This window comes from Trichosurus vulpecula, chromosome 7 (genome assembly GCF_011100635.1).
Source record: "Trichosurus vulpecula isolate mTriVul1 chromosome 7, mTriVul1.pri, whole genome shotgun sequence".
NCBI lineage: Eukaryota > Metazoa > Chordata > Mammalia > Diprotodontia > Phalangeridae > Trichosurus > Trichosurus vulpecula.
The window spans coordinates 266,230,312-266,299,060 of record NC_050579.1 but is presented as its reverse complement, the minus strand read 5'-3'; the positions used below and the strand labels follow the sequence as shown (position 1 = coordinate 266,299,060).

General features: G+C 44.4%; 5 protein-coding genes across 13 annotated transcripts in view; 1 reads left to right on the top strand and 4 right to left on the bottom strand.

Annotated features, from left to right (window-relative positions):
* ABCF1 (ATP binding cassette subfamily F member 1) overlaps positions 1-5,512 on the bottom strand; it is a 13,626-nt gene extending 8,114 nt beyond the window's left edge. The window contains exons 1-12 of one of the 2 annotated variants that reach the window (XM_036767803.1): positions 5,381-5,512; positions 4,324-4,370; positions 4,059-4,145; positions 3,788-3,926; positions 3,644-3,681; positions 3,451-3,555; positions 2,464-2,538; positions 2,280-2,381; positions 1,114-1,218; positions 739-861; positions 378-478; positions 219-304 (exon numbers count right to left, since the gene is read on the bottom strand). In XM_036767803.1, coding sequence (XP_036623698.1) covers positions 219-304; positions 378-478; positions 739-861; positions 1,114-1,218; positions 2,280-2,381; positions 2,464-2,538; positions 3,451-3,555; positions 3,644-3,681; positions 3,788-3,926; positions 4,059-4,145; positions 4,324-4,370; positions 5,381-5,453 — 1,081 coding nt within the window. In that variant the 5' untranslated portion in view covers positions 5,454-5,512. The remainder of the gene's footprint in view (positions 1-218; positions 305-377; positions 479-738; positions 862-1,113; positions 1,219-2,279; positions 2,382-2,463; positions 2,539-3,450; positions 3,556-3,643; positions 3,682-3,787; positions 3,927-4,058; positions 4,146-4,323; positions 4,371-5,380) is intronic. The other variant, XM_036767804.1, reaches the window with a different exon arrangement.
* Positions 5,513-6,314: 802 nt separating this feature from the next.
* On the bottom strand, positions 6,315-10,718 carry PRR3 (proline rich 3). Its single transcript, XM_036769273.1, has 4 exons — positions 10,541-10,718; positions 8,762-8,824; positions 8,247-8,561; positions 6,315-8,017 (listed from the first exon to the last, which is right to left on the bottom strand). Exons 1-4 carry the CDS (start codon positions 10,611-10,613, stop codon positions 7,914-7,916), a joined length of 555 nt encoding a protein of 184 aa, XP_036625168.1. The 5' UTR covers positions 10,614-10,718; the 3' UTR covers positions 6,315-7,913.
* A 721-nt stretch (positions 10,719-11,439) lies between these two features.
* On the top strand, positions 11,440-18,620 carry GNL1 (G protein nucleolar 1 (putative)). Its single transcript, XM_036767499.1, has 12 exons — positions 11,440-11,940; positions 12,416-12,578; positions 12,922-13,058; positions 13,191-13,342; positions 13,522-13,593; positions 14,197-14,404; positions 14,577-14,672; positions 15,183-15,377; positions 16,240-16,418; positions 16,616-16,778; positions 17,782-17,922; positions 18,272-18,620. Exons 1-12 carry the CDS (start codon positions 11,868-11,870, stop codon positions 18,508-18,510), a joined length of 1,818 nt encoding a protein of 605 aa, XP_036623394.1. The 5' UTR covers positions 11,440-11,867; the 3' UTR covers positions 18,511-18,620.
* Positions 18,621-46,445: 27,825 nt separating this feature from the next.
* RPP21 (ribonuclease P/MRP subunit p21) lies at positions 46,446-47,658 on the bottom strand. 2 transcript variants are annotated; one of them, XM_036767190.1, is made up of 5 exons: positions 47,560-47,658; positions 47,370-47,470; positions 47,191-47,273; positions 46,805-46,930; positions 46,446-46,646 (listed from the first exon to the last, which is right to left on the bottom strand). In XM_036767190.1, exons 1-5 carry the CDS (start codon positions 47,614-47,616, stop codon positions 46,549-46,551), a joined length of 465 nt encoding a protein of 154 aa, XP_036623085.1. In that variant the 5' UTR covers positions 47,617-47,658; the 3' UTR covers positions 46,446-46,548. The 2 variants fall into 2 exon arrangements, with proteins under 2 accessions (XP_036623085.1, XP_036623086.1); XM_036767191.1 differs by having other exon boundaries at positions 46,541-46,646; positions 46,809-46,930.
* A 1,679-nt stretch (positions 47,659-49,337) lies between these two features.
* On the bottom strand, positions 49,338-65,110 carry LOC118856732 (E3 ubiquitin-protein ligase TRIM39). Of its 7 annotated transcripts, XM_036767186.1 has the most exons (10): positions 64,704-65,010; positions 63,915-63,998; positions 62,104-62,300; positions 57,909-59,959; positions 57,197-57,656; positions 55,860-55,955; positions 54,501-54,731; positions 52,026-52,048; positions 51,401-51,516; positions 49,338-50,895 (listed from the first exon to the last, which is right to left on the bottom strand). In XM_036767186.1, the coding sequence occupies exons 5-10, from the start codon at positions 57,647-57,649 to the stop codon at positions 50,348-50,350; spliced, it is 1,467 nt and encodes a 488-aa protein (XP_036623081.1). In that variant the 5' UTR covers positions 57,650-57,656; positions 57,909-59,959; positions 62,104-62,300; positions 63,915-63,998; positions 64,704-65,010; the 3' UTR covers positions 49,338-50,347. The 7 variants fall into 7 exon arrangements, with proteins under 7 accessions (XP_036623081.1, XP_036623078.1, XP_036623077.1 ...); XM_036767183.1 differs by lacking the exon at positions 57,909-59,959 and having other exon boundaries at positions 64,704-65,110; XM_036767182.1 differs by having other exon boundaries at positions 57,197-59,959.
* Positions 65,111-68,749: the final 3,639 nt, after the last annotated feature.

The window sequence follows — 68,749 nt, the reverse complement described above, 5'->3', positions numbered from 1 at the left end:
TCCCACATGCTTCTCTTTCCTTAGCATAATACATCTAGATTTCTCTTCCTCCAAATTCTCATCAATTCTTCCTCCTCTTCCTCTCCCCCTTATATCAGGCCAACATCCCCTCATTACCCATACAGCCACCTCCTTATCTACTCCACCATATAGTCCACCTTCCTCACTTCCAAATTCTTTTATCCTCCCTGCCCTCCCCAATGCCACTTTCTCCTTACCTTGCTCACAAAGCAACACATCTATATTGGGAGGGATGCTGAGAGCTCGATTGGCAATGTGTTTGAGCAGCGTAGTCTTGCCCTTACTGGAGGAAAAGAGCAGTCAGAACAAAACTTATGACCCAAACCCTTCTACCTATGACCCTTCCCTCTCCTCACCCATTGGGCCCCACTAGCCCATAGCGGCGGCCAGCCACAATGTACAGATCTGCATTGACGAAGAGCTCCTTGCCATGGGCTGAGATGCTAAACTTCTCCAGCTGGGAACAGGGGAGGAGGGTAGAAGAGAGAAAATACTGTCACTACCTTGCCTTGCTGGGATAACTGTACCACACCTCCCATCACAAATAGAGAGTAATAAACTTTTTCCTGATCTCAGTGCCCCATTGTTTTCAATGGCAGTCAACCTGTATGTTCCACACTTCCAGGAATAACCTCATCTAAAACATAAATGCTCTCTCCTCCATTATACAGTCTATTCTATAAGTCTTTTCCCACCCCTCTCTGCTTCAGGTCCCACCTTGATGTCAGAGGCGTTCTCCAGCATGGCCTGGCGGGAAGACACTTCAGCCTGGGACACTGAGAAATCATTTTCAGCAGCATTTGCTGCTTTCAGTGTGGCTACTTGTCTTTCATATTCCATCTACAGAGGAAAAAAAATGGATTTAGACACAATCCAATCCCGCCCCACTCCCAACCACAGGCATCTAACCCTGGTGATGTGTCCCAATTAATTTCTTCCTTCATCTAGATCCTATTTAGTCCCCAAAAGCTTTAGGTTTCTTTTCTTCCTAACTTCCATTTGCTCTAGAAATCCAAGGATATGGCTCCTCATCTCAACTTCTTTCAGGGATCCAGGTGTTAATGTCCCATTTCCCGTGCCCCACCCCCCAACCTGTTTCTTCAGCTTCTTTTTCTCCTTCTTGCTGAGGTGAGCATAGGGATCATCTGCTCTAGTTTCACCCTCTTCTTCTTCATCCCCTTCTTCCTCCTCGGAGCCCTGTGGGAATGGATGAAAAATAAGAAACCAAAGTTTTCCTTCCAGGACTCAGCTTTCATGGTCTCCTTCCCAACCATGATCCTACTTCCCTCAGGAATACCTAGGAATCTGGTATTCAGCTCTCTCCCTGGCACTATTTCACAATTAGTGTGTATTGGAATTCCATTCAACAATTATCATGTGCACAGGCAAGACACTGAGTTTGGTGCAGGGAATGCAAAGACAAAAACAACAGTCAAAAAGCTTACATTTTGCTGAGTAATAAAACAAACACAGAAGGAAGTAAATAAAAGTTAATTTGGAGGGGGAGCTAGGTGGCGCAGTGAGTAGAGCACCGGCCCGGGAGTCAGGAGGATCTGAGTTCAAATGCAGCCTCAGACACTTGACACACTTACTAGCTGTGTGACCCTGGGCAAGTCACTTAACCCCAATTGCCCTGCCTTTCCCCCTCCAAAAAAAAAAAGTTAATTTGGAGAGGGAGAAGATACTTGACACTGAAAGTATCAGAAAAGACTTTAAAGAAATGTGCTGTCTGGTGTCACCTGGAATAGAACCTCAAAGGTGTCTTTGGTTTCCTCACATATCTTTATCAACTTCTGACCAAAGGTAGGAAAAGATGAAATTGGTACCACATTACTATAACATAACATCTGGTTTCTAACATGTGCACATACAGTAAATTAGAGAGAAAGTGAGGATGAACAAATGAATAGGCTAAGGGGCTTCATCACCCCATACATCATCAGACCACATTCTTTGAGCTGGAAGGGATGTTACAGGTCAGGTCAAACCCTCTTATTTTACAGATGAGGTAACAGGCCCAGAAAGGTAAAGTGATCGTTCAGGTCAACATAGGTGGTAAGTAAAAGAGACGAGATTTTGAACTCAGGCGCTCTGATTTTAAAGTTTGGGTCTTTACTCTGTGCCACGCTGCATCTCTTATGATGATAATCTGTGTCACCCCAGGGATCCAGTCCCCTTGTTCTCTTTCACCAAGTCCCATCAGCAATGCCCTCCTTCCTTCCTAAAGCACCCAGGTACCTAGCCTTTCAACCCCATACCTGTTCCACTTTGAGTTTATCCTTCCCCCGTCTGGAAAGCTCATTCTCTTTGGACATTTCTTCTTTCTCTTCATCGTCCAAAGCAACAAATTTATTCTGGGGCTGATAAGCAAAGTACAGTCGTTTCAGCAGGTGAAATTCTTATTACTGTTCTTACCAACATTTCCAAAGGATTTTTCCTTACCTTCACTTTTCCTTTTGACTTCTCTTCCTTCCCCTTTCTGACCTTCTGCTCAGGCTGCTGCTCCTGGGAAACAGCCTGAGGGGAATGGCAAAGATTCAGTTACGGACTGCCTGCTACTGTGCGGCAGCTACAGTAATATTTAACAGAAGTGGTAGCAACTACTGATATTTCCATAGTCTCTGTGAGGTAGAGATGAAAGAACTAGGAGAGAAGTCAATGACCCAGAAGTTTCAAAACGAGCTAGACTAGCAGAAACTTAGGCCATGAGGAAAGATACAAACATGCTGGAACACAAATATAAACTCTTTATGAACACAGAGAGATCTGACATAATAAGGGCAAGTTCTTTGGGAAAATATGTCCTAAAAGGTGGCGAATATGGATTTCAAATTTCCTAAGATCACAGATTTAAAGCTGGAAGTTACTTCAGAAGCAACCTAGTTCCTCATTTTACAGAGAAAGAAACAGGCCCAAAGAGATGAAGTGATTTGCTCAAAGCCAACCACACTGTAAATGACAGGGACTGGATTTGAATTTAGGTCCTCTGACTCTAAATCTAGTCATCTTTCCATTGTACCAAGATGCTTCTCTCTCTATTGAGGAAGAACTCCAGTCATGGGGAAAAGGGACATGAAAGGTAGATGCTAAGAGATGCTGACTGGAATGGATGTGCTGTGCTTAGGGAGTAGTGAAAAAATGAAGTACAAAAAACAGATGCCTAGTAAATAGAGGGCTTTGCTGACTATTGTGAATTTAGATTTTACCGAACAAAAGGAGCTTCTGACCCAAAAAGCGACATGATTAAAAATGGCATTTGGGAAAGATCGTTCTGGCTACGTATACAAAACAAGTTCAGACAAACACAAATTCACAGCAGTGCAGGTAGAAGGGGCTAGAATGTTACACCTAAGAAAAGTAGAAAAACATTAATGACTTTATAAACATAAACAATTCAAAACTGTACAGAGGAGAGCTATTTCTACCCACCCTATTGATTCGATTTTTCTCTGGTTTGGCAGGTTTTGATGGCTGTTCTTCCTCCTCTTCTTCCTCACTCTGGTCCTGTATCAGGGCAGCGAACACATTACCACCCTAGGGAAGGGAAGAGTACAAGTGAGAAAACGAAACCCGTACCTTGTCTCTTGTCTGAGAATTCCGTCTAGCACATACGGCGGCTTACCTTGGCTTTCTTCCCACCTCGGGGTACAGGGACAGACACTGAAATGACAGAAGGAAAGATAAGTGGGAAAGAGAAATAGGGTACCTGACCTTGCAATTTCCTACTCTTTCTGGGGATCTCTGTATAGGACTCCCACTTTCTCACCTTCATCCTCCTCGTCACTGGCTGGCACAGAGAGCTTCTTAAGCCTTTCCATAAGTTCCTTCTCTTCCCCATCATCATCAATATCCTTCTTTCGTCGCCCTTTCCGGGTGTCTCGCTTTTTCTTCTGCTGTTGTTGCTGCTAAGGGCATAGGGAACTAGTCAGATAAAACCTGGGCCCTTCACCCACCCTTCCTTCATATATCCGAACACCTGTCAATGCGGCAACGGACCCTCTGATACCCTTGGTTCTACAGATATCATCATAACGTACCTGCTGCTGTTCTTTTTCTTTGGCTATCTTTGCTTCCTCTTCTTCCTCTCCTGCATGCTTTTCCTCTACGGCCAATTCCTCAAAGAACTAAGAAATAAGAGGAGATGAGCGATGCTTCAATCAGATCTTCCACATCCCTTTCCCCTTCCCGTCTTTCCTTCTTGGGTTGTCCCCTGCCCCTCCACATTTGGTTATTTACCTCGTAAGGCTCTCAACAATGCCATTTACCATCTCTAATTTTCCTCCTAGTCCCCACTTTTCTCACCGTCTTTTTGGTCTTCTTGTCCTTCCTTCCTTTCTTGACAACCTTATCTGGAGGAAAAAGTAAGCAATACCTTTACCTGTCCATCTTTAAACCTTGGAGATGCCCAAATTTGCCCTGTTAAAAGCTCCCTGAGCTCAGCAAACATCTGTTTCCCTCTTAGAATTGGGCCTTGGAGAAGCCAGCCCAGGCAGATGAGGCCATTTCACCTCCCCATCAAGAGACTCTGGAGAGAGCAACTATTTCAACTTGGCCTAATCTCAGGGTTACGGCTAGAGCTTCTCCGCCCCCTCCCCCCACGCACACCTTTTTCTATGAGCAACGTGATATAGGACCATAGGTTTGCAACTGAAACAGACTTAAGAAGCCATCCGGGCCATTAACCCTCCACTTCAGGCCTTCCATTACAGATCCTGGGCCTCAGAAAGGTTAGGCGATCGTCCCGTGGTCATGCAACTGTAGTCACTGCCTTCTGGACACAGTCACGTGCTACCGGCAGGAATAAAATAGACGGTAAATGTTCCGGGCGCCGCCCTAGGGTTTGGGGATACAAACGCAGGTGTCTTTTGTCTACAAGACCTAGGCGTCACGCAGGGCCCAGGGAGAGAAGGGGAGGTCCCGCCTTCCTAGGCGTTCTGATAACTGACCAGAGATGTAAGAGAACGGCGTCTGCGGTAAGGCGCATAAAGGCAAGGCCAGGGAGAGGAGAAAGCCAAGGGGATGGCCACTCTTCCACCCATGCCTTTCTATTCACACACACTCTCTCTGCCTTTTTAAGTATACTCCTTCCTCTCCCATCCTGCTCTAGCCACTACCCGCCTCCGTGCTACTTGTGCTCACGCCGCCCTAAACTTTCGGGGTCCTCGGACCCTCTTGCCAAGCTCCAGCAGGCCGGCTTCCGAGCCCGCGCACGCGCAATGCCGCCCCCGGGCGCACGTTCCCCGACAGATGTCAGGCTAGGGCTCTCCCTCGCGCCTGCTTCCCCCCTCTCTCCTTCGGACGCGTGCGACCCCTGGCTCCCCCCGGCCTCGCCCTCTACTACGCCGCCTTGCTTTCTCACCGGCGGGGCTCGCTTTCTCTCGGTCCCCAACCCACTCCGGTTCAAGCGGCTGCTGCTTGCCCGCCTTCGGCATCTCGGCGACAGTTAAGGCTATTCCGGCTGCTGCTCACTCTACTTCCGCTTCCGGCGGCTGGGGGAGGGTTAAACAAGCCCCGGGATTCTATTGGGTAACAGCGAGGCGACCCGGACGTGGTGCCCTCTGGGAAGTACGCGCCGGCCGGCCAGGCTGGTACTGGGCAGCGTGAGTAATGCCTGGGGAGGGGAGGTGGACGCTGCGAAGCGTCCTCTCGGCTTTTACGAGGCTCAGTCTGGGCCGGGGTCATCGAACGTGACTCATGGGAGCTAGGGCTAGGCGAAAGGACCAATGCGGATGAATTAGAATGCCGCAGCCCTTCTGGGGGAGGCCAAATGCAATTTCGGGAGCTGGTTTCTGGCACCCCCTCGTGCCGACCTAGAACTGGAAAAGCACCTAGTGCGAGCGGGGGTGATACATCGTGGTGCGCCGTCCTGGGTCAGGGGAGAGGTCTTTCTGCCCACGTGATCACGCTGGCACAGCGGGCAGATGGCTTGGCGCAGTGGCAAGAGCCCTCCCTCCATCTTGTCCCAGAGGTCGCTGAATCAGGTTTTGATTACTGGCTCTGCCATCTATGTGTTTTTCAGGAAGTCACTTAGCCACCCCGGGCCTCAGTTTCCTCTCCTGTAAAAAGGCAGGTGGTAACCTCCCAATTAACTTTCCAACTCTGCCTGTGAAATTATTCCCTAAATTTTAAGGACGCAGCAGTTCAGTGAGACCCACGAGTTATGTAAAAGCTTTGGCTTTATCCCAGCGGGGTCCACTGCTCCTCTCTGAACATAGCCTGGTCAGGACAACACATAACCCTACACGGGACAAACACCACCAGCAAAGTGATGGAACCAGACTTGCCTTCGACAGTTCAATATAATTCAAATCAAGAATTTATTAAGTGCCTCCTACGTGCAAGGCAACGTACTCAGCAACAGGGACACACTGGGACAAAAACAAGTCTCTGCCCTTGAGCTTACATTCTACTACAGGGGAAAAGGAAAGATACAACATGAATATAGGTAAGTATATACAAAGGAATCAGGATGGAGTCCAACGACTGGGGAGATCAGGAAAAGACTCGTGTAGGTGTTTCATGGGAGCTGAGCCTTTAAGAGTTAGGGATTCCAGGAAGTAAAGGTGAGGAGGATGAGCGTTCCAGGCATGGGGATAAGGTACAGAAGCAGGAAATGTAATGTAATGTCCAGCAAATAGGCCAGTTGGGGATGAAACCTAAGAGTGCATAAAAAGTAATGGGAAATATGCCTGAAAAAAATAGGCTGGAGCCAGAGTACAGACATTTAAGTGCCGGACAGAGAAGTTTGTATTTTAGCCTATTCTAGAATACACTATGATCCTCATACACAAAAACTACAGGAATACCAGGATTAAATAAAATGTTTCCTCTGAGTTTATTACTTAAAAAAAAAAAAGCTAAAACAAAGACTCTTCAACCAGTCATGGCTCCAGTCCCTCCCTTTCCCCACATTCCCTAATCTTTCTCCAGGCCCTACTCACAAAACTTAATCTGTTTTCACAGAAAACCTACACTGGGGTAAAGGTAAGGAAAAGGGTAGAAGGCAGTAGTATCATCTAAGCTCCACCCAGTGAGAAAGGGGAATTTCATTGCCCAGAGATCTATACTGGGTGGAGATTCACAGAATCCAACCTACAGGAGGTAGAGAAAGGGGAGGGAGAGAAGCAAAGTTGGGAGTCAGCTAAGGGACCACTCACTATTTCACACTCAGAATGACTTGGGGAGAGGGGGAAATCAGGTGAACCACAGGGTATCTTGCTAAAGGGCATTTCTCAGCTCTCCTATTGCTGAAGGTGAGGGAGGGGTTGGAGGGCACCATTAACAGACAAAAATGGAATCAAGATGGTGTCCTTTTTCAAAACTATCCAAGGCTCACAAGAACCACAGGTCTCACAAGAACCACAAGTAATACTTGAAGGGGGCAAATTGTGGGTGAACAGCACCAATTAGGTTTCCATTACAACTTATCGGGGAAAGTCACTTATTGGGAAAGAAATTACAACACCCCCCCACCCCCCATCTCTAACAGAGAAAAAGGCAGATGATGCATATCAATGACTGAAAAACCTATCAGACCACTACTCATGTGGAATGCTGCATATGCTGTGGGATGTGGTCCATTTGATAGTTTGTGTGAGTGATTTTCTTTGTTACAAGACAGGGTTGGGGGAGGGTGTTACTGGAGAGTGATGGTGGCGTAAAAACCAAAAGTATCAATAAAACATTTTTTAAAAAACCTCCTCTGACACTCCTCCTCCCCACCCATCCTCCCAGAGCCCCAGGTAGGGGAGGGAGAGGATCAGGCCCAGCTTCCTTCCTTGGCCAGAGGTGTTGGGCAGAAACCCCTCAGAGAAGCCAACAAAGAACAACAGGGCAATGGGCTTCCAGGATAGAAAAGGTCCACTGGAGCCTGACTGGTGGAAGGCACAGTTTTACAACGGAGGTCCATTCACCCCTGGGTGGTAAAAGGCACAAAGATCCTCATAGCGACAGTGGCCCTTTGAGAAGTGTCTGCAGACAGGGCGGTTGGACTTATCTGTGGAAGTAATCGGGAGAGAGGCAGCGTAAGACTTTGGGAAGACAAAAACCAGAGAGACCCCTCTGGGACCCCGAAGTGAAACACTTCAAGAATTGCTATAGTCTTCAACCTCCTGGCATAATGTTTGGAGAGGTACCTTCACAGGGAAGGCGGAAGGGCTTCTGTCTTCTGGACATAGTCATGTGCTACTAGCAGGAATAAAATAAGACAGGGTGATGGTACTGACCTGTTCTATCACCTTCCTGGACTCCATCCTTGAACTGAGGGGCATTCTTAGGCCATGGGATGTTCTTAGATGGATGGTGACTACTGCCCCCTCCCAGGTTTCTCCATCCATTGGGAGGACCATTCCTGGCATGGTCCCCATAGCCTGCTCCCCACCTAGGCTCTGGATCCTCATAGGCCCAACGGCCATGTAGGTATGGTCGAGGCCTGGGTCCTGGGCCCCCCCTCATTGGGCATCCTCCCCAGAAAGGAAGTGGGAGGCTCAGGAGTGGTGGAATCACTGGTCCCCTTAAGCCCTGAGGGCCTCTGTGGAAGCCTAAAAAGCAACAGACAAAGATAGCCCCTGGTCAACTAAATCCAAGAAAACCCAGAAATCATTTTTCTTCTTGAATCTCATTCCCCACTTCTCCCCATCCCCTACAGGAAATTCCAGAGTGCCTTGCATGTAATATGCACTTAATATGTGTTAATCTGAATCAATCTAGACACCTGTCCTTTCAGACTCTCTCCACTCACCTGGATCAGGGCCACCAAACTTCCCATTGGCTATGGGGGGAGGGCCCAGGAGGCTGGGTGGACCTAAGAGAGCAGGAAGAAATAACATAAGCAAAAATGTAGCATGTTCCAACTTAGTAAAATTCAGTTTACACAACAACTCAGTACTATTTCTATTGAGTTCTCCTTTCTTTTTTGCTATTAGACCTAAGACTCAATAGCACATGGTTATACAAACAGTGGTGATTCAAACCTTGGGGAGTATCAAACTTGACTCTTATTTTCCCTTCACGACTAGCATGCACTGGCCTACTACTATCTATGTGCAAGTAATTGTCTAAAGATCAAAGACTAAATGAAATAAGTCTCTGCCCTTCAGATGTTTACTTTCTGTGGATACATACAGAATCAAATCAGTGGGCTGAAGCAAAATGTATCATGCTTCAGTGGAATCCAAAAAAGCAGAAATCTGTTATCAAGATGTCAGAAAAGAAACAAAAAAAACAAACCAAAGGTACCAAATGGCACAGCCTTCAATCAAAGGGAAAGCTAACTCAACTGTAAGACTGACAATAAAGCAAAAGGAGACTTCAATGTGTTTTCCTTAATTTGAGTCTCCTTTTGCTGTCAACCAACCAAAATTTATGAGATGCTTTTCATGTGACAGGCCCCAAGGAGACAAAACACATGGGGAGTAGGAGCGAGGGAAGGAAGTTTTTTGGTCTAGGCAGTCACTAAGATGGTCAAGCCCTTTTCAGTAGCCATGGTAACGTTGGTTGAGTTATTGGACAAGTACCCCAAACAACATGACAGGTGGCAAACCTATGACAAAATCCTCCTCCCGGGCCCTCGAGGATGGATTAACGGGGCCTGAGCTAGCAGAGCTGAGGACCTGACTCACCCTTCAGACTACCCAGATGTACCCAAGACCCCAAATTAATGAACTACCCTCACCTTCCCGAGAATTCCTAGCCATCTTCTCCTAATGCCCATCTAATTTGATGGACTTCCCTCTTCACCCTCCCTCACTTCACTAGTGAGAGATCTAGAAGCATTTGCATTGATGTGAAAAGCGGGAGATCATCTAGCCCACTCCCCACGCAGCACACTACAGATGAGGCAAATGAGACTTTTTCTGCCCAAGTTTGTAGGCAGAGTCAACAGCACGGATTAGAACCCGATTCCATTACTTACTGTTCTCATTTCCATCACCTTGAACTATCAGACTTGGTTTTATCGTGGATCTGTCTCGGTCTGGGGGCTGACAACGAAGACCACAACAGACAATGGGGGAAGGGTGGGAAAACCGGCCCTTACAAATCCTCCCATTCCAGGGAGGGAGTGGGGGGGGAGGGGCGGGGGAAGAGAGAGGATGCAGCTGCCCCGGCAAATTGCCTTAATTTGTCTACGTCAAAAGCTCTCCGCAGCAGCTTTAGGCCTGCACTCCCATTCACTCTTTTCCGGGCCTGATACTACCGGCGCACCACTCCCCTATTCCCCCAAGGCACGTGCATCGACCTCCCCCGCCCTTCCTCCCGTTCGCGGGCGCGCCTCAGTAGCCGGGGTCGGCGCATGTGCGCTCTTATGCTGCTAGCTGGCCCTAGGCTGCAGTCCTTAAAAAGGGAAGGAGAATTTTTCCCTCGCCAAGCCTCGCCTGGCACTATTCTGCGTGAAGACGCAACGGGCTCCTTCCCTTTCAGGCCGCACGGATCTCGCCTTCTCCCTCCACGCCCGGGCGAGCTTTATTTGTCTCATGCCCCTGTTCCAGGCCTGCCTCAGGCGCATGCACCTCTCCCTTACCAGCGGGGCTCCCACTCTCCTCATCCCCACTCTCCTCGGGGTCCGGTGGCCGCTGCTTTCCCCTCTTGGGCATCACAGCAAGCGTAACAGCAGCGATCAGAGTCGGGGCCGGTGGGAACAGGGGGCGGTATATGGAGGGAGAGAGGATCCGGTTATTTCCGCTTCCGGCAGACCCAGCAGAAGTGGCGAGTGCGCATGCGCGTGCCTTTCCCTCCATGTAGCGTTACAATATAAGAGCGCACACACGCACCCACACACACCCACCCACCCCACCCCCCTTCCCTCTCCCCACACCTCCCACCTGAAAGGGAAAAAAAAACAAAACCAGGAGGCTTATCTTCGCGTCGAGAGGACCACGGCCCAGAGCATTGGGAGAGGGGGGAGAAAGGAAGAGGAGGAGGAGCAGTGAGGCTGCGTGGTAACCTTGGTAACCGCTGATGGCCCACGCCACCTCTTTCAACTTCATGACCTCTGACCTCCCCCAAAGGATGCTTAGACCATCTAAGCCTCAGTGCCTTTAATTACGACCTTTTAAACCGCACGATAAACCCAATCCCACCCATGTTTTGTTTTTTTTTTAACTTCCACTAGGTGCAGTGTCTCGTGGCTGCTCTGAACATGACCCCTGACCTTCTCTGAAGGGATCTCCAGGGCAACCTAGTACTTCATCATCTTTTCCTCCCTCCCCTCCCTCCCCCTTTCCTTTCAGGAATGATCAACCTCCTTCTTCGGCTAGGTCTTTTTGGTTTAGCCTTATGTTTAACCTTATGCCCTTCCCCACCTCGCAAGTGGTAGAGTCCATTCACCCCACCAGGTGAGTGCGTAGATTCTCTCCAGGAACGAAGGGTAAGGATGGGTACCTCTCCCCCCTTCTTCGAATGGGAATTGGTATCGCCCGTGACGAAGTCAGTGCGGTCGGTCGGCGCCCCGGCGCGGCTCCCTCCTCCACACCCCCAAGAACCGCCCCCGTCCCTCCCCAGGACTCCTGAGGGACTGGCGTGTGGCCGGCGCGTCGCGCGTCTCTCCGCCCTTGCACTTCCCTTCGCCTCACACACACTCTTGTACTTTACTCGGAGGGAAGCGACTGAACCCCGCCACCCAAAGGACACCGGTGGCCCGTCCTGTGCCCTCCTACCCACAACGCACTCCCCCTTCCCCGAGGAGGCGAGACTTGGTCTGACCCTCCGCGTGACGTCACCGCGGAGCCCCGCCCCCAAGGGTCCCGGGCCCAGCGCTGCTGGGGCAGTCCGGGGGGTGTCGGTAGAAGCGAAGCGGCCGCGGCTGGAGCCCGGACAGGGCTGGAGACCAACGGGAGCCAGACCGGGCCATGCCGAGGAAGAAGCCTTTCAGCGTGAAGCAGAAGAAGAAACAGCTGCAGGACAAGCGCGAGAGGAAACGAGGCAAGGGAGGGAGGGAGGCAGAGGAGGGGGGCGGGGCCTGACTCCTGTCCATCTGGACGCAGGGATGAACTCTACATCTGGGGGGGGGGGGGGCGCAGAGCCAGCCGTTTCCCGGCCAAAGGAGAAAGGAGAAAAAAGCCTCCGACCTCCCCCGCATCTGGAAGAGGAGGGGATGGACGGAGAGCTCTCCACATCTGGAGAAGAGAGGGGTCCCTTTAGTTGGAAGAAGAGGGGCCCCCACATCGGGCGAAAGGGATGCTGGAGATGGGAAAGAATTGCATTCTACCTCCTGGTCCTGGGAGGCTTCCGTTGTGGGGTGTGGAGGAGAAGGAAAGAGAAACTGGGTCGAGAGGCAGAATACTCGGGTCGATATGGGGGGCAGAAGTTGGGCCGTAAGGGGAGAGCTGGACGAATCAGATGCCTGTGCCCATGTCTGAGAGCTGGGCGTCAGGTGATACCCTGTGCCTGCCTGTAGGGCTGCAGGATGGGTTACGCTCCAGCTCCAACAGCCGCAGCGGGAGCCGGGAGCGGAGGGAGGACCAGACTGACACCTCTGATGGAGAATCTGTGACCCAGCAGATCCGTCGCCTCAACCAGCAGCCGACCCACGGCCCTGGCCTTCGCTTTGACCCCAATAGGTAAGGATGGGGAACTCGGCACTTGGGATTTCCCCTCATTGCCCTGAAAGTAAGTGAGAGTAGTGTGTTCGTGGAGGGAGGTGAAGTAGAAGGGTGAAGATAGGCTGAGATAAAAACGCTGAAGGAAGGACTTTAGATTCCTTAGTTATCTTGAGGGCATTTGATTCTTTTGAGAGAGGGTGGAGAAAGTTTTTATCTGTAGAAAAGTGGACTTTGGAGGTAAGCAGAAAATTAAGATACCTGGATCCTTACAGAGAAAATACCCTTACAATTTTGAAGGGGAATCTGGAAAATTATGACTTGTGGACACTATATACTAAGTTGAATACTTGGGTCTCCCCAGATACCGACTACACTTTGAAAGAGAAAGCCGGGAAGAGGTGGAGCGGAGAAAGAGGGCTGCCCGAGAACAAGTGCTGAAACCTGTCAGTGAGAAATCTCTGGAGCTTGACATCGGCGACATCTACCATCCAGGCTCCAGTAAGGATTGAGATGTGGGAAAGTTGATTCTCAGGGGAGTAGAAGATAGAAGGGACAGAGCTGGCAAAAAAATAGTGCCAGATATGTGGGTCCTGAAAGCACCCACACTTCCCTTCTTCTCTGCTTTCGCAGACCTAGACTTTCCCCGGCGACCCCCTTGGAACTATGAGATGTCCAGGGAGCAATTGATGAGCCAGGAAGAACGGAGTTTCCAAGAGTATCTGGGAAAGATCCATGGGGCCTATTCCTCTGAGCAGCTCAGCTACTTTGAGCACAACCTGGAGGTAAGATAAGAGCAGAGTATTACATGATCCACCTGGAGAGTTGAACTGTCCCTGAAGAAGGGAGAGTGGGGTAGGTGACACATGCACCTTTGTGAAGTTGCGGGTACATGGTTACAAGTTGTCACTGATCTGTAACTAGCAGCACAAGGTTGAGATTTTCCTGACCTATTTTCTTTCAGACTTGGCGACAGTTATGGCGGGTGCTAGAGATGTCTGATATTGTCCTTCTCATCACAGACATACGTCATCCAGTAAGTGAAAGATTTTTCCTCTCTTTCTCAACCTGAATTCCATAAGACAGGACTCTAGTCTTTTTCTGCCGAACAGCCACTTTCTTAGCCAGTCCAAACTACTTTTTGTAGCTTTGGAGGGTGGAACAAATTCAAGTCCTTCTCTAGGAACTAGCTAAGTAACTCTTTTTCACATCCCTTCCTTCCTTCCCAATACTCTCTCCCTTACTTTGACTTTTCAAAGTGCTGTGAATTAAATAACAGCACTTCTCCAGTTGTAACTTCTTTCTAGTTTAAGAGTAAGAAATAAAAACTGTTCTACCCTCCGTCCTGCCTCTGCTGTTTATCCAGTTTATCTGGTCTTCCTGTTTCACTTTTCCTGTTCTCAAATGTCTCTCTCTTATTCCCTGATGCCGACAAACTAGCTTTACCTCCCCCAGAATGCCTTTCTCTTGAGCGTTCTTTTGCCTTGAGTTCATTGGATTTCTTTTACTCATTTGGCTCTCTACTGTCCTACAGCCACACAAGTTGATGCCTATAAAATCATTCCTAGTAGATCAGAGAGGGAGGAATTAAAGGTTCATTCCTACTTCTTCATACCTTCTCCCTCCCCCTCCCCCGCAGGTCATCAACTTTCCCCCAGCCTTTTATGAGTATGTGACAGGGGAACTAGGGCTGTCACTGATACTGGTGCTGAACAAAGTAGACCTGGCTCCCCCAGCTCTCGTTATAGCCTGGAAGTATCACTTTCGCCTGCACTACCCCCGGCTCCACCTTGTTCTCTTCACATCTTTCCCTCGGGATCCCCAAACCCCACAGGACCCAAAGACTGGTGAGTGGAATTTGGATAACATAGGGATGTGTGGGAGAACATATGGAGCCCTCTGGGGGGGCTTTATGGAATGGAGGTAACAAACAGAGATCAAGGATGACAGGAGTGGAGCAGGAGAAAGGGACAGGATCTGGCCTTCATTGTCCCTTCACCTCTCCCCTTCTGTCTTCAGTCTTGAAGAAGCGCCGGAAGCAAGGAAGGGGCTGGACTCGTGCCCTGGGACCAGAACAGTTGCTAAGGGCTTGTGAGACCATTACTGCGGGAAAAGGTCTGAGTATATATTTGAGGGAAGGTCTGAAGAGGGTTGGGGAGGGTCTGAAGTCAGCCTGTTAGTTACGATAATTTTAGGAGAATCAAGGGAACTAGCAAAACTGGCCGAATATCTTCCACTGTCCACGGTATGTGTGGACAGGTGGGGCCCTTGGTTGTTTTTCCTCCAGCAGAATCTTCTTGGTTACTTTTTCGTTTTTTGCAGGGGGGTGGCCTGAATCTGTGATTTCATTACCATAGGAAACTCCCTGTGAAGGGCCTCTCTCTAACAATGCAGATCTGCAACTGCTTTATAAGTTATTTGGTCTTAGAGAATTGCCTGGGGTAATATGAGGTTCAGTGATTTGCTCTGAAGGATTTGAACCTAGGGCTTTCTAGCTCTGAGTTTACCTCTTTGTCCACCATGCCATGCTGTTTTTCTTGTTATACTCTCCGGAAACTTAAGCAAGGAAACAGGTTTTTTTCCCTAGAAATCTGAAAACTCCCAATCTGTCTCTCCCTGTGGCAGTGGATTTAAGCAGCTGGAAAGAAAAGATGGACCGGGATGCAGCTGGAGCAAGCCGGGAGACTTGCTCAGGGGAGGAAGAGGAAGATGAAGAAGGACCAGCAGTGTTGGTGGAGCAGCAAACAGATGTAGCTCTGGAGCCAACTGGCCCAACCCGAGAACGATATAAGGATGGAGTTGTGACTATTGGCTGTGTGGGTGAGGAAGCAGGAACGGTGTTTCTCATTAGCGTCAGGAGGTGCAATTCTGAGTATTTGGGGACTGTGTAACTGAGTATGAAGGCTTGGTAGTCTCTAAGAATCTCCTCTCCTCAGTTTCAGTTTGCTGGGCCAGGGTGGGGTGTGACCCAGACTATTAGTAGAATCTGTTACCTAATAGAAACTGTTCTTCTCAACCAAGGGGCTCCTTTGAGAAAAGAGGCTTAAAGCTTAGGAGGGTGGATAGAATAGATATTGCAGTGGTGACCAGATGATGAAAGCTTATCTACCTAAAAAAAAAAGGCTGTTTATAGGTTGTCTGTTTTATTGAAATAATGTTTGAATATGGGAAGAAGTGGTGGAATAATGGAAAGGCCACTGGACTAATAACATTTTTTCTTCCTAGCTCTGCCTTTGATTAGTTGTGGGACCGTAGGCAAGTCACTTCCCCTGTTTCCTCATTTGTAAAATGAATAGCGTTAGACTAGATGAACTACCTCTAAGGTACTGTCTAGGATTTTCTGAAATCATCAAAAGGCAAGTTTCTGTGATTGGTGGTATTAAGGAGACCAAGGGATTTTTCAGATTAAAAAGGGCAAAGGGTACACCATAATTACTTGGAGAAAGAGGAGCAGACAATTGTATCTCTCTGAATATTTTAGTGGGTGGGGTTGGAGCTGGTAGGGATGAAGTGTCTCCTGGTTTGCCTGTCCTTGGCACAATTTTTTCCTGACCTCTGTTTCCCTTTGAGCTGTGATTTGATCATTCCCTCTCTCTGACTAAACTTGTAACTGCCACAGGTGATCTCTCACCTTTCTCCTCCTTCCTCGTTGCTCCCCTCACTGCTCTTACTCTTCCCACAGGTTTTCCTAATGTGGGAAAGTCGTCCCTGATCAATGGGCTGGTTGGGCGGAAGGTGGTGAGCGTTTCCAGAACCCCTGGCCACACCCGTTACTTTCAGACATATTTCCTCACACCCACTGTTCGACTTTGTGACTGCCCTGGCCTTATCTTTCCTTCCCTGCTGCCCCGACAACTACAGGTGTGGGGACTGGAAGGTAGGGGTGGAGGGAGGCAGATATGCTAGGCTTCTGGGCACTGAGGAGGTTAAGGGCTAAAGGAGAAAGGGTATGAACTGTGAACTAAAGCCTGGGTTTCTAGTTCCCTGAAAAGAGTGAGAGATGGGGCTTGGGGTCAATAAGATGTTGGGTCTCACTAATCCTCTGGATCTTGTCCTAGGTCTTGGCTGGGATCTACCCCATTGCCCAGATCCAAGAGCCCTACACTTCTGTGGGGTACCTGGCTTCCCGAATACCTGTCCAGGCGCTTCTTCGGCTGAGACACCCTGAAGCTGAAGAGTCAGGGCATGAACCCCCTTGGTGTGCCTGGGATATCTGCGAAGGTGGGTTCTACAGGCTGCCTACCCTTGTAACACCATCCCTGTCCCCCTGCATTGTTTTCCCCATTCTGTCAGTCACTGTTTCCTCCTTTTTCCTCTCTTAGAGGTAACATGGTGAAATAGAGCATTGCAGTTGGAGTTAGGAAAACCTGGGTTCACATCCCCCCTCACTCAGTGGCCGTATGCCCCTAGGCAAATCATTTAACCTACCCAGACTCAGCTTCCTCATCTAAAATGAAAGGATCAGGCTTGACCCGTAAGCTCCCTTCCCGCTGTAAATCCATCATCCTGTGCTCTTCCTGCCTTTTCATTACTACTGGTCTCATTCCTTGTCTCCTCTTTCCTGTCCTCCCCTATCCTGTCTCTTGTCCTTTCTCCAAGATTCCTTTTTGTCTCCTTTAGCTAACTACCTCTTTGGCTTTAAATATCTTAGAGAAAATTTAAATAAATGAATCCTAGGAATTAGGGTTTTCAGAGGTCATCTTGTTCAGCCTTTATCTGGAGCATGAATTTGTCTCTACAGAAGCATAGTTTCCCAGCATCTGCTTGAATACTTCCAGTGACAAATCAGGGCCTCACAAGCCAGTCGGTTCCGTCAGTAAATAGTTCTAATCGTTAGAATATTCTTATATTGAACAAAAGTATTTTCCCCCTCCCTCCCCTCCCCACACCCCCCAACACACCCCTGGTAGTTCCTACCTTTTGGTTCAAGTGTTCTGCCTTCTGGAACTATATAGATATACCTAATTTCATCTTCCGAAAGATATATCTCTCAGGACTCTCTTCAGTCATTCCTTATTCAGGTTATGCTTTCCAACTCCTTCCGCTGTTCCTTATATGGCATGGTTTTGAGTACCCCTCATCATTCTAGCCCCCTTCTTCTGGATGTGCTCCCACTTTTGTCTCTTTTGTTCTGGGCTTATCCTTTTGGGAAGGCCTGTGAGGCTGCAGGGTAACTAACTGATTCATGCCCTCTTATCTCTCCATCCCTCTGCCTTTCCTGTAGCCTGGGCTGAGAAGCGTGGTTACAAGACAGCCAAAGCAGCTAGGAACGATGTGTACCGAGCAGCCAACAGCCTCCTTCGGCTGGCTGCTGACGGACGGCTCAGCCTTTGTCTTCGTCCACCTGGCTACAGTGACCAGCGAGGTAAAAGGAGCAGGCTTGCAGTTCCTAGGGTCTGGCCTTCCCCATTTGCCTCCCACCCAAATCCCAGCCTTCCTTCACCAATGGCATCTAACCTGATAGTCCTTGTGTCTTTCCTATATTGCACCTTGGCATCTGGCTTTCTGTGGCTTCCTTCCCTTAGGGGCTCAAGTCTCCTGTATTTCTCGCAGCTCATTCTCTTACCCCTCTTTCACCTTCTTCCTGCCCATTGCCCCCTTTCTTTCAGGCATATTTCTATTCATAGGCTTTCTTCTTTTAAAGGATCCAGACATCCTTCCCTCATTTCTAACTCCTCATCATCCTCTTTTTGTCTCCTCCCCACTCCCTCTAGCCTCCTGGGAGTCCCATCCAGAAACCTTGGAGCTGGTGATGATGCAGGGGAGGGTGGGACTGTCGGGTGAGGATGAGGATGAGGAAGAAGAGCTGAGCAGTTCTGGGGAAGAGGAGGGAGAGGAGGATCGAGATGCCGATGAGGAGGGTGAGGGAGATGAAGACACCCCCACCCCTGCCCGGCCTTCACACCTGGCAGGCCCAAACCCCTATGCTCTGCTGGGTGAGGATGAATGCTGAATCTCCATCCTTTATTCCTCCCTCCCATTCAACATCCATGCTCTTGGACTGATCAGGGGATACCCCTTTTCCACCTCCCCAACTGTGAATAAAGATAACCTGGTTCGTTAGCCCCCTTGCCATCTGGACTAAAGCCAAGGTTGAATTGTTATCCTAGCAGTTGGAGGTCTCATCCTAACCTTCACTCAAAGACCCCTTCCTTCAGGGGCCCTGGTTAATAATAGTCCTTTGGAAATAGGGTCTAATACACTGAGTCCCTATTCCCATCTTTATTTTTCCTAATCTCTTGTTTCTAAAGAGCAGATGGGGGACAGTTCCTGCCAGTGGGATCTGGTCTAATCCCAAGCTCCTCAGTGTAGTACACAGAAACCCTTCTCTTATTATTCTGGAGTTGGCACCAGACCCAGATCTCTCCTACTAGGAGAAGGAACATCATATTCAGGGAAAGCCTTAATAGACCTAGGATGTATCCTAGGGAAGCCATTCCCTAGTCCCTGTGTGGAGGTCAGAGATAGAGCACTATGTTATCTAGATGGTAGACTCAAGTACGTTAGCTTTCTTCTGAGGGACCCATTTGGGCAGATGCTAACAAGGAAAGCTCACCCTCAGGCACCCACATTTTAATATTGAAAAAGTTTGGCCTCCCACAGTTCTTGACTGCACCTTTCTTAGGACTTTCTCTGAGTGCAGAAATAAAATAGTTTCAGACATTAAAATGTACCAGGTGATTAGGAACTGGTATGCGAGGGTGAATGGACATGGTCCCCTACATGAGGTCATACATTTTAAATGCTTTAAGTTGACAAAAAGTAGGAAATCATTTTGTTGCTAAAATGTTTCTGAAAGCCCTTATCTTTGATGGATATCTGACATACAGAGGCCAGAAAGGGAAAGACAGCCATCCTTCGGCAGTGAGCTCCTGCTCATGTACCTGTCTGTGTCTGCTTTAGTTTTGACTTCAGGCTGAGTAATAGAGCCTGACTTGGGTCCAATGGTGGGAGTTGGGAGGGATCCAGTGCTGGACCTTAGGCCTGACTGGCCATAGTCAGCTTCCCAGGATACCAGCTCTTTTCTAGAGAACTTTGACATTAAGCCACCAGAGTTTTTGGCTTCCACTGTTTTTAATCTCTATGAACACTGAATCTGAACTTGAAGTACCAAACTCTTTAAATTTCCTGGATAAAGAGATGACTTGACTCTGTGTTCGAAAATTAACCCAGACCCAAATTTCCTATCATCCTTCCCCTGCTGCTACTAATACCAAGTAAACGCCCAGTTCTGGCAGCAGCATCCCACTTGTCCTCCATTTCTACATAGTACAAACCTCAAGAATGTATTTTCTAAGGTCTACTTATTAGGGAAAAGAATACACAATTTGAAATAATACAACAGGATATATTTGAAAATATTTAAAAACACTTTACCGACTCCCAGACTAAAGGACACAATCTTGTCTAACCTAATTTTTAACAAAAATTTATCAGACCGTGGACACTGGCCCATATTTCTCTCCAAGCCAGAAGCCCCAGTCTGTGGTATCTCATTCACTTAGTGACCCTAGACAAGAACGTTAGCTTCAATCCTAGTCCAACTTAGGGATTCATTTGCCAGGGCTCCCTATACGTATTCCTTGTCCGTTTGCAGCCCTAAATTCAATTATAGTCAATCAGGAAACCCTTGGAATGGCGTGTTGAGTTTGTGGCATGCCCATCCATAGTACTCTATAACCACATAGAGTGAGGGATTGAGTAAAAAGAATTATCATTTATTTCCTGCCATCTCAGGATTTTATCATAATGATTGGACCCAAAATACAAGTCACCTCCAATGTTAACAAAAGATAATCCCTGTTTATTTGAGCTTTTCAGTGTCGAATGTCCAGACAATTATTTCCTCTTACATCCCTGAAAACAGTTAATGCTTTAGTGTGGTATCACTACAGGGCATTAAGAAGTTTTATTAATGCATTTTTAAAAAACTAACATTACTGTCACGTTCCAACCACCACCCCCCACTCCAGATCACTCCCTCATAACAAAATACAATTAAGCAAAAAAAAAAAATCATAAAAGACAAAAATCAGCACATAGGCCATATCTGCAAACCTCCGTCTTGCCCCATGGCCACAGCTCACTAGCTCAGTCTTCCCTGGTAGGTGACTTGCTTCACCATCAAAGGGCATTTTCCCATGAGCTGCATAGGCCTCTAAAGCTGAGGAAGAAAGGGAAGCAACAGGAAAAATGAAATAAATGACCAATCATAGAAAAGCAGTAAAAGAAACTTGTAAGGTGAGGAGAACCCAGGTGAGTTTTTTGTTGTAATTTTTTTTAATTTCAACAAATATTAAGTGCCTCTTACTTACAGAGTATTGTGCCAAGTACTAGGAGAGATGTAGCTGAATCAGAGATGGCTTCTGCTGTATTGGAGCTCCTGGTCTCAGACAGGAATAAGGTAGCCACACCTGACAGTTAACTTGTCCCCTTCCTCTTCCTTATCTGGAAATGCCCCGTTTTCCACTTCTGTAGACAGATAATAGGCTGCTGGAAGTCTTTGGTCATGTCAGGTCAAATAACAGGATGCTTTCTGGAGAAAGTGACTTCAAAATTTGGCTTTAAGGGATAAATTGAAATTCTGCTAGGAAAAAGGAAGAGAAGACACTTTGAGGAATAGAAAACCCTTAATAAGAAGAGCAAAGGGTGGGCTGGACAAAGAAAGCAGAGACCCTGGAGTATTAGACACGGCTTCAAAGGCAGGGTGGCACCAGACTGTGGCGGGCCTGGAAAGCTAGGTGACACTCTTGAAGTTTGCCAGGAATTAAGAGTGGACGTCATTTAGGTCTTGGCAGAACCTTCTGCCGAATCCATCACGGCCCTGACAGTTAGTCTTCTCTAGGCAATAAATCATTGTGAGGAAGCAGAAGGGACCTCAGTTGAGGGCCCATAAGGAAAGAATAGTCCCTCCCCCTTCCTTCTCTGAGACACCATTCATCTCCCATCCTCACTAGTTGAACCTAAGGCCGAAGAATGAACACCAGGAATCTAGTGTCATCGTTCTTTGCTTCCCTCATTCCCAACCCTTCAGAGGCCTTCTGAAATGCATCCTCTTGACCCTGCTTCAGTCAGCTAAGCCTTCTGCCAGGTACCTGCCTAGCCCATCACTTTATGCCTGCTCCCTACTCAGACACTCAGGTGCCTAGGTCTCACCATTCACAACCGAGGTCCCCTAAGAAGCTAAACTTGTAAGTGACGTAAAATAAAGAAGGGGGTAGAAAAGAACAATATACTCAGTGGTTACTAGAATGTAAGTAAAGATAACACTAAAAGGCAACAAAACTCAGGTTGAATACAATGGACAAAGTTGGTATCAAGCTATTAAAGCACACTTCCTTTCTGTGAATAATGGATAAACTGAAAAAAGCATGTACTATCAGTCATCACTATAAAGTGGTATTGTGCAATCAGTGTTGGGGGCGGTGTTCTTCAGCTGTTTGGAGGCAAGTATTTGTGGTGTCAAAAACTATCAATACTAATAAAGAATAAATAAGCAGATTGCTCTAAAAGAAAAAAAAATACCAGCCATGGGGCTGATTCTGTACTGTTCCCTAATTTTAGTGTATGCCAGATTTCTGCCCTTCCAGCATCTTGCTCTCGGAATTAGTGAGGGATAACCAATCTATATATGCACTGTTGACTACAGTAGTTGGCTTTGCGATACAGGTACAGCCCATAGGATAGGGAGCCCAATGAACACATCCAAAGAATGTGGTAGGATATTCTATTCCTGGGCTTGAAATGTATAGTGCCTCGCCCATAATAGACACTTAGTAAATACTCTATTGAGATGTTACACTTTTAATGCCAACCAACAGCCCTAGCTGAACTCTAACCTACAGCTAGATGGGAGCGTCTGGACAATTCTGCCTCTTGCTCCCTGCCCGTACATTGTGGGAATTCCAGGGTATAGAGAGGCAACAGAAGTCAGACTACTTAGCAATTAAAGCAGCTTTTATCAAACCGCCACAGGATGCGTAGCAAATATAGGACAATTCTAGACTAGGGATACCTATCACGTCATGATGGGGTCACGAGTGGCACCGACTGCTCGGTTGCACAGCACCTACGTAGAAGGTGCTCATAACGTTCTTCCTATTATCGAGCACATCCCTGGTCAGCTCCAGCACTTTCAGGGGGCTCTGCAGAGGCAAGCAGTGGGAGAAATGAGAGAGGGGTCACAGCCTCACCTTCCATTGTTTTCAGATGAGTGTGGGGCTGACTCAAATTCAATACAACCTCTACAGGGCTAGGGTTGCTTCATTTGTTTTACTAGAGGCATCTAGGTGGCACGGTGGTTAGAGCCTGGGCCTGCAGTCAGGAGGACCTGAGTTCAAATCCAGCCTCAGACACTTGACACACTAGCTGTGTGACCTTGGACAAGTCACTTAACCCCAATTGCCCTGCCTTCTCCCCTCCAAAAAAAATAGGATAATAGCACCCACCCACTTCTCAGGGGCTTTATGAGGATCCAATGAAACAATAATTATAAAGTGCTCCGCACAATACCTGGCACATAATGCTTTATAAATGTTAACTGCCTTTATTATTATTATTAAAAAGCTACATACATACAAGTTATTATTTTGATTTGCATTTCAGTTATTAGTAATTTGGAAAAAATGTGGTCGTTAGTAGTTTGCAATTCTTTTGTAAACTGTTTGTTCATATCCTTTTGATCACCTATCAATTCACAGATGGCTGGTTTTATAGTGTTAATTTCCTACATATTTTGTTTATCACACCCTTGTCAGAAATATTTTATGCAAAGATTTTTTTCCCAGTCAACAATTTCCCTTTTTATCCTTGCTGCATTTATTTGCTTTATGCAAAATTTCTTATGGGATAGTAGCATTACATTCATATGCCACAATTTGTTCAGCCATTCCCTAGGGGATAGGCAACCACTTTATTTCCAGTGTTCTGCTACCACAACAAGTACTGGTATAAGTATTTTGGTATATATGGGGCCTTTCTTTTTCCTCTTTGGGGAATATGTTCAACAGCAAGATTGCTAGGGCAAGGATCATGAAGTTACCGAATTTTCTCATAACATCAAATTGTTTTCTATGACGGCTAGGCCAATTTATAGCTTCAGTCACAGTGAACGAGTGCTCTTCTCTCCCCCACAGCTCTTTGAACATAATTTCCTTCTTTTTTCAAGTTTACCTATTGAATCCCTTTTTTCCAAATGACTTCCTTTCAGATATCTGCAGACAACCATCATGTCTCTCCCCAAGCTAAACAACCTGATTTCTGTCACTGATCTCAAACATAACTTCAATAACATTCTGGTTACCGTTCAGCTCACAAATGTCCTTCTTAATATGAGGGTGTGTCCCTTTCAGATTTTGAGTTGCAAAGTTTGAAGATGCAGGATGAGAAGCTTCTTCAGGTTCCTGTTTGCGCAGACAGCTCATTACTTGTTGCTGCTTCCCCTCAAATCTCTGAAATGCCAGGAAGACCTCTCCTTGCTTCCAAAATTACAGTGATGTTCATCTCGAACCAGCACCTTCGTCCCTGTAGATAACAGATTTCTGTATTCTGAAAAGAGATAAATAATAAGAGCTGACGTTTCTAGAGCCCTAAGTGCCTAGCACTGTGCCAAATCCTCTATGGATATTTTATTTGATCCTCGTTAACAACCCTGGGAGATAAAAAGTACCATTATCATCCCCACTTTACAGATGAGGAAATTGAGACAAATAGGTTGTGACTTGCCCAAGTGACTCCAGGCCCAGCACTCTATCCCCTGGGCCACCTGTGATCGCTCCAATCCATTTTAGATCCACCACTTTTCCCAGGTCTATGATCTTCAGAATTTGTAGGCTAGCCCTCATAATCTATAAGTATCAAATGATTAGTTGGGCCGTTGAATCTCCATTGTTTATTCATCAGTATCCCTCGGTGTTAGTGGTCTCCCACTGGAGAATTATAATTTTCTGTCTGCTACAGTTCCTAGAGTAGGCAAGTCTTAGAGGACTTTGTACAGATATTGATTCTCATTTTGGTTTGAAGAGGTGAGCAAGAATCCTCTCCCATTCCCTTTATCTCGAGGCACTGTGCTGAGTGTTGAGCGTATAGAGAGGCAAAAGACAGTCCCTTCCTTCAAGGAGCTCATGACCTAATGGAGAAGACAACGTGGAAACAAATATATTCAAAGCCAGCTATATAGAGGATGAATAGGAAATAATTAGCCGAGAGAAGACACTAGAATTGAGGATTGGGAAAGGCTTCCTCTAGAAGGTGATTTTAGTTGGGACTTACAGGAAACCACCAGGTGATGAGGAGGGAGAACAGTCCAGGCATGAGAGATGGTGAAACAGCCAGGAAGCCAGTGTCACTAAATCAGAGCACGTGGAAGTGAGTGAAGTGTGAGAAGGCTGGAGGGTAGGAGCTTTGTGGGACAAACAGAGGATTTTGTATTTGATCCCTGAGTCAATAAGGAGCCACCTGAGTTTATTGAGTAAGGGGATGACATGGTCAGACCTGTGCTTTAGGAAAATCACTTCAGTGACTGAATGAAGAATGTACTGAAGTGGGGAGAGACTTGAGGCAGGCAGACCCACTAGCAGGCTATTTCAATAATCCAAATGCAAGATGATAAGAGTGGTGGCAGTGTCAGGAGAGAGGGGGCATATTCAAGAGATGTTCAAGAAGAGGAGGGCCCAGGACGGAACCCTAAGGGACGCCTATGGCTACAGGGTGTGATCTGGATTCAGCGAAGGAGACTGAGGAGAGCTCAGATTGGTAGGAGGAGAACCAAAAGAGAGTGGTACCCCAAAAACCTAGAGAGGAGAGAATACTAAGGAGAAGAGGGTGATCGAGTGCCAAAAGCTGCAGAGAGATTGAAGAAAATGAAGACTGAAAAAAGGCCATTGGATTGGTGGCTAAGAGATTGTTGGTAACTTTGGAGAGAGCAATTTCAGCGGAATAAGGTCAGAAGCCAGATTGTAAAGGGCAAGAAGAGTGCGAGAGGAGAGAAAGTAGGGGCATCTTTTGTAGATAGCCTTTTCAGGGAGTTTAGCCACAAAGGACTGATAGGACCATACTTAGTAGGGATGGAAGGATCGAGTGAAGGTTTTTTCAGGATGGGGGAAACTCGGGCATGTTTGAAGGCAGTAGGGAATGAATCAATAGAGAATGAAAATAAGTGATAGAGTCGGGATGGCAGAGAGAGGTAATCTGTTGGAGGAGAAGGAATAGAATAGGATCATATGAGCAGGCAGAGGGATTAGCCTTGGTGAGGAATAAGGCCGGTTCATCTTGTGAAACAGGAGTAAAGGAAGTGATAGTGGTAGAAGGGATGTGAGTGATGGGAGATGAGAGAGAGGAGAGAAGAGGGTGTTTCTGGCAAATGGCCTAAATTTTTTTCTATAAAATATGAAGCAAAGTTCTCAACTCAGAGGGCAGGGAAGAGGGGGAATCATGGGAGGTTAGAAAAGAGATGATAAAGGTATATGGCTCCTTGGAATCTGTGGCCTCGAGGCCACATGTGGCCCTCTAGGTCCTCAAGTGCAACCCTTTGACTGAATCCAAATTTCACAGAACAAATCCCCTTAATAAAAGGATTTGTTCTGTAAAACTTGGACTTGGTCAAAATGGACCAAGGACATGGGAGGCCACATGTGGCTTCAAGGCTGCAGGTTCCCCACCCCTGGATATGTTCACCTGATCATCTGAAGTCAGGAGAAATCTAGTGTTCAGGTGAGAGACTGCTTTAGTAGGGCAAAAGCCTTATCCTTTCAGAGAGGTAGAGGCCATAGGCAGTTAAATTCTGTTTGAACAGCCCATTATATCCTTCAATGAAATTTGATAGTGAAGTAATCCTCAGGCTGTTGTCTCAATTTTACAGTGGCTGACCAGGGGAGGGGATAAGTTGAGCAGAAGCAATCTTCTTTGTTGCCTCACAGGAAAAAATAAATTTCTGTCTAAAGCCCTCAGTGGTGGAAGCTAAACAAGGCAATACCACAACTAGAATTAATATTAATTATGTAAAGACGTTTCCAGCATTAAAAGGCCAGTAAGTGGCCACTGAAGTCAGTCTGCCATGAAGTGGCAGGAATGGCCCTTATGAGAAGAACTCTCTACTGAAGTGTGAATGGGAGCTGCCATACCTGGCATCCTGGAATCTTGTCCTTGGTGGAGTGGCGTCCCGTCCTATTGGACCCCTCAGGACTCCTTAAATCAAATAACCAGAAGTTTTCCTAACTCTGGCTTTTAAGCCAATAACAATTACAGATTTTATTCTTCCAGGAGGAAGGAGAGAAAAGGAACAACAAAACAAAACATAAAAGTCACAACGAGTGACATTGAAATAGCACTGCAAACTGTACAAAAGGCTCAACAGACATCACTCTAACCTCACAACCTTTAACTCTGGCTAATAACCTTTAACATTACTCTAATCTCACAACAACCCCTCTAGGAAAGCACTAGAGGCAGTGTGTCTTAGTTTCACCAATAAGAAAACTGAGACTTAGAAAGGAAAAATTGTCTTGCCCACAGTCATACATTTATTGTGAATTGTTGTGAGAATCAGATGAGATATTTATAAAGCACTCAGCGTAGCCTGGCACATGGTAGGCACTTAATAAATTTTTATTCCCTTCCCTTCTTCCCTTTCTTCTTAGCAAGCAGCGGTGGAGTAAGGGAATCAAGCTAAGGTGCTCTCTCTCTCTCTCTCTCTCTCTGTCTCTCTTTCTCTCTCTCTCTTCTCCTCTCCCTCCTCCCCCCAGGACCTGACAAATTACATCGCACACATTAGGCACCAAACAAATCTTTGTTAAATTGAATGGCAAGTGTTATTTCCTATTATTTATGTTTAATTGGTCCCTCATACTGCATAGTACTCCCTTAATTCATTCCTGATGAATTCCATATTTTACTCTGCTCTCTGTCCCTCCTCATTCTTTTTCATGTTGCCTGTCCATTATCATTACCTGAAGATTATGTCTCTGGATTTCTCTCTCTGTGGCATTCTCTGACAGAGTCTACCAAGCTGGAGGGGCTTTGTGTACACTTATTAATAAACTGTATTCTTACTGATCTTGTGGTCCTCTGTAGTACCCAAATCTTCTTCACAGTAACTGTTTTCTAGCCATGCTTCTTCATCTTTTATTTGTGAGTTTGATTTTGTAGATTATTATCTGTCATTTTGATGAGGGCACAGTCTCTGGGAACCCCCTTGAATCTGGAATACAGTCTCTGGGAGCCCCCTTGAACTGTCTTTGAATCTTCCAACTGGATCTGGCCTTCCCCTAGGGCCACAAGCCTCACATTATCATTAGGCCCAAATCTCTACCTAGCCTTGCCCTTTGTTGTTCAGCTACTTCCCACCCTTAAGGACGAGGTCAGACTCCAGGGTGGGGGAAATAGCTGAAGGCTATATGGAAATGACAGACCATGAAGGGCTAGGGTAACAGAGCTAGGGTATAGATATTTTGATCAGGATTAAGGATGGGAAACAGGATTAAGGGTGGGAAACAGCTGGACAATAGAGGACTGGGCAAGGTAGGCATTTGGGCTTAATGGTTATAGCCTCAGGCCAAGGCCAGGTCGAGTGGCAAGATTCAAGGAGAGTTCAAGGGTTCAAGGGGTTCCCAGAGACTGTGCCCTCATCACCATTACCTCACCTTGCCCTCCTTGGACTTCCCCTCAAGACCCTCCCTAAACCCCTCCTCTAGTCACCCCAGACCACCCCTCAATCCCTCCTACAATCTTTGTGTATATAATCTCCATCTTGCCTCCATGAAGGTGCTCAGATTCAATCTAATTCAGTAGGTTGAATCTGGCCCGCTTGTGGAAACAGGCGTCACAAGGGGGGGAGCATTTCTTAAGACAGCCCATTATGGTGAATCCCTAATAAACTTTCTCTTTTCCCTTGGCTGAGAAGGCTTGAGTCGAATTCTTTCAGCAGAACCCCGTGCGTCAATATTTTGGGGTGCCCAGCACCCCTCAACCTTTTACCTCTTCAATTTATTAATATTGTTCGAGCCTAGCTTTATATGGCTAGAAAATTGTCTCACTTGAAAAACTTATTGTAGAGGTCAGGATGACCTCAGAAATGCTGTAGGGAAAAGCCAAATGGACGTAAGGAATGCTTAGATCCTACCCAGTGTTCGTTTTGTGTTCCCTTAAGTCTTGTTTTGGGTCCCTCAAGATATACATCTCAAGCTACCCTTTTCTTGGGGACTGTCTCATGCCTATGTGAGGCTAATCAGGCGAATGTCCCATTGCCTTTGACTGAACTCTATATAATGTAACCTTACGAATACATGAGAGACCCACCCCTTCCCGGATCTCTCTCTTTACCAAATGACCTAATAAATTTTCATTCTATTTCAGATTTTGGGGTTTGTTCTCTAGGACAATTTTAAAACCCAACTAGAACTTTATGTTGATCTCTACATGATTTCCTCTTATTATGTTTAGCACATAATTCAACCTGTTGACATCTTTTTGGGTCCTATCTCTGTCATTCAGCATATTATATGCCTCCTAGATTCATAGTAATGGAAAATTTGACAAGCATGCTTTCTATGCGTCAAAGAAGAATATTCATATTGTTCTATGTTGGTGGGCACAGCCTACCAAAATGGATTTTCATTATTGTTCTGCTTGAGGGAGGACCGTCCGTCCAAGCTGTCAGTCTCTTCATACCCTTAGACTTCTCTCCAATGCAAGGTATTTTTGAAGTAGCATTTATGGAAAACTGGAACAAGTAAAATTTCCCATACAACTCCGGGTAAGATCAAAATTGACATTTTGCCTCGTCAGTCCCAAAGGCAGCTTAATCTGGAGAATCCCTTTTCGAAACGACTCCATCTAGCCTTAAGGGTTCTCTCTCCTGCCTAGTCACAAAGGACCTGAAGTAACCAAAGAGACTTCTTTCTCTTAGGTGAATCATTATTAAAATCCCTTCTGGGTACTACTTATTTAAGGGAAGAGTTTTTCTTGGGCTTATCTAGAGAAAAGGAAGCAGGACATTGTTTTGAAATCTATAATTAAGTTAGAGAAAAATTGGTAAGGATTTCTCTTTTGAATTATTTCAAGAGCTTCAGACTAGGTCACTTTTAATATGCTTTCTTAAAATTTCTCAGAGAGGGGTGGGGCCTTTGTCTGCTTTCACATATGCCTTTGTCACTCATTAATAACTAGATTTCACAGCACTTAGCCAAGGCTATGAGGCACTTCATAAAAGAACTCCCTTCCAAGTTGACATACTTACTACTTTTTGGATTAGGTCATTCAAAGAGCTGGTCTGTCTAACCATACTGTAACCTGTACCCACTACCCACTTTATCTTTCTGAATCACTGTGATTTTCCCTGGGGCCCCAGAGAGGGGTGTGATGATGTTTTAGAGCTAGAAGAGCTAGAAGCACATTTCTGATAGCTACACACCTTTCCGCTGACCAGGACTCTTGGAGAGCCTGTGCTCACCAAATGCCAGAAGCCACATAAGAAGACAGGGAAGTGATAAGACCTATGCGTGGGCCTACAAGTCTTGAGTTCTCTTTTTCCTTTTCTGGTCCTCGAAGCAGCAAATTCATGGTTGTCGTGCTGGGAATGGGAAGCAGAAAGCCTTTGCCATCAGGCTAAGACTTTTCCACTCACCTTATGAGTGAGCAGGAACTGACTTTGGGACTGGGGATTGCTGAGTGGTGATGACGGCACAGGAGGAGGAAGAGCCAGAACTCCAGCACTGTGGAGGTAAAGTATACTCTGGAGCAGGGTCCGGGACTAGAATGTGAGGAAGAGAGGTCTCCAGTGTCTAAGAGGATCGACTGCCACAAATCCTGGGGGAGTCCATTCTCCCTTCCAGAATTTTTCCTGTTTTCCTTTGTTAATGCTCCCTGACTTGTGGTACTAGATATACACCTCAGGTGCTAGGTATATACCCTTAGGTGCTAGAGCCACAGATATCACAGATATTATTTTGATGTATTATCCCCTAGTGAAATCTGAATCCATCCAGCAAGGATTTTTGTTCTGTTTTTAATTAATTTTTAACATTCTTTTTTTTTGAATTCCAAATTCTCTCTCTTCCTCCAGCCCTTCCCCCACCCGGTGAGAAGGCAAATAGTATGATACCCATTATACGTGTGAAGTCATGCAAAATATCTTTGTATATTAGGCATATTGACGGAAAAAAATAAGAAAAATAAGGTGAAAAACAAAATGCTTCAATCTGTAATCAAGAGTTCGTTTCTCTCTCTTAAGGTGCATAACGTTTTTCATCACAGTGTGGGTTTTGAACTAATGAATTCCACCGCGAGAAACCTAGTAACGTGACAGTAAGGGAGCATATTTTATAGGTTCAATATCCTCTGGTTATTGGTTCAGTGTCCTAAAGTATCCTCAAGGGGATACTGTGTAGCACTTTAGAGAGCCTGCTGTGAGCTCCAGGAAACCGAAGGGTCCTGGTTCAAGGAGAGTGCCACCTGGTGGACAACTCAGATCTTGCACCCCCTTGCCAGATGATCGGTTTCACCCTACCTTTCAGTAAGTTTAAGAAAACAAAGCACCCCAGTCAGTTTGGACCTTGCCACAACTGCAGAGGTCCAATTGTCACATAGTATACACACAAAACAGGACATTGGTCCACAGGGCTCACAGTATTATCAACTAGACTGAGATGCTGACAATACTTTTTTTTTTATAAGTCCCCAATAATTACGATCCTTTATTATAATATTTTTAGTTTTTAGCATGAAAGCAATGTTGGTGGTGAGTCATATGCACATTAGCTCTCAGACTGCTGCTAGCTGATTTATTTTAGGAAACAGGTTTTTAAACTCCTGGGTGCCTTCTAGTGTGTTAAGCTAATAGGTAATCTTAAACAGTTTGATGTAGATTATTTTTCACACAACCTTGATCTTCAAAAGTTCAGGGTATCAGGGAGAGGAAAGAAGTGAAGAAAAATCTATTTGCTTCCCCCAACTTTTAGGCAAAGGACTTAAAGCTTGCTAATTCCATATACTGTTTTATTCAAGTCTTGTCCTTTGGACCAGCTCTCTCCTGGAAAAGGAGCTGATATCTAATAAGAGCTACAGTAAAGATATCTTGTTTTATCTTACTTAATTTAAAAAATTAATTTATTTTCAGTTTTCAACATTCACTTTTATAAGATTTTGAGTTCTAAATTTTTCCCCATCCCTGTTCCTCTCCCAAGATGGCATGCAATCTGATATAAGCTATACATGTATGATCATATTTAAAATATTTCCACATTAGTTATGTTGTGAAAGAAGAGTCAGAACAAAAGGGAAAAACCATGAGAAAGAAAAAAACAAAAAACAACAAAAGAAAGAAAACAGCATGCTTTGATGATGCTGACAATGACAGCTCTCACAGACACCCTACTCTTGGCCCATATTCAAGCAATTTAAAAAATCTGTGTATACTGTACCGTATACAACATTTTCTTTCTTTGACCAGCTTCAAATTATTTGACTTGTTCCCTGTACTAACTGAGGTCTGAGATGTTACTATTCCTAAAAACCCCTGTGTCATGAGGTTCTCTCCTAGAACTAAAACTTGCACAAATTTTATTCTAACAATTTATATAAGCCCTTGTCTTTGCCCACTCTCTGGATTCCCAAACCCTTTAATCCCAATAATTAACTATGATTCTTTTTTGCTATCATTTTCCCTTCTTTATTTCTCCCTTCTCCAGTTCTTCTCTCCTCTCCCTACCCTGTCCCTTAAATATAGTAATGAGCCCTTAAAATTCTGCCCTATCTACTCCTAAGTGTCATAAGTAAAATTCAAGAAAGGTAAATTGAGGCACTTTTTCTCCAAGCAAGATAACAGTTTTGTTTTTTGTTTTTTTTTAGCAGGGCTTGAACCTGTTAATAAAGTGGGCCAAAAGACTGCCTCAATTAGGCCAGAAGATCATAAAGAGGAAACACAGTTCCTATTCAGAAGCATAGAACAAAGAACAGAACAAAGTAGGTGAGGAAATAATACAATTGGTTATAGGATTGGCAGCATCATGGGAGTGAGAACAACATGATTGGTTACCTTAAGGAAAGGGGGCTAACTCATGTGAGGCCAATGACCACCCCTCTCTGTCTTAGAGAAATACTTCACTGATTTATGGAACCCATCCATATCCTGAGGTCATTCATAGTAAATCAGAAATAGCAGACTGTCTGGCTCCTAAAAGGATATAAGAGTATTTTTAATTGGGCAAGGATGGGCAGTATATTTTGAGAAAATGTACCGGGACTCATATATACAAAAATATTTATAGTGGCTCTTTTTGTGATAGCTAAGAATTGGAAATCAAAAGAATGCCCATCAATTGGGGAATGGCTGAACAAGCTGTGGTATATGAAGGTAATGGAATACTATTGTGCTATAAGAAATGGGGATGATACGGACTTCATAACAACCTGGAAAAACCTACACGACATAATGCTGAGTAAGCAGAGCAGAGCCAGGAGAACATTATACACAACCACAGATATATGGATTCTGTGATGACTAACCCTGACAGACTTCACTCTTCTCAGCAACACAAGGTGCAAGGACAACTCCAAAGGACTCATGATGGAGAATGCTATCAACATCCAGAGAAAGAACTATGAAGTACGAATGCAGATTGAGGCACACTTCATGCTAGCCTTCCCTCCCCCCCCTTTTTTTTTCTTTTTCTCTCTTTTGTTTTTGTTTTTGGGTTGGGTTTTTTTTTTTCGGTCCTGTTTCTTCTTTTGCATGATTCATTTCATTGATCATGGTTCTTCTCCATAACTTGACTAGTGTGTAAATTAATTCAATGCGAAGTTATACGTGGAAGCTATATGGGATTCCATGCCGTCTTGGGGAGGGAAGGGGGGAGGGAGAGAAGAAAACCTGGAACTCAAAATTATGTAGAACCGAATGTTGTAAACTAAAAATAAAAAAAATTTAAAAAAAAAGAAAATGTAGCAGGGTCAGTCTGTAGGCTTTCGAAAATAACACAGAAGTGTCAAAGAGTTTTTCAGGGGCTGAAGTTATGAGGGACAAGTTTCTTTGCATAAAGTGATTTGCAGGTGGTGCTGAGATAACAATTCCCTTTGAATTCTAGTGTTTTATGAGAACATTGAACTTTTTTAAACTTAGAGTTTTCTGCAGCTAAAACCGATGGATAGAAAAACTAAACTTTCGCAGCAAACTTGAGAGAGGAAGACAATTTTTTAACTCTTGTGCGTCTTCATTCATAGACAAAGGGCTTAGGTTGTTCTATGAAACAGTGTAAAGTTACAGAATAGAATCAATTACAGAGTGAAGTAAAATATAAACTACACAATCAATATTTGTTGGGGTTTTTTCATAAAGAAGACTAGTGAAAAGTATTAGTACTGACTTTATACTGTTATGCTGTTTTTACGTCCTTCAAAATCTACTGGTTACTGACCATCTCTCTAGCTAGTTTAATATCTTGGTCAATGTAACACTCCCATATTTTATATCTAATATTAGGATGAATCCATTGGGATAAAGAGAACCTACAGGCAGAGCCTGCCCCACAGGAACCTGTGATGGGAGTCCCTTTCATGCTCCAGAAACCAGAACTTGAATGGTCCCTCCTCCCATTTACACAAAACTTATCAATTCAAATTGCTCTCACTGCCATGTACACCAAACACAGAAGAGGAAGCAGGGATATGAGTACTGCAAGTTCTCAACCCAAGTTCAAATATAAAAAGTTAAATAACCTAGGATCCATCTTTCTCACAGTTGCTCAGCCCATTCTTCACTCATGGTCTCCACTTCTAAGTTCTTATGCCTAAGGGATAGTACTTGCATTAGAAAAAAAGAATTTAATCCCTACCCTCTGCTCCTTAGATTGGAAGGTGAAGCCAAGAATTCCAAAACCTTCATTCAAAGAGGAAGCTCAGTGAAAACATCCTCATTTCCAACTTGGAGGCCCTGCTTTGGGACTTCTGCCCTCAGTCTTTAGTTCGTTTCTTTTATGTATCGTCTTCTTACATTACATTGTAAACTTCCTGAAGTCAGGAGCTGTCTCTTTTTCCATTTGTATAACCCCATTGCTTATTCCTGGCACATAATGGGTGTTTAATAAATGTCTACTGACTATTGACTGAATAACACAATACTCAATACCCACAAAAAGTAGCAACAGGACCAGCCCAGACCTTCACCACAGAAGTGCCATAGAGCCTAGCTCTGACATCAGAACCGAAGTCAGGAAGTTGGAAGAATAAGTAAACCAAAAAAGAAGAAGAAGAAGAAGAAGAAGAAGAAGATGAAGAAGAAGAAGAAGAAGAAGAAGAAGAAGAAGAAGAAGAAGAAGAAGAAGAAGAATCTCACCATAAAACCCTATTATGACATCTGCCAAGTCATTCATCCATACTAAATAAAACAGGAGTTCAGCTATCCCTTAGTCTCTTACAGAAAGAGAAAATATTATATCAATTTGCCAAATGTATGTAGGTCTGTCATTTCATTTTGATTCGTGGCTGAGACTTATCATCCTATACTGGCCAAGAGTAAAAAGGTAAGTCAGTTAAAACCTTTTAATTTAAAAAAAATCCCTTAATCATCAAATTCAGAAGAAGGAACAAATTTCCAATTCAAATTCTCATGCACATTTTCCCCACCTTTATCAATCCAGCCATTAAAACATAATACTTTCCCCAAATTAAATAAACCCAGATACTTGTAGTACATTCATATTTAACAGTAGACATACATACTTAATGTTGAACTATAAAGCCAGAGGGTTTTTAAAATTCTTTATCTGTGTTAATCTTACATGACTTGTAAAATGAATCTACATACTATTAAAAAGACTCCCTCTCATCTTTAGGTTCTTTATGGTGATATCTTTTATCTTACATGAAATATCAGAAGTCAATAGTGGGTACCAAACTTAGAAAGTCTTGAAAAGATCTCCATCATGTCTCAGATACATATCTCCGAAGGAAAGCTGACCACTTTACTTTTTGGTCTTATTAACATCTGCACATCTCAGCAAAGAGTCACAGTCACCAATATTTATCCCTTCTTTGTCTAACCAGATGAATTCTCATCTGATGAGATCTGGGGATCCACACTATTCTTTCTTGAAGCACCGGAAGGTGCTTCCTTCAGAGGATCCAGCTTGCCGATCTACAGGTAATCAGTCTTCTCTTCCTCCTCCCAGGAATCTGCTGGAGGTTGGAGTTTCCCTATGCCTTTTTCTTATTTGTTTCCTTGTTTGTTCCACACATCTTTCAGTCTTTTAAGAAATACTTCATTGCCCTTGATAACCTGAGGAATATGTTACTTTATCCCTTTCGCTTCTTCAAGCAGAGAGACCAATCTGCATAGTTGGTGAGAGCAGGAGAGAAAAAAGATCTGGGTTCTTCTGACTTTCAGTTTTGAGAGAAAAGATATACAATCTTAACCTCTCTTCTGTTGACTGAAGGGAGAGAAAGACTTTGGGAAGAAACCAATATGTAGAACTTCAATTATATTCCCATTTCCAGCTTAAAACTACACCAGGGACTGGAAACTTTGGAGAATTTCCCCTCGGATGATATCTGGGACTCTCTCTCTCTTGGTTGAGCTGTGTTACCTCACTCCCAAAGGGCAAGCTCCTTCATTCTGTATTTACTGTCATGTATACTTTCTCTGACTTTTGTTATACTATCAACTTGGATAAATGGGTTTATTTGTTATTTGCTGCTATGTGTGTTTATTGTAGAACTGGCATGTGGTGGGAAAGGAGATCAAGCCTCGGATACTGGGCTCAGGGCACTCCTTCCCCCTTAAAAACCAGCTTTCAAGCTGCAGCCTGAATCTAAAAATTACATCCCCTATAGTAATAATATTTAAGGGAGCAGAGGGATATAATTCTAGCTCAGTACCCCTCTCTTTGAAGAGAAGAGTTGTCTATCCTCCTGCTTCCCCTCCTGGCAAGAGTTAAAGTCCCCCTTGGAGAAGAGTTGGAGAAGGAGATGCTAGGGATGTATGTTCTTGCCTCCCAGTGAATTATGCCCAGACATACATACTCTACATGAGCAAAATACTCACATGGCCCCTATATGTCGTACTACCTTTGTAGTTATTTTACCTCCCTCTGCCTCAGTGTCCTCCTCTGTATGCAGAACTGGAGGTATCACCTCTTACATGTGGGCCCTCAGGAAAAAAAAAAAACTAAGCCAGTTTTGAGGCATTCTATGAGTCAACATTCACTCAAAATTATTGCTTATAAGCTCCTGCTGATGTGGTTGTTACCAGTCAGGCAGAAGATATATTTGCTCAAATCAAAATACAATTACTCAGACATCATAGTTACACAAGGAAAGATTCCTCCCATGAGTGTACAGGGTAATTTTCCCCACAGGTTATCATCCAGTCATTTAAGCAATTTGTATTTATTAGGATCTACTATGTGCCAAGAATTGTGCTAAGTGCTGGGAATATAGAGACAAAAACCATTACTGGCTCTCAAGGAGCTTATGATCTAATGAGTGAGAAAACATGCAAACATCTTTGTACAGACAAGATATATACAGTATTGTGGAAAATATTATACTATTTTATATCATTTTTGTAATTTCAATAAGACTCAGGGCCTGAACTACTTAACCAGAAGAAAAGCCTGATCCTAACAGTCTCTTTGTTCTCTGAGTAAGCTCAGAGATATCTCTACCTTATGTCAACAAATCCAGATGGAGCATTCCTTGCTCTGTCCATGGCCATTAAGAGTGAAAACCTTTGTTATACCAGAAGCGAGTGAGACATGCCACAGAGTATAAGTTTTGAATGGAGAAGTTTATTAGCCAGCGGTCATTCGGGGAAAATTCCCAAAGCAAATGACCACGTTTAAAGGGAGAGGGTAGTTTATATAGACAACACAGCATTCAGTGCTTAATTATCTCTTGAAGTTTACATATGTTACTTTGCAGACTCAACAAGCCTGTGTTATTTCACTTTTTATGACCATGATACGTTAGAGGAACCTCCTGAATAGATTGTAAATACAACATATCAGATAGCTGACAAAGTGTCAATTGGAATTACAACCCAGGATCCCTGTGTCCAGTTTGCCATACATCCCACAACATGACTCATGAGATAAGAGCTAGGAACAGTCACATAATTCAAAAGAATATCTGGGGCTGAGGCTTTCATCCTTCAAGGCCATAGGCAGACTGAGGGATGCTCCAGCTGGCTTTGTTGAGACGAGAGATAGAGTTGTCTCTCAGCCCACTCAGTTAGACGAAGGAAGATCATTAGGCTTTCCTGGTAATTAGCTTACATTCCTTGGAAATGTCTTAGGGGCCCAGGACACTCGCCAAACGGCAGGACCTCAGTCTGTTTTTGTCTTATGCAGACTGGGATTTGCAGTTAGGGGCTGGGGGCAGGGTTTTTCTAGCAATAGCTGGCTACTCAGGTATCACACCTTGACCCCAGACACTATCTTGAATTATGTGACTTTTCCTTATCTTAATATTTTATGGGCATATACTATGTTGTGGAATGTTAATGGCAAATTAAACACAGAGATCCTGGGGTTGTAATTCCAATTGACACTCTGTCAACTATCTAATTTGTTGTATTTACAATCTATTTCATTAAGGAAAATCCTCTTCTTGTATAATTAAACACAGAGATCCTGGGGTTGTAATTCCAATTGACACTCTGTCAACTATCTAATTTGTTGTATTTACAATCTATTTCATTAAGGAAAATCCTCTTCTTGTATCATGGTTAAACATACATGGGGGTCATAAAAATGAGGTCATACAGGCTTGCTAGCTCTGCTAAAATAACGTATATAAGTTTTCTCATTCCTTTGTTCAGGCAGCCAGAGTTTATACTCTGACTCCTTGTACGTACAAGTAAGCTAGCTCCGCTATGCTTTAAGGGAAAATAATAAACAACATGGATTTTTCTATCACCTAGCTCTGTTGTTTCCTTCAACCAAATTTTCAGGTTTAACAGTATAAATAGGGGGCAGAAGCAGAGGAAGGATACTAAAGTTAAGGGGCTGAGGATGACTTGTTGCAAAAGGAGAGACTTTAGCTGAGACTTGAATGAATTGGTGGAAAAAGAGATAAGGAAGGAGATCATTCAGGGGACGAGGGACAAGCAATGCTGGAAAGGTAGGAAGGGGCCAGATATGTTCAATGCTTCTGTTGATGTCTTTGAGAAAGGACGGTGAAGGGATGCTGGACTCCTTCCCAGGTAAAAATTCACTGTTTCTGACAAGTCTCTGCCAGGGGAATAAGGGAAAAGTCATTGGCAAAAGCAATAACCTCATACCACTCATATGGGGCAAGGGCTTGCCTGCAAGGTGTAAGAAGGCTGGAAATGTAGGGAGGGGCCACCTTATGGAAGATTTCAAAAGTCAGATAATTTTGTATTTGGTGTTGAAAAGAATAGGGAGCAACTGGAGTTTCTAAAATAAGGGGGGAGGATATGTCACAAGTACATTTTCAGAAAATCAGTAAGACTGCTGAGTGGAAAGTGGATTGGAATCAGGAGAGACTGGAAGCAAGGAGACTTAACTAGTAGACTATTGGAAAAGTGTCCAATATTCTTATTATTGTAGAGATTCTTCTGTCAACAAACCCTAAGGCTCCCGGACTCCAGACTCTAACCCTAACCCTAACCCTAAACCCTAAATGCTTCCCACCTCCTGCCTCTAACCCTAACCCTAACCCTAAGGCTTCCGTCTCCCACCTCTAATCCTAACCCTAACCCTAACCCTAAATATGCACCTCTCAACTCTAACCCTAGCCCTGAACACTAAATGCCTCCCACCTCCCGACTCCCGACTCTAACCCTAACCCTAACCATCATCTTCTAGGCTTCAGATCAAGGCCTTTTGTTAGGGTGTTGGTTCCCATATGCTGAAGTACAAAGGCCAGGAAAACCTCTCTCTGATGAGCGAGCATTGTCTAATAGTTCTTTGGCTTTGCATTACCATTCCTAGCTAAAGGCAGACATCGCAAAGCCAGAAAGAATGCCAGGGCTAACCTAAGAGGATAACTATCAATTGGGGAATGACATCAATTGATGAATATAATAGAGTACTAATTGGCTGTAAGAAATGAAGAAAAGGTATGGATTCAGAGAAACTTGGTAGGACTCGTAGGATCTGTTGCAAAGTGAAGTAAGTTGAGCTAGTAGAACAATTTATATGATGACTACAACCCTATAAAGAAAAGAAGCTTTAAAAAGAGAACTCTGACCAAAGCAGTGACCAAACAGAACTCCAGAGGATTGACAATGAAGCCTGTTACCCGTCACCTGAGAGAGGGGCGATGGCCAGAGGTGCGAAATTTGGAACCTGGTCAATGTGTGGATTTCTTTTGCTTGGTGATGCTTATTTGTTATAAGTAAGAGTTCATTTATTTATTTATAATTGTTTTGGGGTGTGTCTGTGTGTGTGTGCGTGTGTACGTGTGTGTGAATTAGAAGAGGAGAGCTGCTCACAGTGATGCCTCCTCCCCACCAAAAAAAGGAGAAAAAGAAAGAGGTGAATAAAGTATTTAAAAGAAGGCACAGAAGTGAACAAAAGGAGGTTCAAAGGGAGACACAGCCAAGCAGGTCAACTTTGAAATTAACTTGTTCAATTAATATATATTTTTTAAAAGGAAACAAATGATGTAGGGGAGATTTGTGGTTTCTTATGCAATTCACAGCTACTGAAGATCCTGCTAAGAAAGTTTTTGCTACTGTAAAATGGTTCAATGTTGCAAATGGTTACAATTTTATCAATGGAAAGGACATTAAATAAGATGCATCCTAAAGAGTACTAGGCCTTTCCATCTGACTGGCAACTGAAGCCTCCTATATATGTTGTCTCTCCCATTAGAATGTGAGATTCTTTTGCTTTTTTATAATTAATACTATTTTATTTTTTTCCAATTACATGTAAAGATAGTTTTCAACATTCATTTTTGTAAAATTTTGAGTTCCAAATTTTTCTTCTTTTCTCCTCTCCCTTTCCCCTCCCCAAAACAGCAGGCAATCTGATATAGGTTATATGTGCACAATCATGTTAAAAATATGATCGCTTTTTAAAAAATAAATTGGAATCAGGAAAGACTTGTTTTATTCAGCTTTGCAGATTTTTTTGTTTGTTCGTTTTATAAATTGAAGATTCGTGGCATCCGTGTCTTGAGCAAGTCTATTGACACCATCTTCCCAACAGCATGTGCTCGTATCTTGGAAATCCTTGTAATATTTAAAACTTTTCCATTGTTATTATATCTATTATGGTGATCTCTGATCAGTGATCTTTGATGTGATTATCATAATTGTTTTGGGGTGCCACAAACCTTACCCACATAAGAAGGTGAACTTAGTCAATAAACGATGCGTGTGTTCTGGCTGCCCCACTGACTGTTCCCCCATCTTTCTCCCTCTCCTTGAACCTCCCTAGTCCATGAGGCGAAGCAATATTGAAGAATATTACATAAACTTAGCTGATAAAGCAGCAGCAGGGTTTGAGAGGACTGACTCCAATTCTGAAAGAAGTTCTACTGTGGGTAAAATGCTATCAAACAGCATAGCGTCAGGTGCTACAGAGAAATCTTTTGTAAAAGAGACAGTCAATGTAGAAAATTTCATTGTTGTCTTATTTTAAGAAATCGCCACCCTAACCTTCAGGAACCACCCATCTGATCAGTCAGCAGCCATCATTGAGGCAAGACCCTCCGTCAGCAAAAAGATTATGAATGTTGAAGGCTCAGATAATGGTTAGCATTTTTTAGCAATCAATTATTTTTAAATTAAGGTATGTACAGGGGTGTTTTATTTTTATTACACTACTGCATACTTAATAGACTACAGTATAGTATAAATATATCTTTTATATGCACTGGGAAACCAAAATATTTGTGTGACTCACTTTATTGTGGTGGTCTGGAACCAAACCCACATTGCCAAGGTATGCCTATGGTTCCAAATTGTTTTCTAGAACAGCTAGACCATTTCACAGTTCTACTAACAGCTCATTAATATACTTTTTTCCATAGCCACTCCAACATTTCTCATTTTCCTTTTTTGTCACCTTTGCCAATCTGATGGGCACAAGTTGTTTTAATGGGCATTTTTCCTAATTATTAATGATTTAGACAATTTTTTTCACATAGCTATTGGTAGCTTGGACTTCTTTATTTGCAAACTACTTGATTATATCCTTCGTTCACTTATCAATTGGGGAAGACTCTCTTATTTTTATAAATCTCAAGCAATTCCTTATATATCTTAGAATAGTGATTTTTATCAGAGAAACTTGCTGCAAAGTTTTTTTCCTTTTGCCTGCTTCTCTTCTAATTTTAGCTATATTAGTTTTGTTTGCACAAAACTTTTTTTTTTAAATTTAATGGAATCCAAATTATTCATTTTGCCTTCTCTTTATCTCACTTAGTCATGAGACCTATCCACAGATCTGACAGGTAATTTCTTCCTTGATCCTCTGTTTATGTTTAGTTCATGTATTTGACAGGGTACGGGCCCTGGGGACTCCCCCCCCCAACTTTCCCTGAACTTTCTCACATAGGCAAGTCTCTGGCCTTTGCGCATGGGCCCATCCCAGTCAGCTGGCCTTTCACTGTGGCCCCAAGTCCAAACATCCAATTCTGTTACCTCTAATCTAGCCCAGCCCTTCATTGTCTGTTACCTTTTGATCACCCCTAGCCACTTCCCACCCTTAATTCTTTCTAGACCCCTTCTCACAGTCACCCCAGACTCTTCCATCCAGATCTTCCCACTCCTTGATCACTGTATATGAGGTCCATCTTGCTTCCATTAAAGTGTTCAGACTCTTTTAAGAGTCTGGCGAATAGCCCAGATTCTTAAAATCTCACCCACCCCAACCAGTGTTCTAATAAATCTAGTATTTGTCTGAAAGAAGGTTTGGGTCAGATTCATTTGAGGCAGGACCTGAATAGCGATTGATGCCCTTGAATTTCGGGGTCCCTAGCACCCCTAGACCTTAACATACCCATTTGAAGCTTCTCTTGGTATATGGTGCAAGGTGTTGGTCTGTACTTAGTTTCTATTGAAATACTTTCCCGTTTTCCCTACAGTTTTTGTCAAGTAGTGAATTCTCGTTCTAATAGCTGGGATCTTTATGATGAGGTTAAAGAAAAATGATGATGGTAGGGAACCATATGTTTTTAGGGGTGCTTGAGACCCCAAACACCGACACACCGAGTCCTGCAAAAGAATTCGACTCAACCCTTCTCAGCCATGGAAAACGACAAAGTTTCACCATAATGGATTGTCTTAAGAAATCTTACCATTTGTTGACGCTTGTTTTCACAAGTGGGCCAGATTCAATCTCAGCTAGCTTGAATCTGAGCACCTTCATGGAGGCAAGATGAAACTTATATACTGAAAGATTGTGGGAGGAATTGAGAGGTGGTCGCGTAGTCAGGGGTGACTAGAAGAGGGGTTTAGGGAGGGTCTTGAGGAGGAGTCTAAGGAGGATCTTGATGGGACTGGGGTGACTAGAGGTCTCCAGGAAACAAGAGAATGGGATTTTCATAGGATTAAGAGTGGGATGCAGCTGGGCTAGGCCAGGTAGAAATTTGGACCAAGTGATAAGGAAAGGCTTATGGCCTCTGTGGAAGCCAGATCTAGTGGGAAGATTCAAGGAGAGTTCAAGGGGGTACCCAGAGACTGTACCCTCATCATTCCCCCCTCAAACAAATGGGACCCAAATTCTTTTGGGGTCCAAGAGGGTTCCCACAGTCTAAACCCCAACATTTAGGTCTACTAAACACTAGGCTACGATCAATGTTCCTGTTTCTTGATTGGTACCAAATTCTTTTGATGACTACTATTTTGACATCTGCTTTTGCTAGACCTTTTTTTATTTTCCCATTAATACCTTTGAGATTCTCAACCTTTTGTTCTTTCCTCAGATGAATTTTGTTACTATTTTTTCTATCTCTATAAAGTAATCCTTTGAATTTGATTGGTATAGAACTGAATAAATTTGTAAATTAACTTAGGTAATATTGTCTTATATTACTTCATCTACCCATGAACAATTAATGTCTGATTATTTCTGTAGCGGGCCAGCTCTGAGAAAGTCCATTCTGGGATACAATACAGGCCAGGTTTTCCCTGAAGCCTGTTCTTGCCCTTCAGCTGATAACTCAGCACTTGGGCTCTCCAAACCCCCTCTGGGCACACGTGTGCTCTCTCCAAAACTTCCACGGCACACATGTGCTAAATACCACCTGTGGGCTATTAACACAATATTGTTTACAGCAAAAGGGGAATAAAGCACAAGGAAGTCATGCTATATAACAAATGTCTCGCACATGAATTTGTTGATCTGCTTGCCTAAAAATGTATATAAGGCCTTTTCTTCAGCTTAATAAATGGAGCTGTCCTATACTCTCCCACCTGCCTCTTATAGTCTTTTCACTCTCTGGTGGCCTGGCCCCATGGCCTGCTGGCGGCATATTTAGATCTGTCTTTATTTTGTGTCAAGTGTTTTGTAATCATGTTCATATAATTTCTGTGGATGTTCTGGCAGATAGACTCCCAAGATTTCATGATTTCTGTAGTTATTTTAATTGAAATTTCTCTATCTTTTCCTGTGATTTTTTTTTGGTGCCAAAAAGAAACGTTAATTATTTTTGTGGGTTTATTTTATATCCTGCAACTTTGCTAAAGTTGTTCTTTATTTCGCTTAGTTTTCAGTTGACTCTCTAGGGTTTTCTAAGACTTCATTCTTTTTTACATTAAACTTTATTTTTTCAATTAGCATGACTACTTTTTCTTCCTCCCAACACCCCCAAACAAACCCTTAAAACCAAACAAACCCTTAAAACAATGCATCAATAATCAGGGTGGGACTTTTTACTGTTTTCTCTTTTAGAATGCTAAAGAAATCAAGTGCCTTTGATTAAGTCTTCCTAGGTGCAAAGCCCCAGGCCCACACCCTTTTGCTAACTAAGTATAAAGCCCCAGGCTGGTCAATGAAATATACTCTGCCCAGGGCAGAACAATGGTCCGGGCCCTAGTCACCTCATCTCCCTACCCAAGGCAGGTTTTACTCCATATGGATCCTTAGCCATTTCTGGCTAGTGGGCATCCTCCTTAAACCAAAGCCGTCCTCCCTACTCAGGCATCTCCTTTACCTGGGCATCTTACCTTAATGGGTGTCTCCCTTAAATTGGTACCTCCCTTGGGGGGCCTTCCCCCTCTCTTAGGGGGCTGCTACCCCACCCCTTCCTTTAAGCTGGGTCATATGGGCACCCCCTTGAATCTTCTCACTAGATCTGGCCTTTGCCTGAGGCCATAAGTCTTCCATTACCGCTAGGCCCAAATCTCTACCTAGCTTAGCTCTCCACTGTCCAGCTACTTCCCACTCTCAATCCTATCAAAATATCTATGACCAAATCTGTTACCCTCAAACTAGCCTAGCCCTACATAGTCCTGCATAGTTACCTCCAGATTGCCTCCTTGGCAACTTCCCACCCTTAATTCCCTTCTTGGAGTTGGACCTCACCTCACCTCAGTCCCATCCTCAGACTCCTCCTCAAGACTCTCCCTAAACCCCTCCTCCCATCACCCCTAGATCCCTCCCATCATCCTTCTGTATATAAGCTCCATCTTGCCTTCATGAAGGCCCTCAGATTCATCTAGCTTAGACTGAATGTGGCCAGCCTGACAGACAAGTGTCACAAATGGTGAGTTTCTTAAGACTCTACCCAATATCGTAGATTTTTAATAAACTTTGTTTTTCTCTTTGGCTGGAAGAAGGCTTGAGCTGAATTCATCCAAGAAGGACTTGGCATGTCTGTGGAAAGCCAGCTATATTTTTTAGGCCTCTGCAAGGCAGGGTCAACTGAGAATGGGTCTATGCACGGCAAGGCCAGTTTTAGGATAAGAAGACTTGGGGAAAAAAAACCTGCCTTCGTAGCCGATTACCCACATGGGAGATGACAGAAATGTTTCAGTCTGGTTATCTATACATGAGAGAAGTGTTTCAATTTGGTTAGCCTTGAGGAAAAATAGTGTCTCACTCCCTGGAACAAGGAGATAAAAAACTTAACCAATGCTTTATTGTACTCTCCTTTGAAGTCTGGGTGACTCAGCAATTAACCTGTATAAAATACTGTCAGTAACTCCATTAAAATCAGTCTATAGCCTGACTATATAACTTGCTTAGCCCCATGTCTTTGCCTTTTTGCGTCAATTACTTCATCATATATTCATGCCACTGCTGGCACACATTGGTATGTTAAGAGTCCCCTAAATCCTTGACCTCATCACTTGGTGTATTATTAAGCACAATAAATGCCTTTACTTGATTTGGAGACAGCCTGAGTGAATTCTTTTCAGACAACCTTGCACCCCAATATTGTGGGGTACCACTGAACCTCATCAATTTCATTTCTGTAAAATGCAGGGTTTGGATGAAAGGATTTCCAAGGTCTCTACATTCTACATTCAGTTTCTACAAGCTTTTGTGAAAAAACCTCTATTGTAGCAGGAACTGTGAATTTATCTCTCATTACTAGGTTTAACACATTACAGTCTTTATCCAGGTTATTTCCTTGGCAGAATGTCTTTCCAACCATTCAAGCTTCTTCCCTCCATTCCAAACTGGCTTGAATTAGCGTTTACCCAGCTGACCTTCATGATGTATCCCCTACTTAATGACACTTTAACTCATGTCCTGGTTTCTACCTCCCAAAACTTTCAGAGTTGGTTTGTGGAATATGATTTTTCATTGGTAGATAATGCTTTACAGCCACCCTTATTTCATTTGTCTGTACCCCACAGCTTGTAGACAGTATTTGAAACTGGTTTCTCTGACTCCAATATTTCAATTCCAGTATTCTTTCCACTACATTACAGGTTGTGTCAAAGAAAAGAGATCGTCTACACACTAGAGACACAAGTAAAACAAGGCAGGACAAAATTTTATTTGAATACTTTACTGAATACTTAATCTGAATGACAGCTGGTATTTCCTAGGCCTTTGCAGAAGATAACCCTCCCCAGTCATTGTATTTTGAGGTCCTGATGGTGCAATTTTTCCCCAGATGGCTGGGCTGAGACTGGATGGCTTGTGTGTGCTACAGACCTAGTCAATTTGAGATCTGGAGACAGAAGCAGAAAAAGATTGATCCACAACAGTGTCCCTTCCCATCCACCTAGACTCTACCTCCATCCCCCAATCCCATTTTGTATCTCCCCCTAATGAATTCACCCCATTATTTATTCCACCTTGCAATTAGAAATTTTTTCTTTTCCTTACCCGCCTGGTTCTGCAGCTGGGCCTCAGGCCGGTCCCCCCAGAGCTGGTGCCTGGGGTCATTGAGAAATCTGCGGCTTCGATGGCATGTTAGACAAGTCTGTACCGTCCAGCGCTGGCCTAGGCGACCTTGGAGGGGTTGGGAAGGAGGGAGGGCCAGGGTGTGTAGAAGACTGTCTGCCCTCCCCTCCTCCCACTGGTCCCTTAAGTTTCTAGTAAGTCTAGTTACAGACGCGGACCCCAACCCAGTTTTCCCAGGTGAAGCTATACCAGTAAAGAAGAGAAAGGCCAGAGATAGGAGATAACGGACTGAACGCGGTCCTGCCCATCACCACTCCCACTGCATCCCACCGGCGGTGGGGGGGGGGGGGGGGGGAGGGAACACTCACGCCGCTGCCGCTGGGTGCAGGTCAGCCCGGGGATGAGGAGGGAGGAGCAGCTGCGGCACAGGGTCCTCTTCACCGAGGGGTCCCTTAGGGGGCGAGGCCCGACAGCGACGTCACCCTCGGGCCTCCTCCCGGTCCCCCCTCCCCCGCCCCTCATCTCCCCCCGCCCCGCGCAGCCTCACTGTCGCAGGACGAGGCGCTTCCCGATGCTTCTTTCCGTGTAGCAGTAAAACCTCGCCAGTGCCTGGTTCTCAGGGTTCTGCGCTAAGACGCAGTGGGCCGCCTGGCGAGGGAGGAAGCGGCGCTGGTCTTTCCTCGGACCCGCGCCAACCGCCCTGCCCCGTTTCCCCCTCCTCTCCGTCGCGCCCTCACCTGGTACAGGAAGCTGAGTCTCTGAAAGGCCTCCTTGTCCTTCACCTGCCCCGCCATCGCCTCTGCAGCTCTCACACCCCGGCCTCCAGGAACGCCGCCCCGCCCCTTCGCGGAAGTACTGCGCGCGCGGCGCCTGCTGGGAGTTGTAGTCTACCCGGCCATCACTTCCATAAGCTTGTGCTTTCAAAAAGGCCCCTCCCTTTTCCTTCCCCCAGAAATTCCGCCTTTCTGGGGCATATTCCCACCCAGTCCCAGCCTCCTACGGGCTTGACTGGCTATATCATGTCGCTTATTGCGCAATCTTGCGCGACTCGTTTAAAGCCGCTTTGCCTCCGTTTTTCATTTATCCTACCCCACACCCCATTTCTACGGCGATTAGGAATTCGGGCGTCAGGGACCCCTTTTGCTTTCTTCATGGGCCTCACTAACTCCACCCAACTCCTGTCAAATGTCGATATACTGAAAGGGAGTAACTAGTGTTGGAAAGGTAACATTCAGAACTTAGAGATCACAACCCAACCATCCTACAGCTAAAGAAACTAAGGGCCAAAATGAATTGCCTAAAATCACAGCTAACAGGGCCAGACCTCAAATTCCGATCCTTAGACTCCAGCTGCAGCGCTTTTCGCTACAGCGGCTGCCTCTTAGGCTGGTATAACCCCTTCTGTTTCTTCAAGGTTACAGGGCAGAAGTATTTCACGCCTTTCAAGTCTTAAGTGCTACCTATTATTATGAAAATAGGCTTTCCTTTTGACTTAAAAGGGTGGAAATTCATATCCCAAGATGCCCTCACAACGAAGCAAGTAGTAGTGTTAGGGATTAAAAAAAAAAACCCAAAACATTCCAGACTTTTTCTCATCACTCTTTGAGATACCTTGTAGAACCCGAAGGCTCACCACACTCAATCTAATGTAGGATACATGTACTGGCTGTGACCTTAATACCACTTAAAGTGGATGAGCCTAACGATGAATTATTGAAATCACAGGTCTGGCCAAAAAGGGAACTGGTGTAGCTTTGGAAGCAGACCTGAATTCCCATGCTACCGGTCACTGTGACCTGGAGCATCTCTCTAAACCTTCACGAACCTGTTTCCTCATCTGTAAAGTGAGAGAGACAGGGTTGCACCAGACAGCCCCTAAGATGATGGTTCCTCTCAGCTTCAATTCTGTGATCATATGTGTTAATAACTTAACTGAACTTAGATATTTAACCTTCCTCTGCTTCATTCCCCACAAAAAAAGATTCTATTAGCTTTACACTAGCTCGATATTAACATATTTAAGGGTTAATATTAATATACTCCTCATAACTTTACTAGCCCAGTAATAGCCAACATAAAGAATTAAAGCAGGCTAGGATACTATGGTAAAACCTTTTTTGGGGGGTTGGGGGTACAGGGAGCCAGGACAAATCTTATTTACTTGATAAGCTTGTGACGGTGATGCCTGTCTGTATGCGAAGTCTTAGTTACCAACAATCAAAGACGATTTGGTTTTGGACTGTGTAACGCTTTGGCAATATATTTGCCTTTGTTCTACTTTGGCCAGCCTTAGTTTGAACATAGTGGTAAGCAGGTACAATGGTAGTTAATAGGTTTAGGCAGAAGCTTGGGTTCAGGATTTAGAGACAGCTTGTAGGAAACCCCAGTTTATGACCTGATAATTGCAGCTGGACCCCACCCATCCTGTCAGCCCCAAATGTAGTGTGGATGGGTAAGGAAGAGAAATAAATGTTTCTAGTTCCATTAATGGCACAGTCAGTATTGAGACGGAGGGGACCTCAGAGATTATTTATCTAGTTCAACCACATCGTTTGACAGATAGGGTAACTGACCAGCTGGCCAAAGATCATAGAGCCACTAAATAACAGAACCAGGATTTGAAGCTGTCTCCTGAGCCCAAATCCAGTGCTTCCCCCCAACTTCCCCCCCCAATCACACTACCTTTGCACTCCAGTCCCAGCTATTCAAACCCTCAAGGCCAGGAGAAGCAGGAAAAATTCTTTCTCCATCTATAATTCCTGAGTCATCTAGAGTAATGTTTGCCATTTCTGGGCTCCAAACATGTCTCTGCCTCTACCCCTCACCAGCGGAGTGCCTGAGATAGGATGACTCCATGAAAACTGGAGGAGGTATAGCTTTTTCTTCCTCTCTACTGCACCTGGCTAGGATAAAGTGGCAACAAGAGGAGACTTATTTTCTATTCTTCCCTGTGGCTGGAACCTCTGGCTCCTCTCCAAACCCTTTTCTTTCCGACTTTGCCCCAGACCAACTTTAACACTCTTCTTCCCATGTGACTGACAATTCACCTTTATTTCATTCTAGGGATACAGAGATTATCCTGCTTCCCTCAAAGGAACAAAACTGTCCTGGGGCTCACCTGAAATGGGTGAACAGAGGCTTCGGGCTTCTCCGCACCTACTTCTGTTTTGGAGGGAAGGAGGCCCCCTAAAAGTCCTCTTGCAATGAGGAAACTGGTGGAGCACAGTGCAGGCAACCAAGACAGCCTCACCTTCAGTAAACCTCTCCCCATTCCTCTTCACATAACGGGAAAGGACCAGTCTCCAGGTGTGTGATCTTTGAGACTCTCTCTTCCAGGCCCAGTCTCTTTCCTAGGATAACCTTCCCTCCCACTACCTCACCTTCTCCAGGAGAATACAGGACATGAGCCCGATGGCAAGGAAACCTCTAGCAGCAGGACACAGGAGATTAAGAGACACAGTTCCAAATACCTGTCTCCCCTGTCACCATCATTACTTTAACATCCCACCCTGTTCCTTCCCATCATCATTCCCAATCTGTAGGAGGCCGGATGGTAAGAGGTGCAGCATTCTTTCGCCCTGCTCGGATACCTGGGTAGAAGAGTGGCCAGAGTTTTTCAGTGAAGGTATCAGTAAAAGTATAGATGTGGGAGCGGTCAGTGACATTGTAGAAAGACAGTGTGCCAGCCTCATAGTCCAGGAACACACCCACCCGCTTGGGTTTCACTTTTATGCAGAGAGGGGTGAAAGGTGAGGTCGTGGCTGCATATTTGTCCCCATTCCACAATCGCACCCTCCAGTATCCTGTCTCAGGCAGTGGAGTTAGCTCGCCTTTTCTGCTCACAGAGTCCTGGCACACACCTACTGCCCAGTGGGTTTTATCACCCACCTCCACCTCCCAGTAGTGACGACCTGAAGTGAAGCCCTCTGTGGCCAGGACACAGGGGTAAAAGGTAAAGCGCCGAGGTGTATCAGGCAAGTCCCGAAGCCGAGTTTCCACAAACTTGACACTTTTTCGGTCCTCTGATAGGACTAGGTTAGGGTGAGCTGTCTCTGGGTCCAGGATCACATCCGCTGCAGGAAGAGGCCAGAGTAAGGTAGAAGGTGGGAAGGATGCAATGGACCTAACTTTGTAAGGCCTATCTTCTCTAAGATCCCCCAATCACTATATTTGTTTGACTTTTAGTCCTTCATGTTCCATGATGGAGGGAGAATACTATTTTCATCCTAATCCCAATGTGTTCACTTACAATAAACTCTTGACTGTCCAAAAACTAATTGGCTAGGGGGTGATTAATTCAGGTTTTGGTCTTCTCCATTCTTTTGGTTCACTAAAATCTGCCCCAATGTGTTGAGAGGGGGAAGGGCAAAGACTGAGGGCCAGAAAGAGGGAAGTAGTGAGCTGGGAAGAAGAGAGGACAAGGCTGAGGGTATGAGAAAGAGAGAATAAGGGGAGACTGGAGTCCAGTCAAGGGAGGTGGGTGGGTGAGGAAGGGTTGAGGAGGCAGAGGGGAAAGACCTAAGGAACCTCTCCTCCCTATATATTCTTGCAGCTAGTTCTCTTTTTGGCCCAACTCACCCATCAGCTGTTTAAGGATCTTCCTTAGGGCAAAGTACTGTCGGGGAAAGCTGCTGAAGTTCTTTTCCAGCTCAATGGAGACCGAGGTCACCTCCATGGTCTTCACCTTCTCACATCTGGGAGGGGGTGGGGTGGGAGTGGGGATAAGGGGCCAGATCAAGGAAATGCCCTAAGCAACTGGGCCACAGCTATCCAAGTCTTCAAAGAGAAGCTGTGATCTCCAGTTCTTCCCATTTCTTGCTCCCTAAACTGTAGTCAAGAATTCCTCTCCTGTTTGATTCTCTCCCTTAATCCAATCTGCTAAGGGGGGAAGGGTGGGAGGGGCAACATAGGGTCCCCAAATAACCTCTCCTTCCAGAGCTCTCTATAGGTCCCTTGGTACCCCTTCATTCCATCTCCTCTAGGTCCCATTCCAACTGGTAGATTGAGACAGGATTGAATTCTGTCATTGCTCAGTGTTTAGGGAAATATAAGCAATACACTGGGAGAAGAGGGTGCTGTCAAGGCCGTCCCAGTGACCTCGTGCCTCTTGGTGCTAGGGACCTTTCTCTCCCACACTAAGGCCCTGTCTGACCTTGATCTCCCCCACCACCACAGGCAGCTGGTCCAAGGAGTTGTCACTTACTTTTCCAGTGTGCTTTTGACATCCTGTAGGAGAGAAGGGAGCAGAATTAATTTTGTCTTTTATTGCCCTCCTATTGCTGCCCTGCCTTTAGCACATCCTAGCCCTGAGAGTCCTCCCCAAGGTTCCCGGGTATTGATCCAGTGTCTCCAGTGGGAGCAAAACATCCTAGAACTAGGAGGGACAAGGGGATGGAGCATATAAGTTTGGATGGGGCTCAGAGCCTCGCTTGATATGATCCCTTCTTTTATTTGGTTTGCGACTTCAAGTTCAACTTTGTTCCTTTAAAATGATGCTCAGAAATTATTTCCAAATTGCTTAATGTATGTTTGGCTGTGTTTTTCCACAAGGGGGAAGCAGCCTGGGATAGGCGATAGGAGGCTGGTACTGGAGTCAAGAAGATCTGAGTTCAGGTCCTATATCAGAAGCCCATGAGCTGTGTGACCACCATGAATTTCAGTATCCAGGCAATTAAGACACAGAGTGAGTGTGATATGCACCAGAGGAATGAGTTTCTACACCACATGGATGACAGACTCAGGACCTAAAAAGATCCTGGCAGGCAAGAGCAGCACTAGGATGAATCTACTAAGATGAAGTCAACAGGAATAAATGTGAAGTTTTACCCTTAGGATTAGAACCCCCAACTTCACAAGTATATGATGGGGGAAGGAGTAATGATTAGACAGCAGTTTGTCTGAAAAAGGTCTAGGGGTTTTAGTGGACTGACAGCTCTCTACGGATCAGCAGGGTGTAGTCCATGAAGCAAAAATGACTTTAGGCTGCATTCAGGCACAGCTTCCTGGAATATGGAGGCCCGTTTACCCTGGTCAAACCTCACTGGGACTATTCTGCTCAGTTCTGGGCACCATAGTTTAAGGACATGGATAAGATGGGGAGAATCTGAAGGGTGGCAACTGGGATGGGAAGAACCTTGAGTCCACATCATCTAAAGATTGCCTAAAGGAATGGGGATGTTTAATCTAGAGATGTGACTTGGGAGAACACAACAGCTGTGTTTAAATGTTTAAAAAGCTGCCATACCTCATAAAGAGGCAAATTTAGTCTTAATGTCAGGAAAAACATCCTAACAATTAGATGTGTCTAAAAGTGGAGTGGGCTGTCTCGTGTGTGTGTGTGTGTGTGTGTGGTGGGGGGGGGCCATGAGGAGGAGGGGGAGGAGCTCCCTCTTCTTGGAGGGCCTTCAAAGACACGCTGGATATCAATCTCTCATTATATGGGATTCCTTTCAGGTCTAGGTTGGACTATGTAGCTACTCCGATCCCTATTAACCCTAAAAATTCTGTGAGTCTGAGTTTTCTATACTGACATAATTGTACAGGTCTGAACCTACTCATCCCCCACAACAACAGCCAAACTGGGAATTCTCTGAAGACAAGGATCTCAGCCTCTCAGATCTTTTTTGTCTTCCAAGCATAGGCATTTAATACAAGCTTAGTGAGCAGCGGATGGTGAAAGAATGAATCATAAGGCAAGTAGCAATTTTAGACACCCTCTATTGTCATTTAGGATCATGATATTTTAAAGCTGGAATGGAACTAAGAGATTATCTAGTTGAACACCTTCATATCTACAGATGAAAAAACTGAGTCCCTGAGAGGCGCAAGTGATTTGCTGAAGATAGGAAAGATAGAAGATGGCAGGCCCAGGAATTTGAATCTAGGTTTTCAGCCTCTGGTTTCTGGGCCCTTCACATTACACTGGACCTTACTATTTCATGAGCATGTAACCATATAGAAAGTCCTGAGTTTTGGTGGGTATAAAAGAGCAAGACAGCCTCTGCCCTTATGGAGCTCTCAAGCAAATGAGGATGACAGAACACTAATACTTAAAAAGAATATGACAACGATTAAAGTAGTATCTGTGAATGAATAATACATACTTGTTAATTCTCATTACAGTAATGTTATTTAAAAAGGGACACAAACATTTCCTATAACCCTTGTTAACCGTGCTTAATAGAACTGTTTTCAGAAGCATCACTTTATATATAATTGATTAAAAAATCCTCTAAGACTCATTAAAGCAAATGTATAAAGACCTGTGAAGGCTTTCTGAATCTAGTTCTGGGTAAAAGCAACTTGTACTGATAAAGCACTTTAAAGTTTCATAAAAGGGTGCTTTCTTTACAATAACCCTTTGAGATAAGTAGGTAGTTTAAACATATCATTCCCCATTTTACAAATGAATGCTCAGAGAGCTTAAGCTTCTGGCCCAAGGTCACACAGCCCTGTGCTAAGTCAGGATCTGAAATCAGGTTTCCTCACTCCACCAAAGCAAGAAAATTTGAAAGCCTGGAGAGGGTGAGCAGGGCAAAAAAGCCAAGACTAGAACCATTCTCAAAACCCAATCCAATGCTCCACTATGCTAAGCTATCCTAGGTGCAGAGTTATTTACAGGGTCTGATCTTAGATGTGTAGAAAGCTGGAGGTGAGGAGAGTGAAGAGGAAGTCACACCTTGAGCATCTCGAAACCTGACTGTAGGCACTTGCCCTCTATCTCAGCAGCGAGGCGGGCAAGGTCTCGACGTTGCTCCCCAAGCTGGGCAGCATTTTCCCGAAGCCTCTGCAGGATGTCTTGCTCCTCCTCCTCCAGTCGAGACAGTAGAAGCTGCTGCTCTTCTTCTAGCCTTCGATGTAATTCCTCAAACTCCCCTGCAATTTGCTGTCGCCTACTCTCCACTCGACGCTGAGAAAAGAGAAGGATATGTGTCAATCGGGCCAAGTGGGAATTCTGTAGCTCAACCCCCAAGCCACCACTTAAATGAATTAACACAGGTTAAATCCCATTATAAGGAACTGAAGGATACCCATTTTCATGATACAATTTCTTTTGGAATGAGTACATTGCAGGAAATAATATTCCAAGCTTAGAGAGGCTGAGTTCTACTAGCCTTTGTGTAGGCAGTTGGTAGGGTTATGAGTTAGCAATTGGAAAAAAAAAAGTGCTCAAAACACAGCAAGAGAAAAGGGGAAAACCCCCAAAGCAAATTTTCATTCACTTTCAAGGAGGTGGCATGCACACACCTTCACCCCATCCCTTCACTCCTCCAAGTTCCTATATCTTTCTGAGTCTGCTGTTTGGTTTTGCAGGGTTGTTTGAGAATTTGGGATGTTTGAAGAAGGGAGTTGCTTGAATTCCTCTGCTTAATTTTCCACTCTTCTTCCCCTTTACACTTTTACAGTATATTAGCAAGTGAGATGTTCTCTGTAAGTATAGTTGAGAAATATTTTGCAAACAACACACAATTAAAACTTCTTAGAATAGAGTGACAGACTAAAGGAGATATTAGCTTTAGTGGATTAGTGGTAAGGGGGTGCTGAACATCTGAACAGATAAATACAATTTGTGATTTTTAACAACTGATTTTCTTGATTTAAGTTTTGAAAATTTAACTGGATTCATTAAAAAAGTTCATTATAATATTTTAGAATGAAAACCTACAGAAAGTAGTTTTAATGTAATATATTTAAGTTAAAAGGTATCATGATACTGGCTATAATAAGTTTCAAGGCTAAAGGCTCTGCTGTTAGTCACCTTAAATCATTTTTTCAAGACAGCTGGGCCATTACTTGTGCATTGCACATAGTAGGTGCTTATGGATATTCATTCATTGCATTAATAAATTGGGTTTAACAAATTGTAAAAGCTAAATATACAGTTCTTTGTGGAAATATTTTTTATCATGATAAAAGTTTTTATTTTCATGGTATTCTTGTAATGGGATTTGACCTGTAGTAGCTTTTCGTTATGTCTATAAAGATCATACCCACAGCACAACTCTGGTTAAACTCTCTCCCTCCCGAGTGTTTTCACCTTGAGTTCTCCAGGTTTCTTCTCTTCAGATGACTTGCACTGGGTGATCTCCTGCAGTTTCTGCTCCAGAGGCTCCAGACATTTTTGCAGCTTCTCCTGAGATGAAGGGATTGTGAAAGGTGACGGGGGCTGGCTGTCACCATCGCCTGCCCAATCCTTCAAACTCACTTGTCTTCTTTGCTGCTTTTCTCAGTTCAACCACTTTATTTCATAACTCTTGAACACTTACTCAGCATCCCACCACCAACCTGAGCCTAAACACAGGTCATACCACAGGTTATACCCTATCTTCTATTTAACAAATCTCACTTATCTAATTGCTGCCCCAAACTCAAAGTTCACCACCAACCTTGTCATCTCCTCCTATTCAACCAGATGGTTGTTAGGATTCACCAGCCACTACCAATTTTCAATATTTCCCCTGCCCTCTCCCTCCTAAACCCCCCAATTTTCACTCAAGGAATATACTCCCTTTCCATCTGTCCACTCAACTTATTGTCCATCTGTTTGTCTATTGTCAAATATAGTCATTAGACATATGGATTTAACTCAAATATTGTATCTAAGTTAGTAATACAAATAATTAAGCAAAGTAGGTGATAAAAATATAGTGCTTATATATTATTCTCTATTTACTACTAAACATCTCCTTTTGCAGCCCAGAAGGAAACCTTGTAATTTAAATAAACTCTCCCTTTCAATTGTAGAAAAGTATGTGAACATCAAAAGAAATTCAACTTGATGCTGGTGCTGCATTAGTCTAAAAGGTATGAAGCTACTTCTCCCCAGCCTCAAGGGGGAGAGAGGGGGAGAGGGGGAGAGAAGGAGATGGGGAGAGAGGGAGAGGGAATGAGTGTGAGAGAGAGAGAGAGAGAGAGAGAGAGAGAGAGAGAGAGAGTGTGTGTGTGTGTGTGTGTGTGTGTGGTAGGGGATAAAGGATGGGGAGGAAGGGAGAAGGTGAAGGCCAGATCACTGTCCATCTTCTCCCAGTCAGGACTTCTCAAAATGATGTCACTTATTTGTGCAAAATACTGTAAATTCCCAGATCAGACACACCGATATTCACACATTAGGCCCCAAAATGTGCTGCAAAGTCAAAAATAAATGATTTTTGGATAATCCTCACCACTGTTTGCTTCCATTCGCGTGGATAATTGAGTTGACTGGACGTACTGAGCGCCCCCTGTGTGTGTAGCTCTGGGAGGTTTACAGAATGTGGACCAGATGCAGTCTCGCCCTCAAGGAGCTTACAATCCTCTACCCAATGGAGTCTCCCATCCTCCGCTGTTCCTCCCTCTTTTTCTCCCCACGTCGGCATCACGCATCGGGTTCCCCACCTTGTACTCCTGTGCAGCGTCATCCAGTGGCACGATGGTGTGAGCCCGGTGGGCGTGGGAGATCTCGCACACCAAGCACACGGGTTCCTGGTCCTCACAGCAAAAGAGGTTAAGGGCTTCATGGTGCTGGGGGCAGAGACTCTCATCTCGGGTCTTCCGCTTGACAGCTTGTAGCTGTTTGGCGATTTCCACCATGTTGCCCAGTTGCCTATTGGGCCGGAGACTACGATAACGTGATGTCTTGCGGCAAACAGGGCAGGGGAAGTCTCTTTCCAGTTCCTCCCACCAACGGGTAATGCAAGCCCGGCAGAAATTGTGCCCACATTCAATGATAACAGGCTCCTTCAGGTACTCCAGGCACACTGAACAGCTTGCCTCTACCTGTAAGTTCTCCAGGGCTGTAGCTGCTGAGGCCGCTGAGGCCCCTGCCTCAATCAGGCCTGTTTCTGCCATTATTCACCTTATAGCAGGGAAGAAAAGGAAAGAAGGTGGATTTAGTTTCAATTCTTGGTACCCTAGTCCAACAAATATTCTCATCCTTATCCCTGATCCCAATATTCCTGTATAACCCTAGGTCTGGATGCCACTAGGTATTCTCATCCAGGTGTTTTCTATATTACCTTTCCCTGGCCTAAACCTTCCATCCCATACCTTTTTGAAAGCATATTTACCACAGTCTTTATTTCATTCACCCTGCTCTCAAGCTCTGTACCTTGTATTATGTTTTCCTGCTCTGTTTCTTTGGCACATTCCCTCTTCTGTTCTTGGGTTCTTCTATAGATCCCCATTCTCCTCCCACCTCTACATCCCACTGTGCTGGGCAGTAGAAGGGATACAGAGTTTAGATAAGATAGTCCCCTGCTTTCATAGAACTTTTCTCCTTTGATTCTCCGTGAGGTATGCAGGACATATAGACATCCCCAGCACAATGGTCTGCATACTGAAAGACTATAAATAAACATTACACAAATGCAAAGTATTAGTATACACTGTATCTAAATAAAATAGTCCTGTAAAAAAAAATGTGGTAAAAAATCTTTTTGAAGAAAATCAAGTGGCTAGCTACTCTTTCCACATATTCCTAGTCTGACACAGGTCCCATGCAGATATAGCAGGTACTTCGGAAAACATAAAGCACTGCACAAAAGACAAGGTACGATAATTATCTCATATCCCACACCTTTGCATTTAAGTTATCCCAAAATGAAACATAGCAAATAGGATCATATATTTTTAGAGTTGGAAGGGGCCTGTAGAGAACATCTAGTCTAATTCCCTCATTTACAGATCAGGAAAGTGAAGTGCAGGTGTTAAATGACTTGCCTGAGTTCATGTAAGTGATCCTGCAGCGACATAAAACTGACTAAAAGGGCTATCTTTGCTTTGGATAACACAGTTCCACTTAATAAACATACCTCATTCTGTTCACTAGGATGTTCGCACAATACTTTTAAAAATGAAACTTGACCAGGCCTAGTAATTTTGATGGTATTCCAAGTGAGCACCATTCTGATAGCAAATTATTAAGGTTTATTACTCTGAGTATGCTCCCCGTCTTCCCACCCTTTCACAAGTTCCTGTTTATTAACACTCCTTTACAAAATTCTATCCCCTCCTCAAGTCAGCTGATAAATTACCAAAGTGCATCAATTTGAATCCAACCAATCAACATAACTAAGAAAAGTAGTCAACTCTAAGGTATGGGATACCTCTGCTTATTACACAGACACTTATTTCAAGCAGTGGGTTCCAACCTGTAGAGCAGAGCTAAGGCAAATGATCCATATTTCATTACATGACTTAGTATAATAAGTAAGCAAACATACCTTCTGGAGGCTCAATATATTATGCATTTATTTTCAAATCTATGTGGATGGATAAAATACAAATTCATTTTAAAGTGTTAATAAATTCGTAGCATCCTTATGTTCTCAATCAATAGATAATAGTACAATTGTCATCTTATTAAGATTCTAGAATTTTCCCCCCCTTAAAATGAAAGCTTCATCGGAATACTAGGAAAGGTTGGAAGCCACTGAAGCTTGTCTGTCAAAAATCATCCCTCCAACGCCCTTCTCAACTTTATAGCCAAGCAAAATTCCTGTTAATTAGATTATTGATTGAAGTTCACTATTACATTATGACTTAGTTCCCAAAACGGAAACCTCCTTGTTATTTTTGACTCTCCTCTCTTCCTTCACTCCTCATTCATAAAGTTACCAAGTCTTGTCATTTTTCTTCTGAAATAGCTTTGCTATTTGCCCTTTCTTTAGCCCCACTGCCCCCACCCAATAGGCCCTTATTGCTATGCCTTCTTCACTCCTCTGAAAATGCCACCACCTCGGTGTGGGCCTCATCCCCTCACATCTGGACTATTAAACAGACTGCTGGTTGGTCTTCCAGCCTCAAGTCTCTCCCTACTCCAGGCCATCTTCTACTCACCTGTAAAAATGAACTTCCTATAAAATTCAAGTCTGACCCATCTCACCGCCCTTCTCCCCCCATTCAATAAACTCTAGTAGCTCCAAGGTAAAATTATAAAATCCTCTGTTGGGTAAGCCCTTCATATAACTTGGGCCCTTTTTACCTTTCTAGTTGTCTTATATTTTATTCCCCTCCATATACCCTACGATCCAAGGACATACCAGCTCCCTTGTAGTTCCTCCACGACACTCCATCTTCTGACTCTGAATTTTTTCACTGGCTGTCCACCTGGATGCTCTCCTCCTGGCTTCCTTCAAGTTTCATTTACAATGCCATGTTCTGTAAGAAGCCATTCCTGGTCTTGCTAAATGCTAGAGTCTTTCCTATGTCACTGATAACCTCTGCACTCTTCTGACCTCAAACGGCATTGCTGGACTCAGGGGAGCCAGACAGGGTCAAGACCTTGGATAATTCAATTAATCTAAGACTGTTTCCTCATCTGGAAAAAAGTTAATTTCGCTAATTATCTCACAGGGTTGTTGTGAAGAAAGTTCTTTATAAATCTTGACGCCCGATGTAAGAATTTATTGTTAATATTACATACCCCCTACTAGGTTGAAAACTCTGAGAGTAGTGGTCAAATATTGCTTAAACTTGAATCTCTTCTAGCACCTACCTAATATAATGTCCAACACACACAGTAAGGCTTAGTTTTAGGTCAAGTTTATGACACTGTAAAGTTGTATTGATGTGCTAGGAGCAATGCCGATAAGCTGGCTTGCAAAGGCAAGAAAACCATGTTTCCTACCTTGGACAAAACAATGGTTGCGGGCCTCTTGGCAAATCATTCAACCTCTCAGTGCCCAAGCAACTCCCTAAGACTAAGCTGCACAACAGCTGCAGCTCTGAACTAATAGGACTTGCTTCACCTGGAATCTCAGTATTCTTATACCTCCAAAATCAGAGGTCCCAACAAGGAAAGAAAAAATACAGGCACTGGAGCCCCTTATATAACTGGTGTCTAACAGCACAGTTATATGGGATTTGGAGCATAATTTTATTATTATAAATTAATCAGAGCCCACCCAATGAATCTGAGACATCTGAACTTCATTATGGCATGGTAACCTAGTGCTGAAGGGGTTGAGTGTGAAAAAGTTTAAGAAACCCTGACCTAGGGGGTCTTCAGATGTTAAATGAAGGAAGTACATTCTCTGAACAGCCAACCAAACTGCAAAGGCTTCTGGAAACAGACTGATAAGAGACTATGTCTGCTGAGATTTGCCCCATGGTCAGTGAAGCCCAGCTCCAGATTAGCAACAAGTGAGGAATTTCTGATCCAGAATAAAACATTGATTGTCTACTAAGAAATGGAAGTGTTCTGATTTTTATATTTTTCAGAATACCCTCAATGATGACATTATTAGTTCACTGAAGTATAGCAGTATACTACATAATTATATTTACTTTAATTGTGGGTCACGCATATAAATTATTTGATGACAGGTTCTGTAAGAAACAGAATATTGCAATTTCTGCTGCTTACAAACATGCTCAAATCTCCCCCATCCTTAAATCTCCATTAGACCCTATTCCATCTACTCAAGCTATCATGCATCCTCCTTTTCTCAGCCAGACTCCTGGAAAAAGCTATCTATACTGTTTCTAGTTGCTCTCCACTCACCTTTCAGCCTTATGCGATGTCTTTCCAAACCCATCACTTAACTAAAATTGACCTCTCCTGAATTACCAATGTTCCTCTTAAGGTATAAGTGAGTATTTCTTAGTCCTTGACTTTCTTGATCTTTCTGTAGCTTTTGAAACTATTGATCCTCCTAAATATTCTCTGGGTTTTTGTTACACTATACTACTGGTTCTTTTATTACCTGTATGACCATGCCTTCTCAATCTCCTTTGGTGTTTATTTAATCATATTTTGGCCCTGTGAGTCAAGACTCAAGGCTCTTGTATGGGGCCCTCTCTTTCTCACTTTATGCTCCTACTTGGTGACATCAACAGCTCCAGATCCCATGGGTTTAATTATCCATGCAGATGACTTGCAGAGCTATATATTAAGTCCCAGTCCCTCCTGAGATTATCAAAATATCGCCAATTGACATCTTACAGATAACAAAATTGAGGCTCATAAATTAAATGACTTGCTCATGGACACAATTAGTAACATATGAGATCTTAGGTCTCCTAAGTTCTACTACAGGTATCAGAAAGAGGATCTCAGAAGCTACATGTCCTCTTCTCCCCAGGACTTCAGATCTGTCTGCCCTACAGGGCTTCATACTCTTCATACTGGGCCTTCTAAGCATTATCGTTATCATCATCAATACTCAAAACTGCATAAATATTTCATTGAAATAACTTCAAAAAGGAGGTATATCTCCCCATCCAAATTCTATGACACATACAAAATGAACATTTTCCTCTCTACCCTAGGACACACCAAATTGTCAACTTCTACCACTCACCTGTAGCTACTATTTTTCCCCATCCTCCAACTTGTCCCAATCATTCTTCTCTCCTAGAGTTGCTCTTCATCTTTCTTCTAGGCCTATTCCTCACCAATTTTTTCATACACCTCCTCAGGGGTCATTCATCCCCCACTCTTTCACAGGACTTGAATTGGGATGAGGATGGAGGCCAGCCTGCTTCTTTTCAGGAAGGCCTAATAGATAAAGCCAGCAAAAAGTAACATGATGTTAAAAGGTGTGCACTTTGCCCTCTGTTCTGATTGAAATGATTCACAAAGTGCTCCATTGCTCTTTGAGTACATTTTGTCTTAACATGCTCCTGATACTGGGGGATCTATTCATCTTGGTGCACACATTTAAAGAGTTGCAAATATGTGGCACCCACATTTAACAGCACCAATAGTAATGCCTATTAGGCCCAAGGAAATCACCTTTGAAAACAAGAAAAGTTGTCAAACATACTCCCAATTAGTTAGCAGTGATTAGAGATTCTTCAACATGGATCACCCCAGCACATTCCAGAAGCACATTCTACTCCATTCCATCAAATCCATCAAAAAGTGTTTATTGTCTATTATGTGCTACTACAAATTGTGCTAAGCAGTAGGGATTTAAAAAAAGAAAAACCAGAAAATGTGATCTCTTTAATAATGCATTCTGCCTTTATTCTTCCCTACTTCAGGTCCAAATTCTGTAACTACCTAAAGTCCATACCTTATACCTAATTTATAGTTTACTGCCAAAAACTATCTACAAAGCTCTCTACTAAATACAATCCACTGGTCAAAATATCTTTCTTCCATTAGGTCAACAATAATGTAAACAAAATCCGCTAACAAATCATCTCAAAGTAGAGTGATTTTAATGATCAATCTTAGCCCTGTAAAAGAGATAGAGAAAACACCTCCATTCTCTCTCTAAAAAGCTGGGAGGCTATAGGAATGGAACATTGTACACCTCTTCAGAAGTGTCAGTAATTACATGCTTAATTGCTTTTCTTTGTTTCAAGGTAGGGTTTAGGGGGGAAAATAACTGACACAAAATTTTGGATCATAATATATACCAATAAAATTTGTTTAAAAAATATGCATCTTTAGTCCAATCTCTAATCAACAGAATAGTTTCATCCTTCCTGCCTATAAAAAATATAATGCTCAACCTATAACAAATCCTATGCTCACTTTTTACTTTCTTCTTGACCTACATGGGGAACTTGACACATCGTCTCTGTCCCCCCCCCTTTTTTAATGTCTATTTTTTTATGCCTAACACCAGGAAAACTCTCTATGCCCCAGAGACAGCAACAGACTTGTGTGACCAGAAAACAAACTAATGTCTAACATTACACCTTCTCCTGACTCGTTTTCTCTAGCTATTATTAGATCCTGGCTTCTTGGTTTTTTGGGGGGTGGGGTAAGGGAAAGGGAGTATAAGCAGTAGTATAGTTATCTCTCATTATACAGTAATGCATAATAAAACCTAGAAATAAAGGATGTTAAAGAAAAAGAAGCTGGGGTTCTTCCTACCTACCTGAGTTCATTAAGGTCCCCAATGGGGTAAACTAGCATTCATTCTTTTCATCCCCAGGACCTAACATGACATACTTGGGCTTAATAAGTATTTATTGATTTGCACTGTAGTTCTCTCTGAATGGGGAGGGTAAGTCAGCACAGGCCATTCCTGCGTCATTTTTTCCTCATCAACCAGGAGATGAATTAAGGTTTCACATTTTTCTACCCATAAGGAACCCAGCTCTAAGACCTTCTCTTGTGTTCATAAAACATCTAAAAGCTGAGAGGTTTACTCACCTGGGGAAGAGTTGTAGTCTCTGTAGCTTAGGAGCCAAGATTGAACAGGGCATTAGGATGGGAAAAGGGAAGGACCACCCAGCCCTGAAGGAAGAGAGGGAAAGAAGGAAAACGGTCAGATATTTGGAAGGAGAAGGGTCTATGGAGGGAGCCAAAGACAAAACTCTTTTCCTACAGATACTGACTGCGAATGGTGAAACAGATTCTCTTCCTCCTCTGAAAGTGTCAGTGGATGAAAGGCAAACTTTGTGGGAACCCCCATTCTGTTTCTCCCCATCTTTGGGGGGCCCTAACTTTATTATTCTTTTCTTCCAAGCACTGACCCCAACTCTGTCCCCAGAACACCTTTATTTCCTCTCTCCAGCTCTGCCTAACATGACTTTGCCGGGAGGGGTAAGGAAAACAAGGCCTCTGGCTGGCAGGAAAGGGGGTTGTGACGCCAAAAGGATGCACGAGCTGGGTATCTCGGACTGCTGTGATGCATTGGAGGATGTCTATGACATCACGAAGCTGGGTAAGCAGGAGGATGAGGAGGATCTTGAAGAAAGTACGGCAGAGGGGAGATAGTAAGGCAATGTGGCTAGACCACGCTGGACGCCCTGACATCACCAGGGCAGAGGTGACGTTGGCACCAGCCCCCCAAGCAGGAGGAGGAAGGCGATTGTTACGTGCTGGGGGTGGCAGTGACGTAGTAACAGGGCGCGGGGACGCTGGAACGCAGAGCTGGAGCTGCCCAGGGAGAAAAGGGTAGCAGAAGTCGGAGGGGGGGGGGAAGGTATTCCCACTTACCTCCCCCAGGTCCAGATCCGGGGGTCCGGGGGACCGGAGCCGCCGAGGCCACTGCCTCCTCCTCCAGCCCCCGAAAGATACACACAATACACACCGGAAGCGGAATCTACGCTCCACGAGTCCCACCCCGGGCTGAAGCCTCGGTGCCCACAGCCAGCTGGGGGGAGGAGCCCGTGATGCCATCGCCAACACGCCGTGGATGTAAACTGGGCTCAACCCCGATCAGCTGGGGCGAGAAGGAATTAAGGAAAAGCGGGTTTGGGCCGTCGCGTTCTACGCGCCCAATGGACCCGCGAGGCCATAGCGAAAAGGGCGGAAGGAGGGGGCGTTGGGGACGCGCGCCTGCGCACAGGCCACAGGAGCTGGTGAAATCTCCGAGAAGGGCGGGTGGTGGCCAGGGTGGGTGGGGCCCCGGAGCGCAGGCGCCCCGGAGCTAGCTGAGGCCACAGAGAAGCGGGCGCGGGCTAGAGTGGCCGTGGTGACGGGGTGTTCAGCCCAGGTGGCCTCGGGCGCCCTCTTCAGCCGGCCCGGGACCGGGGCGAGGTGAGTCTGGGTCTTCTGATGGGAAAGCTGAACGACCACACCCCTCCATACTCCCACGTTCTGGGCCTGGGAAACGAACCTAGAAAGAAGCTAGGGCAGGACCACCGGCGGTACGGTGGCCGGCCGTGCCCATTACTCCTCGGGCCCGTGGAGGGGGAAGGTTTACCAAAATCAACACTTCACTGGTCTGTCTGCAGCAAGAAGAGCGCTTTGTGAATGACCTACTCCTCCATAGCGTTCCCCCTTTATAGGAACAGATCGGTAAGAAGGCTCCCTCCCCTCTTCTATTAAAATATAGCTGGTAGGTAAACGTATTTTGAAGGCGGAGGAAAGAGGCGGCGTGGTGTCAGTGTAAAAAAAAAAAACCAAAACACCACGCACTTGAACTCTGAAGACCCCAGATCAGTTCCGGACCCTCACCTCCCCTTCACTAACGCCTCGTGTGAGTTTGAGCTCTTAGATGTTATCGAGCTTGCTACGGCTCTTCCACTTCTGTGGGTACGGGGGAAGTTTGCAGTCTTGGGAACTTGGGGCGCGGGGCAGCAAGGATTGGTTCTCCAGCAGTATACTTGACCCCACGTGGGAGAATTCACGGGACTGATATGCCCAGAAAGGTGTTGCGATTAAAGTTGTAAAGAATGATGACAACTATATCCTTAGATACCGATCGATGTGGTTCAGCTTAAGTTGAGAAAATTCCACAAGTTTTGCTAAGCTTCTCTGAAGAATTTTCAGAACGGAAGCCCAGCTCTCCTTAGTTTTGTACAGCATCTGCACCTGGACCTTTCACCTGAACTACTCTGCGACAGCCTTCCAATTGGTCCCCCTACCTCCAGTCTTTTCCTTTTTCAGTGCTTCCTTTACAGGGTGATCTTCCAGATACATAACCATAACAACCACGTCACTGCCTCTTTCTTGCTAGTCTTATTTTGTCCTTCAGACACTCCATTTCAGCCAAACTGGATTTCTCTCTGTTCCTCAAGACACCCAGCACTCACACTCTTCCTTGAATTCCACGCCCCGCCCCCCATACCTGAGATTATCTTTCACCACTTCTCTCCGCTATGAAATCCTCAACCCTCAAAGGCCAGATCACATGCACCCTCCTCCTAGAAGAAGCCTCTTCACATCTCTCTCCCCAATCGGGAGTGTGTTGCCACCATGGGCTAAAGTGAATATTTGACTGTTAAAGCAACAGCAGAATATATAGAAACAACTAAGTAGTTGGAGGCAACTAGGTAGCACAGTGTATAGTGCTTCACCTAGAGTTCAAATGCAGTCTCAGATACGCAGCTGTGTGACCCTGGGCAAGTCACTCAACCTTATTTGCCTCAGTTCCTCATCTGTAAAATGATGTGGAGAAAGAAATGGAAAAACACTCCAGGGATATCTTTGCCAAGAGGACCCCAAATGAGTGGGACAGATTGAACAACAAAGACTCAAAGTTGACATTTTATGTAGCACCCCTAAGGTCTGTAAAGCCTTTTACACAGATTATCTCATTTGAGCCTCATAACAAACCCCCTAAGAAACGTGATAAGCCCTGATTATGGCTACCTGAAATTTCCTCAGCTGGAACTGATTATTTTTCTTGGATCTCAGAGTGCTTGTCCTGGGGCTCTGCTTTATTCTCCTTTTACCTTACCTGTTTGTGCATCCATCACCCCATCCCCTCCCCCACAATACTGTAAATTCCTTGAGAGTAAGTTCTTTGTTGTTTTTCATGGATACACACACACACTACATATATATATATATATACACACACACACACACATATATATAGTTATATCTGTGGCTCTCTGTGTGTATATATAATGCATACACATTTCTTCATCTTAGAATCCTTGCTGTCTTTCAAGGTTTACCTTAGGTATCATGAACCTAAGATACCACAAAGGTTCAAACCTTTTAGGATCTCCCCGGTTGTTATACTTTCTCATCTCAGTTTATCTCCTACATGCTTGTTTGTATAAATACTGTATCTCCCAAGAAGCATGCAAGTATTGAGGGCAGGGAATATAGTTTTTGTTACAGTATCAATAGAGACTAGTATAGTACCTCGTAAGACAAATGTATTAACTAAATGTTTGTTGTACTGAATGAAAGTTCAGCAGTTCACTATGATGAAGTAGAAAGGAGTGCTGGGAGGCAGATGGAGCAAGCAGGTAAGAGATAAGACACAGGATGTGACCAGCCAGAAAAATGATCAAAGAGGTCTGTGCACTGAAGCCCCCAAAATGGACTCACCTGTGCACTTTCACAAAGTGCCTGCAGTTACCTGACATTCCAGAACAACCAGCTCCTCCCCGTTCCTGTTCTCTTTGCTTATCTGTATGGACTCCAGAGCAGCCCTTCTTCCCCCCTTTCCTGTTCCCCTGCCTGTTTATACACTTCTGGACTACCTGACATCTGGCATTTCTTCTCCTGTTAAACTGTATTTAAGGCCAGACAGCTAACCTAGCCAATCGCTCTGCCTCCTATGGGAAGCATGGCCTCTCTGCTTCCCATAGGGCAGCAGGGCCCTGCTTGGGTGTGTCACCCCAATAAATGCCTTTCTTTAACTTGGAGACTGTCCAAGTGAATTCCTTCAGGATACTAGAACTCACCTGTGTATACTCCATCATTTCCGGTGGTACCCCAACATTCTTGGGGTATACTCTGTACCTATCATTTCTGGATGCTTGCTACATCTGCCTTGAGCACTCCCTTCTACCTCATCAACGACCCCTTAAGAGCTGAAAAAGGTAGAGGACTATAGGAAAATTCTATTTTGGTTCCTCTTTTCTTCTCTCTTCTTCCTTTCTGTCTCTGTCTCTCTCCCTCCCCCCCCAACCCCCCCACTCCCCTTCTCCTCTCCCCTCACCTCTCTTGGCAATTCCACCTGTACCTGATCTCTAGGCATATTATTCTCAAATTTATAAATATTCTGGCTCAGTTGCTCCTTGAGCTCAAGTCCTACCTGGGTGTTCTACTGGCACCTCAAACTCAGCATCTCTAAACTATCTTCCTTTTCCCATCTCCACCCCTCCCCTACTTGTGTATTCTGTTTTTATTGATGGTAACACAACCATGCAGGCTCAAAACTTCCAAATTATCTTTGACTCTTTGTTCTTCCTTACCTTTACAATTCCTTAGCTGTCAAGACCTTTGGCAAGTCACTTAGTCTCTATCAACTTCATAAAATCCTTATTTGCAAAATGGAAATAATAAAACACCTGCATTACTTATATTACGAGTTTATTGTCAGAATTAAATGCAGTAATGTCTGCAAAGTGCTTAAAAAACCTTGGTGGTGGTTGTTCTTGCTTGAAGAGGACCAGAATAACACCATTATATTGGGGTCAAGGTACAGTATATCCAACTGTGGCTGGTCAGACTGATGGGGTTTAGACTGTGGGAACCCCCTTGAGCCCCACCCTGAATCTTCCCACTCACATTTCTTTTGAGTGCCTTCTTTGTTTCAGGCACACCATGCTGGGTGGTCCTGTACCAGTGGCTCC

What these genes read in the sequence shown, in the direction of transcription:
- RPP21 (XM_036767190.1), bottom strand. Translation starts at nt 47,616, where the DNA reads ATGGCGGGGCAGGTGAAGGACAAGGAGGCCTTTCAGAGACTCAGCTTC. An exon ending in CTGCACCCAGCGGCAGCGGC is followed by an intron (nt 46,931 to 47,190) that starts GTGAGTGTTCCC and finishes AACCCCTCCAAG; the next exon opens with GTCGCCTAGGCCAGCGCTGG. An exon ending in CCAGCTGCAGAACCAGGCGG is followed by an intron (nt 46,647 to 46,804) that starts GTAAGGAAAAGA and finishes TTCTGTCTCCAG; the next exon opens with ATCTCAAATTGACTAGGTCT.
- PRR3 (XM_036769273.1), bottom strand. Translation starts at nt 10,613, where the DNA reads ATGCCCAAGAGGGGAAAGCAGCGGCCACCGGACCCCGAGGAGAGTGGG. An exon ending in GGAGAGTGGGAGCCCCGCTG is followed by an intron (nt 8,825 to 10,540) that starts GTAAGGGAGAGG and finishes CTGCTCTCTTAG; the next exon opens with GTCCACCCAGCCTCCTGGGC. An exon ending in GTTTGGTGGCCCTGATCCAG is followed by an intron (nt 8,562 to 8,761) that starts GTGAGTGGAGAG and finishes GTTGCTTTTTAG; the next exon opens with GCTTCCACAGAGGCCCTCAG.
- GNL1 (XM_036767499.1), top strand. Translation starts at nt 11,868, where the DNA reads ATGCCGAGGAAGAAGCCTTTCAGCGTGAAGCAGAAGAAGAAACAGCTG. An exon ending in TGCCTGGGATATCTGCGAAG is followed by an intron (nt 16,779 to 17,781) that starts GTGGGTTCTACA and finishes CCTTTCCTGTAG; the next exon opens with CCTGGGCTGAGAAGCGTGGT. An exon ending in TGGCTACAGTGACCAGCGAG is followed by an intron (nt 17,923 to 18,271) that starts GTAAAAGGAGCA and finishes CACTCCCTCTAG; the next exon opens with CCTCCTGGGAGTCCCATCCA.
- LOC118856732 (XM_036767183.1), bottom strand. Translation starts at nt 57,649, where the DNA reads ATGGCAGAAACAGGCCTGATTGAGGCAGGGGCCTCAGCGGCCTCAGCA. An exon ending in ACGCTGCACAGGAGTACAAG is followed by an intron (nt 55,956 to 57,196) that starts GTGGGGAACCCG and finishes CCTTCATCTCAG; the next exon opens with GAGAAGCTGCAAAAATGTCT. An exon ending in CAGGTTTCGAGATGCTCAAG is followed by an intron (nt 52,049 to 54,500) that starts GTGTGACTTCCT and finishes TCTCTCCTACAG; the next exon opens with GATGTCAAAAGCACACTGGA.